The sequence below is a fragment of the Lolium rigidum genome, chromosome 6 (assembly GCF_022539505.1).
Source record: "Lolium rigidum isolate FL_2022 chromosome 6, APGP_CSIRO_Lrig_0.1, whole genome shotgun sequence".
In the NCBI taxonomy this organism is placed as follows: domain Eukaryota; kingdom Viridiplantae; phylum Streptophyta; class Magnoliopsida; order Poales; family Poaceae; genus Lolium; species Lolium rigidum.
Genome location: NC_061513.1, coordinates 223,772,528 through 223,843,807, shown reverse-complemented (window position 1 = coordinate 223,843,807; position 71,280 = coordinate 223,772,528). Strand labels below are relative to the sequence as shown.

The following is a 71,280-nucleotide window of genomic DNA, read 5'->3' as shown; positions in this document are numbered from 1 at the left end:
ATCAAAATCAAACTGCTCCATATATGTTCGTGATAATAAACAGTAACAAGCAGGATCACTAAACAAATCCGTCAGCTCTAAAGCAAGATGATATGTTGTGGTTTTATCAATAGTCATGGCAATAGGACAACACACGAAGAACAAACACAACAAAACAGTGTGAGCAACTTGGAGGTTGCCAAAATAATTCAACCATCAAAGATACATAAAGTAGTAGACAGAAATGCATCATTACCGAATTCTTATCAGCGCAGAAGCATCCTCCTTGCATGACAACACCATCATGTATCCATCGATACCCAAACACAAAATACTGTCCAGATGACAGAACACTACAATCAAACAAGTGCTGACAGTAAAAACAGCTAACACTACATATCATAAGAAAAGCCAGGACCATAAAAAGAGCATACAGATTCAGAATAATCGTAGGTTTCCCTAGTAATGGTTGATGAAATTATTGGAAAGGTACAAGGGTAGGTTTGTCTAAAACTCCAAATAGGAAAACTATCAACTCCAAATAGACCAAACTGCTGATATAAGTTGCAATACTTGAATTTCAGAAGAGAACGATTAGTTGAGTGACTATATGTGCAGTTTAGAACTCAACTTTTACTATTTCTACAATTCACCGACTCGTGTCAAGATTGTTATTCCCTCCGTCCCTAAATACCTATCACACATGTCTAGATTCGTATGTATTCAGACGTGTTTTAGTGTTAGATACATACAAATCTAGACTAACTAGCGGCAAGTATATAGAGCTGGAGGGAGCAGTTCTTATTTGGGTTATAGTGTTTCACTATGGACTCGCTATTTGGTTGACAAATGGCACTGGACAATTCTTCTGTAGCACTAGTAGCTATCTCATATATACCTCTTCTAATGTGTGTATAAACACAACTCAGGTAATCAATAAAATTAAGGAGAGTTCTGACATCTTTCTATGATCACATAATGTTCAGAACTTTTGACTGTCATAAATATCCTTCAGATTGCTCATCTATGTTGTTCAGAAGGAAGTGTGCTATGACAATGCAAGGACAAGAGGCTATAGGCCTAGTGCCGAAAGGAGAACTTACATCCACCAACCACTCCAGCATCATGGTTCTAGGCAGACTCGATGTGATGATTGACAAATTGTTTAATACATGTTGTTGTGTCTTTAGATCCACTTTTAGAGTCGTAACCTTGTATATATACATATATGTTAACATTATTATGATCATTGTATTAAGGGCCTAGTTTCTAGTTTCGCCCTGGGCCCTGAAAACTCAGGACCGGAGCTGCCTCTAAGCAGAATCATTTGTTCAGTAATATCCGCATTCACAGCACTATGACCAAGCGTTCATTTTACCGCCGCATGAGTTTACCATGTGATTTCCTTGATCAGAACCTGATTGTTAGACGCTGGACTTCTAGCTGTAAAACTAAATTGTGTGTTGGGTAGGTGCATCATCTTGGTGTAAGGATCGGATATGAGTAATGATCCTTTTTTTTAAGAAAAGGCCAACAAAATCTATCATTTGCTTACCGAATCAGTAAAGCTCTTGTAGCCTTGTCCTACCCAAGGACCAAGCGCACCAAATGGTTTGATCTACCAAAGGATCAAGGACTACATGTCATAGCATACCACCTAAGTTTCCTTATAAAAGCAAGGCTTGCCTATACAAACGATGAACTGCTCACTCCTCATTTTACTTCTTTGTATTCGAATTATGTACTCACATTTTGCGTATTGCTCATCATGTTGCCATACACCAGGATTTGGATTTGATAGGTATATGTAGGCATAGAAGGCAGCAGGAATTACAAGGAAAACGCTGAAATTATAACACGCACTACCGGGGATGCACCGATGCTATGCTCTCCCTCTAGCTCTGCTTTGGTTGGACTGCTGCTGTGCCCTGCTTCTTGTCTCCCTCCTTTGACTTTGTCTCCCTCCTTTGACCGTCGTGCCCACAAGCCCAAGGAACAAAGAATGTGCTCTTTCCTTTCTTGGCTTATAGAGGGAATGGCGACTATCTTTCGTTTCTTGGCTGGGATGGAATGTCAACCACTGAAAATTTGTCTGCATTAGCAAAAACGCGGCAGCATAGTGTGGAGGCGTTGTAGCAGTGCATCTCCAAGAGACCCAGAGGTAGGCCTACGAGGCAAATTGACAACGGATATGGTAGGTCTGAATCATCGGTCGGCTCGTGATCAACGAGTCGACGGAAAAGGAGCAAATCTCTCCGATCCTCCCTGCTACCCCCTCCCCATGCATGTGTGAATGTAAATGGCGGGAAAACAACAATCAGTTAATCAGCAACCGACATGTGTGAATGTAAAAGGCGGAGAAAACAGGTATTCGTCCCCAAACTGACTTTGTAAACAAATTCAGTGAACGTCTTCAACCCCAGACAAGCGGTTTGCTCATATAAATATATAATCCTATAATAATCTGAAGTAGCATCACCGCAGATTGGTGATTGCCACATAGCAACCTTACCACTCGTGCTGGCATCTATTGCGAGCTCAAAACTGAAGTACACGAGCTCAACAATCACATCTGATGCTTTCAACACAATGTAGTTTGTCCCGCCAGAGCCCTTGAACTCACCGCCTGCATACTTGGAGTACAGCACTATTCTACCCGTTGACACCAACAATGGCTGCATCGTGCCTTCATCGTTTCGAGACTACCCGGACCAACAGCTACGACCTGCAATTACAGGCGAATTTTCTTAAACACCTGCTAGTTCAGCCCACGCTTTCTGCCTAATGGCAATAAACTTACTGTTCCAATGGATGGCTTCTCCAACAGTCTGAAAATGACATGCTCGAGACACAATACGAAGTACTAAATCGGACCCGTAAACAATATGAGCAAATGCAGTAAGAATAGAAACTGAGAAAATGAAAGGCAATGGATATAAGTGACTTCTATATGTATATCTGCAGAAGTACAACCACTTGCTATAATAAGCTTCATAACTACACTGATTAGATGGTTCGTGAACGTAAGCAATCAAAGTTCAAGGTGGTGGAGCAGGACCATAATAAGAACATATAGAATAATTGTATCCATAAGCTGGCAAGCCTTTTAATGATAAAATTCAGTAGCCCTCAAAAATTTCAGATTTTTTTACACATGTCAGCACAGAATATCACGATGCACAAGTAAACATGAACACATCAAGGAGCAAGATTTAACACAATCATAAACTTTTGATACCAATTTCTTTCAGTAAGCTAAGCTCTGAGATAGGATACAGAATACACAGACAGTAACATAACGAAAACTACAGGTGCCAGTACCCGAAGAGAGCTATACAAGGAACTTCCCCACTTGATCCAGGACAACGACATGAGACTAGAGCTACCATGTGCCAACTGATGGCCAGGACCAGGAGAGCACACACCAAAACACACACATAAACACACTTGTACCAGTGAAGGATCGCACGACCATCCTAGCAGAGGGGAAACTAGAGCTACCATGTTCAATGCACAGTGTAAGTAATACTAGCTCACCGCTGATGGCATAATGTTAGGTAGAGTGGAGATCGGAGAGCTTACCGCTCCGATCCAGACGAGTCCAGCCTGCAGCAACTTCTTGGAAGTAGGCAGGCGTCGCCGGCAACAACTTCTTTGTCCCCGCCGCAGCGGAAACGAACCAGCACTGATGCCTAACCCTTCCGGGGTGACACAGTGCTCCTTCTCCCGTCAGCAAGAAGAGGGACAAGGGGGCGAGTTCTTGCGGTGGCGCAGAGACCAGGAGACAGCAGCGGCAGCAGAGGCCTCCGGTCAGGCAAGTACAGCAGCACTGCGGCTCTAAGAGGGTCTGCTCTGAGAATGGGGTTTGTTTTGATCGAGACAGACATGTTGGCTGTCTGTGGGCTAGGTGGGCTTGTCCACTTAGCCTGCACGGGATTAGTGGGATTTGTTAGAGGGTTATAAAGTGGGATTAGTGAGATGGGATGGGACACAGGGATTGGTGGAAAATCCTGTCCCACTTAAAAATTTATTAAGAGCGCCTGTACTCTGAATCTAAAGATTCAGTTAGACAGGGCTAAGGCAAGAGCTGATGCCCAGGCCTCAGGTGTCGCTGAGCACAAGTTGCACAAGTTATTATAACAACAAAGGTTTGAAACGCTGAGACAATCTAATTTGTTTGTTGGTCTGTAGCAAACTAGCAACTCAGGGTTATCTGGCTAGTATATGAAAGTAAAGGAAAAAAAGACAACAAAGGATGCACCCATGATAACAACCATCTTCTGCCTGCTGCAGCTCCTTTGCCTCCTTGCAACTTGGTAGAGTCCGTTAGACCCGAGAGATGTCTAGAACCAGACGGCTCAAATGTTAGCTCATCAGCAGATATAATGAACTCATCAAGCAAACACAAATTTGCAAGTTGCAACAGCCAACTTACGCAGCATACAAAATAAATGCATAAGCTGCATCCTGAATAAAAGAACTAGATTTAGATGTGCGCCTTGGCGCACGATCCCGTAGGTCTCGTGTCAATATTTATTTTGTATAACAACAATAAATTAACCGCTAATATAACAATAAATTAACCACTAATATAATACTCCCCCGTCATAGTTTACAGGGCCTATATGTATCTCAAGATCGTTAATTTAACCAATATAATATAAAATTAGACTGTAAAAATTATATCATTAGAAAGCATAACATCTAAATTTTATAATGATATTTATTTTATTGTATATATCTTGTGTTACATTGGTTAAATTGGCGACCTAGAGATACACTCCGGACCTATAAACTGGGACGGAGGTAGTAATACATTTCTTAGGTTTTATAAAAACATTGTAGGTAGAATTAAATTACAAACAAAGCAACAAATTTAGAGTCACGCCTTAGCGTGCAGCCGGATGAATATTTTGTAAAACGCTTTATAATACCCTTACAGAACAATAGAGGCAGCGGCGGTAACCTGATTACGGAACCAACACAAAATTACATGTCTACATGTTACAATTAACTGGGAGCCAACTATTAGAAACACCTGGTGTTGCAAAAGCGATAAAACAACAAAATAGAATAGGATATAAACAACCATAGGGGTACTACAAAATGCACAACAATTTTAAAGATACAACCTTGGTTCTAAGTTTAGGAATTGTTTGACTTGACGCATCAGGTATTCATTTTGATCTTCTAGCTCCTTAAATTGAGTGCATCAAAAATCTCTCCGGTGACCATATTGGTTGCTTCTTCAATGTATGTGCTATTTCATTAACTGTAGATTGGATTCCATACACCTTCCTGTATACAAAAGCACCTTCCAGGTGCCATGTAGTCTTTGAACTACAGGTAAAAAATGGACAAGAACACTTTTATTAGTATGATTAGAAACATCATGATGTTTTACTAAGGTCTTTATAACCAGCACTTTCATTTCAAGGTAAACATGTGGTATAGAGAAAATAGTTCAACCTATGTAAATCATCACTGAGTATATATATGAGAAACATGTGAAATTGCTTTTAGTATACAAACCACTGAAAAGAAACTTTGAAATATTTTATTTTCAATTCATATTTATTTGCAGAGGAGCCTACATGAGAACAAAACTGAATGACAACATAGACTACACAAAAAGAGTGAAAAACCACACCAACTGCTCCAGCTGCATCTCACGGAAGCGCTGGCGCGACGTTCTGCCCTTTCATTCCTTTTCTACTTCTAGGAATCACTCTGTCAGTACTGATGTCAAAGCTACTTGATGTTCCATACAAGGATAATGCATATCGGACTCCAGAGCTCAACTTTGTAAGAACTATTCCAAGAAACTGACAGTAGCCAATCATAGAAAGTACATAACAATTTGTGAAAGCACACATCAAACTCTTGAAGAAACTGAAGCTAAGTCGTTTGCCCATGAATGTGGAGATAAATAGATTGAAAAATATTTTGCAATCATGTCAACATGTTATAATTAACTGGGAGCCAACTATTATTCTAAATAAAAATTCAATCAGTGAGTCTGAGGTATCTGAAACATGCACAAAAATAGATTTTTGGTAATGAAAACTAATCAGCATTGGTTTGATTGGCTCGCATGCTATTTCTTAAGGAGGTTTACAAAGAGTATTTCTGAATATACTATATTGCCTTTTGTTGGCATTCACAAAGAGCATTTTCAAACTTTGCAAATTTCTTTTATTGGCATCACTTTAACTACTCCCTCTGCTTTTATTTATATTGCGTTCTAGAATATGCCAAAGTCAATAGTTGCAAATTTTGACCAAAAATATAATAAAAAGTATCAAAATCTGTAACATTAAATATATGTAATATAAATATATCGATTCTAGTATAATAGATATTATATTCACAAGCCAGGATTAAATCATCACCACCAGGAACATAGCAGAAAGAACATAGACAAGCCAAGCCTTTTTTTTCATAGACATAGATACATTCATAACAAGGAGACCGTGGTGTTAGACCAGGAACTTACAAAGTCTTGCTCACGTAGCCCAATGTGAAGCACATACTTACTACTAATAATAAGAGCACAAGAGCGTTGAACCAGGAATTTACACAGGTCTGTTTCCTAGCCAAGCACACCACACAATGAAGCAAAGTGCACTAGTAAGTAACTGGAAATAGAGTAAATCAAAAGCAGGTGCATAGAGCTAATGTCACCGAAGGGTAGAACCACCATCCACAGGAAATGCACAACAGGACTGGTAAGTGGTTCATATGCACATGGCCACTACAAAAGGGAGGGACATGACCCTCAAATCCTACAGTAGATAGACAACGGCGAGCAAACAACTACGAAAGGCTTACATCGCCTAGAGGTATCACTTCTGAAAATAGAACCATGAAGCAATAAGCGGTAAATCCTAGGTAGCAACAGACAGATGGGAAGCATCACAAATTAACATATACCAAACTATTGATTTATCTCTCATTGTTCTGGTGGCTAGTGTGACACACTGAAATGTGTTGTATACAATGAAGCGAGATAATTTTCAGGAAATAGAAATGTGCTCTAATTAACTACAAGTGTAGATAATTAGCCAGAAACTAAGATCATAGTTGCTGAATCACCCAAATAATCTAGAGAAAGGAAGGGACCGGAACAATCGGCGAAAGGAGCACATGTAGATCAATTCAAAGGATTATACCTGTCTCTAGGTCAGGCCTTCTTCTTCTTTCCCACTCCATCCGCCTAAGTCCGTGCTGCTGGTTGCGCCTACGGGCAATCAATAATAAACCTTAATCAACACATGTCAGGAAAAAGTATTGCACGGACCTACCACAACAAAGATTGAGCAAGCACTACAAATAGCTCAAGACGCATAGCTTTGTAGAACCAAGGACTTGTGCAACCAACAAGTCAAAACCCGTGTAGATTCATCTCATACCTAAGCGGTCACAGAAACAAACGAGGAAGGCTAATGTAGAAAATATAACAGCGGACAGAAACATTGAATGTGCCATAGGCAATCTAGACAAAATCAAGACCAAGAGCCACATAAAACAACCACATGATTGTAGGTCACACCATTTCTATAATTAGAAGATGAACATCAAACACTACGGTGAATGGAAGACGAACCTGGTTGATGGTTTGTCCATCGAAGGAGCAGCGGACGGGGCAGGCGAAGAATCTGGAGCATCAGACACAGGCAAACGAAGCTAGCATAGGGGAAAACTGTAAGAAAAAGACAGCTAATGGAAAAACAGCACCATACATTGCTAAAACATACATAACCCCACCTCTTCAGAGTGGACTTGAGGAGCCAGGTCTTCCACGGCTCCCACAGGCTGTTCGGCCGACGATTCCGTGAACAAGTCCCTCTTGACCTGTGAGCCGATCTCACCCTTACCATCGCTGCACAGCGTACAGGAGAATATTAATCAATCAATGAAAGCAACCATGCACATAACTGAAGTAACACACAAAATTCTTGCACACACCTAGGTCCAGGACATTTCGCGACCAATTGCGGTGTCTGCAGAGCAGCATTTTAGAGCCAACCTATTTACAAAACCCAACATAAGAAGTTGGATACTGATGTAAATAAAGAAACCTAAGCACAAAAAGGAAGCAGGGATCGCGGCAAAGCAATATAAGCATTCATATAACGCAACAGGAAATAGCAGCCCGTTGTACCAAACAACCGAGCACTGCTGGAGCCAGCGCAGATTGTTACTATGGTAATCTATGCTACCATACTTCACGTCCCTATTCTTTTCTTGCTAACACTATATAATACAAGCCGGTGCTGGACTCCAAGGCTGGACTCGACCAAACTGCATTTCCTGCTCAAAAGCGGAGCAGCTTAGTACTATTATTCACTATCGCAAGGATGGGCGGGTTAACATTGTAATGGCACATACCCTATGTTTCACCCAAGTATTAATACAACACGGTCTACCCGAAACTCGAAGTAGGTACAAAAACAGAAACAAGGACCTGCAAATAATAATAATGAGGAGGACAACCATGTGCCAAATTACAACAGCAAAACGGAATAGCACATATAACAAAATAATATTCCTTGCTTGTTATAGGCATTCTCTGTAACCTACATAGATAATTCAATAACACGTGAAGTTATCCTGCGGGGACATGCGGATACTAAATACAAAATACCACCTCATGTCTACCAAGAGACCAGGAGTACCACACCTTTCATGTTACGTCAGCACAACATATGTTCTAGGACGGCTAGCTAATGAATGAGATCCTCTCGTAATCCCCAATGTACATATTTGCGACAGTACAGATTTTGTGCTAAAGCGTAGGAAAATGGAAAGCTCAAAGAAGCTGACTGGCGCGAGCGCATCCAAAAAAGAATATCTAAACCGACACCAACCCTCGCATAGAAATCGACTGTTTTAAGCTTCACCACGCGACACAAAGAAGGTTGCTGCAACTCTATAAACAAGACAACTAATATCCACAATTTCGAGATTAAGACTACGGTTTATCGCAATAAATAACCACTACAAGGGCCAGCGGGAATCAAATACTCACCATAGAAGTAGGCATGTCAGAAGAAGCCAGAGCATCCAAAATATCAGTGGCAGCGGCTGCAGAGGTGCCCTGAGCCAAAGCCGGACCATCGGTACCTACAGGAACACCTTTGCCTCTAATCCTCTGCAAATATAGCTTCGAGCAATCTGGACCTTCTGTAACATACTTGAACAAGTACTTCATCACTTGAGCTTTGTTTCACCACTCAACATCCATCATGTGCTCCTGGTATTTTTTAAACATGGCAAAATTATAAGGTACGATCCACTGGTTATTGAGCCATTTGCAAACCAGAGAGCGCACTTTTATCAGGAACGTAGCAATATCATTCAGTAACAAAAATAAAATGCATGTAAACACAAGAGATAATCAAGTGTTGATACCAAACGGGCAGGGATTGGTGCCTGAGAATCAAGGAGTACCAGCAACACACCGCAGACAGTTCCAGCAACAGCTCACAGCGGCAAATAATCCGGAGCACACAACAATTGCGAAGAAAATATCACAGCTGTAGATGGCTCAACAGGGAAAATGCACAAGGTAAAAAAGCTACTACACGTAGGCAAGAGCAAAGCAAGACCAGAGGAAACTAAACTCACCTAAAACAAGACCAGAGGAAAGTAAACTCACCTATGTAGATAACAACAAAATTCCACCTATAAATGCAGTCATATATAATCAATGAGAAACTAAGGTCATCTTTGAAAGCATAATGAGTCCAAAATAATAGTTGTGGCTTTTTAGATTGTAAAGCGGGTCCATAAGCTCCTTCAGTGTTTTCTCTAGTCTTACAATCGAAAAGTACAGAAGCATCACCGCAAGACAAAATAAAATCTGTAGGTAGGTTCCAGAGTGAGTGCACAAGTTCCTTCAGTGTCTTCCCTTGTGCTTACCATCGACAAGTCCCTTGTTTTATTTTTAGCAGGGCATTCATTTATGCTTATATCTGAAAGATTTAGTTCATAAATTATAAGAAGGTAGTTCTAATAGCAAGAAAAAGAATGTATTAGAGAGGCAAATGAGTTCCTATTCTTAGCAGAAGTGCAACACTATTAGTCCGTTTTGTCTAGTAAAGAAGCACAAACAAAAATTGCATGTTGGAAACAAAAAATTTCTTCTCTGATTAGGGAATGAAACATGTACAGCTACTATGGTGTGGCTACAAATATTACAGAGCTCTTCCGTGTGCAATCATACAGGCAAGAGCAAACTAAGCTCATCTATATATATAGCCAGGAGCAAATGCAGCCGGAAATGACCACCTTGTATAGCTAAAACAATCTCTTGGCAACACTATTTTCTTATGTACATGTTACCTCGACCTCGAATGGCAGCCAGGAGCAAATGTCGTCTTGGCCGGCGACAACCTGCAAAGACAGAACACACAACGAAAAGAAATCAGGTAAGGGGAATGAAACCCGGCGAATAAAAGAAACAATCTAAAAGATCCAGACCATCTAAAAATATACACGTTTTAGGATTTCTTAATAAACAAGTGCTGATACATTGTATGATGTGGATATGGAAGACTGAATACTGCTAAGCTCCTTTTAGTTTTTATACAGGGCAAACAAATGCAGCAAATGCAGAGAAAAACTAATCATGAAGCCTCCAGCATCACTATGAGATACACACACACATCATCAAGTATACACGACGACTACCAAGTCTCCACAATCACTATCAAGTACACACAGTTTGGTAACCGACAGAACACTGCACCGATACAGAGAATGCTAGAGCAGAGCGCACTCAGCATGAACACAACCTAACAACAGACCAACAAAAGCAGCCACGCCCACCCGACGCGGTAGTCCCAACAAGGGACGATCTGCAAAGCTGGAGCAGCAGACCAAGAGAAAACACATAGGGGTAAGATGTGGGGATCTATTCACAGTTCCAACCTCTTCATCAATCATTGATTTTATTGTGTGACTGAACGACATGTGCTTGTAGGTTAGAAAATAAAGCAAATATGTGTAATTTGCAAGCCAAAAAAATTCTTTGGTAAATTGTGTACAATCTAAAACTATTGCTGGTACATTGTGTGATGTGGATATCAAAGACGAACTGATTCTAATCATAAATAAGAGTGATTTGTGCTCTTCTTACATGACAAACGAATGCACCAGCTGCAGAGGAAAACAAATTTGCCTAGCTCCACGATCACTATCAGGTACACGCACACATTATGAAGCCTCCACGATCACTATCAAGTACACACGTTCGGTAGCCAGCATAGTACTCTACCGTTACAGAGATGGATGGAGCATAGGGCACTCACCACTAACACAGCCTAACAGCAGACCAACGGAAGCAGCGGCAGCGACCCGCCAATGCACTCCCAGCAAGGCGACGACCTGCAAAGACGAAAGAGAAGACCTAATTAGAACACGTTAGGGGCAAGACGCGGGGATCAATTAAAACATGGGAAAGGCGTCTCTTCGGAAAGAAAGCGACAGCCAAGAACAGAAAGAAGAAACAAAAATTAGCAGGAAAAGGCATCACCTGGCGAATAAGCAGAAGAATCCGAGGCGGTACCCTGACTCCACAAACACGACCAAGAAGAGAATCCCCACCGGAAGAAGAATCCCCAGCGAAGAAGAATCCAAAAGAGCTGACGGCCAAGAACAGAAACAAGAAGAGACCAAATTTAACGGGAAAAGGCATCACCCAACTAAGAAGGAGAAGAATCCAAAAGGAGATTCGCTTTGACTTCAGAAACAAGGCCATGAAGAGAAACAAAAAAAAAAAGCCAAACAAGCAGAAACGAAATCTTACCGGCAAAACAACGACTGGCCTTAGCCAAGCCCACGGCGGAGCGCCGGCATGTGGCAGCGCTGGCCATCGGCGACCACACGAAGCAGAATCCAAAAGTGGCGGCACCCTAATCCAGAAGCACGGTCAAGAAGAGGGGAAAAAAATCAAAGAAGCAAAAGAAACGAATACAGGCGGTAGCCCTGACCTCCAGAAATACGTACAGAAAAAGCAACAAAATTATGCAAAAACAACCCAGATGCCATGAGCGGATCTCCGAGCGGAAAAAAATCTAAATAACAGGCGCGCTGACCTCAACCAATCCCGAGCGCCAGCCACCGCTGACGACACGGAGAAGAACCAAAAAGAGGCGGAAACCCTCACCCCAAAAACAGGAAAAGGAAGAGGAAAAAAATAGGGCAAATGATGCCGGCAACAAATCCCCATCGGTGAAGCAGGACCGCACCTTAACCCAATCCACGACAGAGCTCGCCATGGGCTAAGAGTGGCCACCGCCGACGGCCGCGGGCGGAGCGCGCGGGAAGACGAGGGCGACGGCGGATCTGCAGGGCAAGGCGAGGAAAAGAGGACGACGAAGGCGAAGCGGAAGAGGCGACAGGGGGAGTGAGGTGGGTCGTCCCTGCGAGGCGACGTCGCACGGCTCTATGCCTCCTCCCACAGCCAGAGTTCCTCCCGTGGGCTAATGGCGTGCCGCCAGCAAGTCGACCGCACCCACCGCTAAAGGAAAGCCCCAATCTACCCTGCGCGGGGAGAAGATCTTTTCCACGGCCGGCTCGAGGCGAGACCAACATAAAACCACCCACAGCGTCTGACGCGTGGACCCGTCCAATCATGGGACCCACGTGCATTCACACATGGCCATTTCATGGCTTTCTCTAGCACCAGGGACCGACGGGAAAAAATTGCACATGCTCTGTAACCAACCAGCAAGCCAGGTTGCTGTCCACAATGGACGGACGAGATCCAACCTCTCACAACCACTGTAAATATCCGACGGTCCAGAAACGTTAATCGATGTAAGGTCTCCATGGAGTTGCATCAATTATACCTTTAGATGTTGTTGACTCGAGTTTGTTTAGGTAATGTCCAGCTTTCACTTGGTATGACGCTGGCTAATCAAGAACAGGATAGTAGTCTTTCAAAAGGGTTAATACACCCATAAGAAGATGGAGGAACAACACCACCAAACCATAAAATCAAGCAACTTAAAACCGGAAACTGGTTTGAGGTTTATGAAACGCAGATACTACTCTGATCATGCGAAACTGCTTCTCGCTTGGACTACTAATAATGGGTAAGAGTATGTAGACTACTGATGCGAAGTACTACCTCAGTTCCTATATATAAGATGTTTTGGCAGTTCAAATTGAACTGTCAAAATGTCTTATATTTAGGAACGGAGGGAGTACAATGTGTAATAACAGGAATTTGATACACATTATGTTTTGCATGGGAGTTCAATCTTGAGTTGGAATCCATGCCAATGTCAAGAACATATAAATAAAACAGTAATGTAGGAAGAACCTGTCTAATCCTACACCAAGAAAGAAAATATTGTTGGTTGAAGGCAGCTGTTTGGGTTTACATATATTGTCATGGAATAACTAAGCTAATCAAAGTGCAGTAAACACGTAAGTTAAACATTTATGCAGATATCACTAGTATGACCACACAGAAAAATAGAAGCTCGGCGCCAGGAAAACGGTTAATACCCCTGACTAGAACATCAATGCTTAGGTGCACAAACAGGAGCTAAGCTGCAAGACCAACGCAAGATACAGGAATACTGGTGACTTGCGAACAGGCAAAGTAGCCAATAAAAGTGGTTAACATACTAGCATACAGCAAATTGGTTCTGCATGAGCTTATGCAAAGCTTAATGAACCAGGCAAAATGAAAATAAAAATATAGCCATCAGTGCATACAGAATTAAGTCCTTGACAAAAAGGTATGTTGTTATAAGATACCAGCAGCAGTGAGATCTCTGATGAAAGCCATGCTATTCTGTCAACAAAATTTAGAACATCAGAGACATCACCCACAATTCTAATTTAATTAGACCTACAATCGTAAGCTTTACACAGACCTTTCTTTATAAGCATTTCGAAGACAGTAACTTTACGATGCAGTGCAGCAGCATCTACAATAACACACAAGTATTCATTTAAGAGAACATCTCATAACATGGCAAGAAGCATCGTGCACTTTGATGCTACAAAGATCTTAGAAGACTGAACAGGAGATGGTGGGCACCTGAACCCTGGTGTAATATCAAGTATAGCTCCATCAAGTAACATCATGCACACACACCTCCAACAATATGTAATCATATCCATAAAACATAGGCAGGTCTGGAAAATAAATAGTGCAAATTACAGTGCTGAATTTATAAAAAGCGCAATACAGGAATCCACAAGGCAGGAACCAACAAAAAGGATCTCCATGATGGCCACTGAAGCTTTGGTTGTAAGTGTTGCCCTGTGAGTAAATTGGGGAAAGAAAAGCTCATTTTTTCCTCCCACCACGCTCCCTCAGAGCTAGATTGATCACCACCCCAGGGCCAACATTGTAATAAGCAAGAGAAAGATTGTCTTTGAGGAAACTAGTCCTCACACTCAGCTTCTGCTTATTAGCAGGAAGCTGCAGCTCTCCAGCAATCTGCTCCTTGAGACTGCCGACGGTGTCTGAGAGAGATTGGACAGGGATCTCCAAAACTTGGCCTTGCAAGTTTCCTTCATCAAGGTTGGGTACAGAAACCGAGATGCGAGCAGGGCCCTGCAGGAAACAGATATGTTAGCATTACCATGCCAGATAATAAGAAAGAGAAGTAAGTAATTAGTGCAGAAATAGATGAGAAGAGACATTACCGGATGCTGAGCAAGGAACTGCTCTGCTGGAATCAGAGAAGCATCATCTGTTCTTGGCCTCTTAGGTTCTGGTTCATCAGGTAGAGGTGGCTGCTCCTCAGCAGGTGGTTGAGGAGGCAAAGGTGGTGGAGGCTGGGGGATTCCGATGGGGTTGACCATTGTTGGCATGGTCTGCATGTGTGGCGGCGGGGGCATAGGGAACCGTGGTGGACCAGGCATGAACTGGGTAGTATGGCCTGGAGGTGGAGGGATACTGTTTGGCATATGACCCATGGGACCAGTCATTCTAATCATCTGCTGTTGACCTGGTGGTGGAGGTTGGTGCATGTTGGGCATCATATGTGGAACTCCTTGCATATGATGAGGCGGGGGGTGGATATGATAAGGCATCGGATTTGGTGTAAATCGGGGAACATTAATCAGAGGAAGTGGTTGAGGAGGCCGGGGCAACTGCATGCCAGGCTGAGGAAGTGGAGCTGGACCTCGCACATTCGAAGCATCAAATTGTTGTTCCTCACCACCCATAGACATTGCCTGAGTGGCAGTCCAACCAATGCTACCAGAATGACCATCCCAAATAACCTGCTTTGGCTGCTCGTCCTTCTTCTTCTCGATTTCTGCCTTGACAGCATTAGAAACCTCTTCCTCGGTCGTTCCAAATATATCAGGCCTTGTGCGTGCAAGACCAATGATGTTACGGGAGATCTCATCATCAGGAGCAAGCGTGGTCTCCTTAATCTTTGCCATCATTCTTTCTTTCTGTTCCTTGTACTTGGGGTCAATGAGCGAGATGCGCATGTGTTCTTCCATCTCGCTGATCGGAATGAGCTCCCCGGTTATCGGTGAGACAACAACCTTGGTGGGATCCCTCTCCGCAGGCATCCTCTCCTCAGGCCTCTTATAGTTCTTGACAATCCTCATAGGTGGCTCATCATCCCCAGTGACCATAACTTGTGCTCCTCCTTCGTTCTCCTGGAGCCTTGCAGCCTTCATTCCCTCCTCAACAAGTTGCATCTCATCATCATCCATCTCCATCGCATCATCCTTAGCTGGTTCAGCTAATTCCGTGGGCTCATCGTCCTCTCTCAAGGTCTCCATCCTCTTGCGGCGCTTCAATTCCTCTAGGGTAAGCGGGACAGGAAGCCCCTCATACTCATCGTCTGCAAACTCAATCGTCTCGACGACGACAAAATCGTGCCAATCAATCATCGACATCTGCATCCTCTCCAGCTCAACCTCATCATCTGCCTGTTGCCTAGCCTGCTCCTGCGACCGATCCCACTCCAGCCGGTTCAGGCAGCGCTCGAGCACGGTGGTGAGGTCCTTGGATCCCTCCCGCAGGTCCCTGATGAGCGCAGGCACGCCCTCATCTGGCCTCATCACCCTCGAGTAAGCATCCGAGAGCATGGTGAAGAAAGTGAACAGGCTGTGGGTGGGGCGGATGAAGTTGAACTGCGGGTTGGTGGCCTCGCGCTGTGCCAGCGCAGTCATGAAGTTCTTACCGTTCCGAGCCACAAACTGCGCGGTGAGCTTGATGATGTCCAGCTCCTCCCCGGTGATACCCTCGGGCAGGTGCACGGTGTAGAGCTCTGCCTTGGGCGGCACGAGCACCTTGGTGGGCGGCGCCACGCGGAAGGGCGCGGAGTGGTCGGGCTTGTCATCCGAGCCATCGGCGGGGTCGGACGGGAGCTGCTGGCCGTCCTCGGACACGGCCGCCGCGCCCTGGTCGGTGGCGGGAGGCTGGGCGGCGATCTCGGCGATGCGGTGCTGGTAGTAGGCGTGGTAGGGGTCGGAGGGCTGCAGGAAGTTGAACTTGGCGTTGCCCTGGTTGAGCTGGACGATGCGGCGCTCGAAGTCGGGGCCGTTCTTGGCGACGAAGGTGGCCGTCTTCTCGATGATGACGCGGATGTCGGGCGGAGGGTGGATGATGCCGATGGTGCGCGTGTGCGTGGCCACCGTCGGCGCGGGCTCGGGCTTGGAGGGCGCGGGCGCGACGGCGGCGGACGAGAGAACAATCTGAAGCTGCTCCTGGCGGTCGACGTCGACGTCGCCGTCGCCGTCCGGCGCGGGAAGGAGGGGCACCGTGGGGGCTCCCATGTGGGCGGCGGCGGCGGCCTCTAGGGTTTCGGCGACCCGACGGGATTTCAGATCGGAAACGAGAACGATGGGGCAAGCCCGCGACGCGAGGGGACTAGTCTGTAGTGGTGGGATCCGGTTGGAGCCTTTGAGGTTTGGAAGGGTTCAGCCGTTCAGCAGGGTCGGTTTGATCGGGATAGGGTTAAGTCGGTCGGCCGACAAACTCAAGTCTGATATAACCCCTCTCATTTAATTCTCGTTTTTTCGTGTTTCTTGTTTGAAATTTTTTTGATTTATGTGTATAAAAAATTGATATAAAACTAATAACATTAGAATTTTTTTTTAATAAAATTCTAACAATATCAATTATGTATAGTATAATTGATATATTGTTGTCCAAATTGTTAGATCAAAGTTCATCTTAAAATGCATGTGTGCCTTATTCATAAGAACGAAGGTACTACATGCTTAATACTCAGTCCGTCCTAAATGGCCAAATTTTTTCAGGGCGAAGAAAGTACAACTTTCAATAGTTCAGTTGGATTGAGCATTTAGCATATATGTGAATTTTTTTCTTCGAGATGATTATACCTCACCTTTTGGACAAGCTAATGTATCTATGGTTAAATTTGTATGTAGAAGCAACTTAATAAATCACTCGCAAAAAATACTTAATAAGCAACTTGTTATTAGAAAAAAAAAACTAGCCATCAAAATACTGAGTGTTCGTCCTTTGGTCTTCGGAACCAAACTTTCCACTACAGTCTCGCTTGCACATAGGAGAAATAAAAGTGGAATAAAGAGTACAAGGGAGAATGAATGTAAGGAAGATAGAAAATGTGATCGAAACAAACGATAAGTGATTTTCATTATAGTTAAACAATGATACAACCACTAATGGAGGTTTAACGGGTAACACTACGTTCCCGAGTGCTTAAAGGGGAGCTTGAACCAGGCGCCAGAGTGCCCTGCCTTGAAGCACTGCTTGGCGACAGAAATTGATTACATTGAAGATCATTGCGGAAAATGGTGTTGATGTGGTTGTTCACGAAGAGAGTATGAGCAACATGAGAGGCAATGCCGATTCATTGCTACCCATGAAATGAAACTGGAGTATTTCAATGGTCAGTACTTGCTGACTTTGTTGCCACATGTATTCCTTGGCGATTTCATCTTTTTCATCATCGAGAGACATTAACGCCGTGTATCTATTTTGGATCTTTTCTTTACCTCTATCAGAAAAGAGGTACAATTAACATTACAGAGGTGCTCGCTCTATCTAAATGTTGAAATAGCATAACCTGGCTAGGGCATTTTACTGGTCACGTAAACAAGCTCGTAGTATTCAAATACCAACAAGCCCCGACCAGTGATTTTTTTGGTTATCATTGCAAATAATTTATTTTATTATTGTCCTAATGACCAAGATAATGATAATAATCCATTCATTGCATAAAGTTGCTTGGTTACTTAGTCTTTAGTTTTATGCTCTAATGGAATGGTTAAATATTTGTTCATCCAATTTGCACCGTGAGTATTGTATATTCACATTCTTAATTTTTTATGGAAAGACTTAATTATGGTAACAACATAGATTGCTTGTGTGGGATGGCTATGGGCCGAGGAAGAACTTTTAATACACATGATCAAGTACCATGCAAATGATGTTGAAGATTCCTGATGTTGTACAAGGATATTTTAAACGTGATAAGGGAGAATGGCTTAGTAGATAAGAGATGATGTGTCAATCCTTGCATTTCATACACAACACATTGAATAGTGTGAAGTAAATCTTTAAATGTTTTTAAATACTATGTAGTTATTTTTCTATGTATTTAAATATATATATGTGCACTATTTATACATGTGTAACATGTGTGATACTAGGTATATGGTAAAAAGTCGTGGCAACACATGAGCATTTTTCTAGTATAATTTACATGCGACGGTAAAATTGTGGACTATAGAGTCCCCTTCTATCTACGCTTCCGCTATGTATTTGTGATGTGTGTTGAAACAATAGTTCAACATTATTGTAATATTGGATCATGTGATCTATTTGTAAGACGACTATGATATGTAATGAATGATGACTTATGATATTCAACTGTTATGTCTCGCAACAACAATATTCCTGGGATTGCGATGTAGGGCATAACAGGCATCTGGACTTAAAAATCCGGGTGTTTGACAAAAATCCAAATCACAATGGTGTCCAGTGCACTCCACTAGTTGAAGGTTGGTTTTCCTACCCCGTGAACAAGTGTTTTGGTTGTGCTTTCCTAGTTGGAATTGGCCTGTGGTTATTTCTTGTTTAAAAATTAACTATACATTCTATCTTTTTAATTGTGTTTCTCTATATAAAAATATTGATCAACGAGAAGATGATCCCTTTGTTAGCTATACATATTGTTTAGGTTGAAATGAGACATCGTTAACTTTTTTCAAACGGATAGCATCCTGTTTTACCCAAACCTAGGTGAGCGAGCTCAACACCGTGAGCTCGAGCCACCAAGACTAGCACTTGGTTATGGGTTCTCCACTCAACACAATGCCAATGGGACAACATCTAAATATGATGATATGTTTTTTTTGATTGATATGGACTTACTGGCGATGCATCATACATTTTTTTTGCGAAACATAGTACAGATGCAGACGCTCACTCATACATACATACACTCGCCTCTGTGAAAATACGCACGCATATCTACTGCCACGAGCCCCTCCGACAGACTCATGAGGCAAAAAAAAACTCAAAGCGAAAGGGCGCGTCTCCCAGGCAGCGGCAACGGAAAAGCTTTTCCTGCTCCAATATCCGACGTATGTGGTGGGACCCTCTCCTTCCGCTTGCCGCTCCGGCGGTAGGAGGGAGGGGGCCCCTTTTTTGCATGGTACTTAGGGCTAGGAGTTCTATGGCATGGCGCGCCGTTGGGGTGGTGGGAGCGGCGCTCGGACAAATAAATCTGCCTCAACTCTTCCGGCGTTGTCCCTCATGGCGGCGTCTCGGAGTTGGTGGCACTGTGTGCTTGCCGATCTTTCAGATCGGTGGCTTTAGGGTTCATGGATGGTGTCGGCGAGGCGACGGCGATGACTCCATCAGATGGTTTTTCCCTCCTGCTATGTTCCCGTTCCTGCGGCGTTGTCTCCGGCGCCAAGGTGGAGCAAAGAGGATTCGTCCATGAGTACGTGCAGATGGTGGTCTGCACTGGTGACAACTGGAAGATGGTGCACCTTGTGGTGGGTTTGTGGTTGAAGGCTGATGGTTCTGGTTCCCTACTCCGAGAATGGAGCTCAGAAAAGCTACATTGGAGCTCCGAAAAGCTGATGATCAGCGATGGAGCCGCGTCGAGCTCAGGTGGAAGAGGTGATCTGTCTATTTTTTTTTCTTGGTGGCTGCTACAGTGGTGCCGAAGAAGATGGACAGGCGTTGGTTTGTCACATAGGTTTATCCTATCTTTCCAGATATCTCATCTTTTATTTATCAATGAGAATCTATCTCGTCTTTTATTTATCAATGACTCAATGAGAATCGTACTATTACCGGAAAAAAAAGATGGTGCCGCTACGAAAAGAGGCAAGATCGTCGAGAAAGCAGTTCGATTTGCACAAGTTCGGGCACGAAAAGATTTGCACAATTTCGCCCACGCGACGTCAAGTGCCGCATCGAAACGGTGGGTCGGGCCAGCCAGATGGTGCCGCTACGCCTCCTCCGCCTGCGCGGCGTCCCCTTCTCGCTTCACCGTCCCCTTCCCACCACCATCACCATGGCGGCGCCCCAACCACAACCCGGCTGCAAAACCATTTCTTCGCGTAAACTCCCCTCCCGCCCTCCTCCTCCTCCCCTGTCTCCTCTCCCCGCACTCCCTCTCCGCGTTCTCACCGTCTGCTGCTCTGTCCCCAGCGTCCACCGCCGGCCCGGCGCCCAAGAGGTTCAGGACAATGGTCTCGGACGCGGCGGCTCCTCCGGCCTCGGCGGGGTGCTCCGCGATGAAGGCCGAGTTCGCCAGGCACACCGACTACCTCAACGCGCTCGTAAGTACGCCACCCGCTTCTTGCTTTCCCTCCCTCCCTACCTGGATCAAGCCGCTGCTTCACGTGCTTTCGCTTCCCGGGATTCTTTTTTTTGTGCTGTGCGATTGCGCTCGGAGAGGGGAAGTTTAGTGCACAGCGTTGTCTGTAGTTCGGTATGTGCGATTCTTGTTGCCAAGATCTTACGCGCGCTAGGTGTTCGGAGAAATTCCCACTAAACCTGTGGGTGGCCAGGGCCACTGCCGCCCGCGACGGTGACTTGCTGCTCCTGAGCTGTTAGGAAACAACACCGGATCCTACACAACCTGGATGTATTCCGCAGGCGGTGCTCAGTTTTTACCCAGTTCCTATAAATTTGCATGTGAATGTCTATAATATTATGGGAAAGTTGCAACGTTTGTCACATTCCATTGGATTCTGTGTGAATTAACTCCACTAGTCTGCTTTAGTTGACGGATAACTGTAAGATCATCTACTACTTAACGTTATGCCTCTTCAACGCTCCCTGAACTATATGCTGCAAGTCTTTCCAAAACCTTCCTTTCCACTAGTTTTTCCACTACAAATTTTTCCTTCCTTTTATAAGCTCAAAGCAAGGCCTTGTGTTGTGATACGATGTGTTTCTCCATACTCTATCAGTCATTAAGTGATTCATATTATCTCACCGCTCTTCTGTATAATTGTAGAACGATAAACGGGAAAGGCTAGTGAAAGCAAGTCGGGATGTGACAATGAACAGCAAAAAGGTCATCTTTCAAGTCCACAGGTAATCATACAGCGCCTTGGTGGCCTACTTCATTTGAGCCTCAACAGTTACCATGGTTTATTTATTTATTTGTTGGGAAAACTGAGAAAATTTACTGTGATTCTCAGAAGCCAGAACCATTTAGATTGCTCTTACTTTCTAATTTTGATCTAATATATGAGTTGGTATATGCCCTGTGACATTAAAAGGTGGAGTACAGAATCTCTCTTTTTTTTCCAACTAGTTTTTGCTTGTCTTGGTATAAACACATCATGCCGGATTTTACAAAACACATCCCAAGTCAGTAATTAACTGCCCGGAGAATCAGGAAATTTTCACGAGTTCAGTCATTCAAAGTATGTGCTTCCTTCAAATCTAATGTGACAATAAGGTACACCATTTTATTGTAAAATTCATGTCCATCGTGTAGCTCGATGCTAAGAACAAATTATAGATAGCTCCAGGAATTCATCATACATGTGGTTCCTTCAATTGCCAGCGTATGAGTAAGCAGATTACTCATTTGCTAATTATTATTTATTTCACCACTATCCATCTTACTTAACAACACTGGAGAATAATAAGTACTCACCTCAAAGTGTTCTTTCATCATGATTACATTTTATAATTATACAAATACGGAATACGCCTGCTTAATTATGTGTACCTAAATCTTCTCTGCCAGTGTATTTGCTGGTAAACTTCACATGTATTTTTATACTATTGTTCTTTTCCAGGATCAGCAGAAATAATAAGGAGGAAGTTCTTTCAAAGGCAGAAAATGATCTTGCTGCTGTGGTTAACCAACACATTGGAAAGTTAGTAAAAGAATTACAAGGAACCGACTTCTGGAAGCTCAGAAGAGCCTATACCTTTGGTGTTAGTATCAATATCATCTTTTTACATTTATTTTGCCAGAGATCTGATATGTCCTAAATGCTGCAGGTACAAGAATATATCGAAGCTGCAACGTTTTGTAGATTTTGCAAGACTGGCACTTTATTGAGTCTAGATGAGATCAATGATTCTTTGCTAGCGCTAAGTGATAAATCTGTTGAGCCCTTGCAGATAAACGTGCTTGACTATATTTTAGGGGTAAATCCTAATACTACTATGATTCATTCATTATCATTCCCTTTTCTGCGCTTGCTTGAAGCTAATGCTATATCTGTGCTGCCAATGACTAGGTTGCTGATTTGTCAGGGGAGCTAATGAGGCTTGCAATTGGCCGTATATCTGATGGGGAAGTTGAATATGCTAAAGATATATGTTCATTTGTACGTGACATTTATAGGGAGCTGACCCTTCTGGTGCCACTGATGGATGATAATAATGAGATGAAGAAGAAAATGGAGGTTATGCTTCAAAGTGTTGTGAAAATTGAAAATGGTATCACTTCTGTCATTACCAGTAGTATTAAACTTACCTACGATTCTTCATTTGTGTAGTGTATGCTAAGTAAATGCGGGTGTAAACCTCTGAGGGAAGATCACAACAAGAACTGCCTATTGTTTGGTTTGAAGATTCACTTCATACTAGTATGGTTGATCATTGGACAAGCCCGTTAGTATTGGTGGAACGATTCCATCTGTCATTTTAGACTAGTCTTGGGCTTATAAGGGATGAAGTGGTGGCAGACAAACCAACTCTGTTTCACGGACCAAACAAGTGGTTATGCCCAGAGCTAGGATTGAACGATACAGTCACCGCCATTTAAACAAAAGCAAACACCTCTTCTTCGTTATTTTCCTTTGCTTTCCTGTAATTAATCTGGTGCGTGCTTTACATAGTGCCAGTGATAACAACTTGACAAGCCAAATAACTGCAGACGACAAGAAAAAATATAAGATATTGACACAAAGATTGGACGTGCTGACTTACAGTAGCTAATTTATCTTTCTGCACAACTTCCATCTGCTCAGATTTAATGAAATATGCACTTTAACGATGAATTTAATCGGCAAAAGCAGTGAGTAACACTTGCAGAACATATGAACAAGGCATGATATCACACCAACATGATGAATATCGTATATGTCATATGTATGTCCTACCATAGTGGCAAAATGTAGATATCAACTTCCATAGGTGTTCCCATGGAAGTGCAATAATTTGTCGACTAAGTGGTGTATGCAAATGTTAATCACTTTTTTATTGATTAAATTAGTTAGTGAATTGCATAAATTACTAAGGCATAATCGGCTAAGCATGATACTTAATAATCTTGATTTCTAGATAACTAAATATGAGTCACGATGGAATATGCTATCTTCACCTTTACATACATGATATATTGTCTAGGGTCTTTGACACATCAATCGCATCTTAGTTCCTAGACCATCAGACTGATCTTAAAAGATGATTCGTACCTACCACTGATAGATGCTAAGAAAAGAGGAATTTGTGTATAGTTGCTAGAATAGCCAGTCTGAGAAGAAGGTTCTTCTCGCCTGAAAATGTGATGTCCTGTAACTGCTAAGTTATATGTTGTTGTGAAACTGACCGTCCTCTGTTGGTCTTATCTGCGAAGATTAATGATGCTGACATTGCTTTAGACATTGTATTATAGTTCTGTAAGCATGATTTTCATTCTTAAATCACAAGTTTTTTGTTTGGTGATGCATTCCGTTATGGAAGATTCGTACATGTATCTGTGTTTGACACTGGATATTCATCTTTAAATCGATTTGTTCTATTCGACAAGAACCATCATGATCATGTTAAAGTTTGTCAATGATCAAACTGGCATGATTGTTCTATCTATAGTATAATTCTTAGATGTGACCTTAATTGTGTTAGTGCTAATCAACTAGAATCATTTGGTGTGACCGTAATTGTGTATGACGTGAGCTCATGATTTATTGCAGTACATCTAGATAAGTCTTTATGTAAAATGTTGTTTGAACTTATGTTTCACATTTTTAAACAAAATAAAGGAGAGTAGATATTGTATATAGAAGGGTGGGTGCTTGAGCTTAGGCTTTAACCACCTGTGCATCTTTAAAGAAATTCAAAAAAGGCAAATATGTGCACCATGTTATAACTTGAGCACCTACTTCATGCGGAGATATGAGTTAATGGAATTAACCATCTTTTTTGCATGATTTTTTCATCATATTTCTGCATTATTTTCTTTGCCTCTGCGCAGTTTTAAGATGATGCAAAGTCTCTGGATTATTCTTGAATTTTCGAATATGCAGGAGTTGCTAAGCCCTGAACTCAAGCATCACCCTTGCATGTCCATTTGCTTTTTCCCAAACAAGTGTCTTGCAGTCACACTGTTAAAATGAACAAAAATACAAGCACACGATTTTTCCTCTTTAAATAATAATTGGGACTCACCTAGTTTAATTACCTGATTCTCTGACAAGAGGAACTTAGTTGGTACAAAAGCTTCTATAGTTTTTTTTCTCTTCTGAACTTTCTCGCAGCAAAGAAGACATAAGTTGAAATCAATCTACTGATAGTTTTAAAGCTATGTTTGTGCTTTTGTGGGATTATGTTTCGAACGCATCAGGTTTAGACTTAGGTGTGATTTGCAATCACCTAAGTCTTTCTGCATTTGTTTCTATAGTTATCTTTATGCATTTGTTTTGATATTATTAATGCTATTGTTATTGGGCCTATCTTTCTGCCACTTGTATTTGTCTCTGTTAATCACTGTGTATATCTATTTTTAAAGCATGTTGCACTCCCTATTTGTTAATATTCTTCTTGTCAATTTCTTTATGTAATCTGGCATGTGTGAATTAGTTCAAAACCATCTCAGATGCTTAGATCTGCATTTGGTATCATATTTATGTTCCAGTTCGTTACTATTTGATTCATATGTGGACAGATGCAATTATCTTTTAGCTGGCTTGCATTGTTTGAGATAAATCCATTTCTACTTGTTTTCCAATCTCTAACATTGTGTGTGTATATGTTTCAGCTTGCTTCGGTGTTCATGTGCGAGGATCAGAGTACATTCCTATGCTGGGGTCATCTGCCGAACCAGATTACGCGTTTTTTGGTGGCGCCGACTACGACTAGTGAAATCAGACAAATCACAAGCTTCTGATAAAAAAAAAAGACCTGATGGACATGCTGCAGGAACTTGTTTCAGAAACGACATTTTGAATGAGACATAACATGTATTCTTGTCTAAGCTTTGTGTGGTGTAGCAAGACTGGCCTTCTAGCACTAAAATGATCCATACTTACATGCAATTGTTTCTATCTTCTGGTTCTCTTTTCCGCACTTAGTAGTCTCCTGAGTGCTTTATTTTAAGTTCGCAAAAAAGAGTGCGAGGCCTGAACGTGCGTCAGGTGACTACGGCTAATTGTTCGCCTGTAACTCACGAACTTCCCAAGCATGGTTTCAGCCCCCGTGCGTTATCTACTATCTTGTACATACATGGTTGGATTACAAAGCACTGCATCCATCTCACAGTTTGATTTGTGATGATATAGTGAATAATCCTTATTGAGAAACATTTTAGTACTAACCATCACAGCAACAACTTAGCTATCATGTAGGGCTATATGTGCAATGAAATTTTTGAAACAAAAGCTAGAAGACCAGTTTGAAAGTGAAGCTTCGTCAGATTGTAAGCGATTAGGGGTTACAATATAGCAGGCACATATTCGTAACAAAATGAAGACCTGGCGCTAGTACAAGTCAGAAATGTTATTGCCTTAGGCATGAAACATTTTTCTTAATAAGGATCCATTTGTAAGGCACGAAAAATAGAAGGGCTCAAGTAGAAACCCGTAGGGCACGCTTGTGAGCATAGAAGGACTGGAGCGCTAATACAGAAAAAACCAAGGTCGCGAAAGAAAGAATCTAGGGGCATATCTGAGAGTGGAAAGGACCGGCGTTTGAAATCTCGAAAAAATTTGGACCATTTCTCGATTTGTGCGTGTCATCCTTGCGCAGGGGCCATGCTAATCTTCTCTGTATCGTTCCAATTTTATCGGATGTCCCCGAAGGGACAATCACAGCTGCAACAAGCGAGGTTATAAACCGGTCCGAACTCCTGTCAATTGTCGATGTGGGACTAAAACATCGAGTCTGTTTCCCTCCGCGGTGCCCAGCGCCAGCCTCGCGACCCTGCGTGGGCTACATCTTCTTGCATGGCCCAACTCGGTAGACAGCCCACCAAGCTTTCTTCCGGCCCCTCTCCTCCAATTTCACGCCACTCCCTCTGTCCTCTGATCGTCTTCATCTAAAAAAATCCCTCTGATCGCCTTGCCCATTGATCCAGGCGAGATAGAGCTCGGTGTTTTGCTATAGAAAAAACACGATTACCTTCTCATGATTCTTTGATGAGGCGTGCGCGCCATGTCCGATACGAGACTGAGTTTGGAAATATGATATTGTACATCACTCATAAGAAAACCAACCACGATGAGCTCTATCATTCTGGTTATTTCTCAGTCATAGGCTTCAATCAAAGTAGTGATTCATGGACATGCGCACCGCAACATCTCAGATTCTCAGCCCAATTGACTGTGTGCTAAGAAAAAGACGTATTCGAAACTGAAGACACGTAAGACGTGGGGGCTCAACGGCTCATAGTTGTTCAAGACCTTGTTAGTTCCTCACATGGCGCAAGTTATAGTTTTGTTTTCTTCATAAAAGTTGGCGAGGCAACATTTTGTTGGGGGAAGTTGACGGATCAGCGAAGTCTTTTCGAAAAAATAAGAATTAACTATGTATTTTACCCTTAAATGTTGGTGATTGGAGCAAAATCCCCCTAAACTCAAATGTTTGTTACTTGAGCAAAATCCCGCTAAATTCTTGGTGTGTGATTTTAACACTTACTTATTCAATACTAGGTAAATCTCCCCCTCAGTCGGTTTTTGGGCGAAGTTGGGTGGTTTTGGGTAGATTTTGGATGGTTTGGGGTATTTGGCCGTTGCTGACTCGTAGCACTGACGTGGCGTGGTTCTGTTAGATCATAACAGGCGCCATTTTGACAAGGCTCTGCTAGGTCACTCTTTCCGACGGAATTCACTGAGATGCAAACTACCGATGTGGGCGTGTGGCTAGCATAGTTGAACCGTGGATCGATATGTTTACCGTGAACTAGTGCCTCATGGTGCTTTTTAGCCAGGATAAGTTTCATCTACAAATCTTCGTCGGGTTGGGAAAAACAGAAGTGTTCAACCAAAAAGAACTAATTCAAGTTGGAAACCACCGGATCAAAGTACTATCAAGATAAATGTTAATGATGGATTTAATATTGAGAGTAATGAGGGCACATCTGGGTGTGTTATAGGTGACCATGCATGTAAACTTCTAAAGGCACAAGTGAAAGTATAGAGATGGTAAACCTAGAGGGGGGGGTGAATAGGTTTCTACAAATTTTAATTCTTTCTTTGCAATATTAGGCTTTGCGGAATATAAAGATGAGCCTAATGCAAACTAGGTGAAGCAACCTATATGAGGATACAACTAACTCAAGCACGAAGGCTCTCACGGGCGAGTTAAATCACAAGTAAGGAGTTCGGTTAGAGATAACAGATAGCACGCGGAGACGAGGATGTATTCCCGTGTTCCCTTGCTTTGCAACAAGGTACGTCACGTTTGGAGGAGTGGAGGTCCCACGAAGGATTCCCCGCGCCACGAAGGCTCACCCTATTCTCCGGAGCCTATCCCACGAAGGAATAGCTCACTCACTTGTGGTAGACTTTGAGGTAGCCTCCAAACCTTCACAATCTTGCCGGAGCAAATCCACGGCCCGGATGCTTCCGGACTCCTCTTGCCCACCTAGGGTTTCCAAGGAACCCTAGGAAGCAAGCTTCTCAATGAATACAAGGGGGAATGAGATTTGGCTTGGTAGAACGGTAGATCGGGTCCTCCTCTAGTGATTCCCGGAGGGATTTGAGTTTGGGTGGAGGAGGAGGGAGATGCGAGGCTTTTGGTGTTTCTAGCAATGGAGTAGGAGAGAGAGAGCTCAAGAACAGTTTATAGTATGTTGCCTAACCCTTCCAAGGTAGAAGAAGGGGTATATATAGTGTTCTTCAAAATCGGCCGTTGTCACTTGCCACATCGGCGGTTTCTTCGAGAAACCCGGTCAGCCGGATTTGGCGCCGGACAGGCCGGTCCACGGCCCGGTCGAGACCGGGCCACGGAGCCGGGCCGGCCGGTTTGCAACCGGAGCTGGGACCGGGACTTGACCGGGCGAGGCTTCGGGCTTCTTGGATGTCGCCGGATGTCACGAGCGCGAGAACCCGGTCGGCGGCCGGGCCGCTCGGTCGCAGCGCCGGTCGAGCCGGGCCGTGGGCCGGAGCGGCCGGTTCGAAGCCGGGCTGGTGGCCGGAACTTGACCGCGCGAGCTTACGGGCTTACTTGGAACCTGCCCGGATGGCACGAGCGCGAGAACCCGGTCGGCGGCCGGGCTGCCCGGTGCCAGGGCCGGTCAGACCGGATCTGTGACCGGCCTGGCTCAGAAAAACTAGCTGATTTTTCGTCGAATTGGGGGGGTCTCCCGTTGCCTTTTGTTCCATTGCTACACCATCATACCTCTTTGGCTAATACCTGAAAGTCATCTTGTAGGCATGTATTAGTCCAAATACTCTAGCACGGTGTCATAGATACCAAAATAATGGATAAGGGTAAAATACCCTTACAATCTCCCCCTTTTGGTATACGATGACAAACCGAGCTAGAGTAACACATAGATATTATGATAAGCTCTAAACCTTGATTCCATATAAGATATTACGACAGCTCCCCCATAATGTGTGCACTTGGAGAATTTGCGTTTGAATGCAAAGTGCACCATTTGTGGAATATGAGAAGCTCCCCAATATCTTTAGGAAACAAGCATGGTATGGACAAGTATATCAACATATATAAGCATAAAGCATGATTATCCATAAAGCATGATTATCCTAACATAGAAGCACACATAATAGTCGTCCATACATATCCATACATGAATGATTCAAAGTAGCAAATGGTTCTTGAGAAATCAAAGCAAATACGCACAAGCCATATAAGATCCAAATAAAGCAACTCCCATGGCTTGTGACAATCAAGGAACCCCGTAATTTCTAGGCTCTACTCTCTTCTCCCCCTTTGGCATCGGAACACCAAAAAGGCGAAGAAAAGGATAAGAGATGCTAGCGTCCCATCAATAGAACTCGTGCCCCGCGGATGGAGAGCTGCCACCACCATCCTCATCGTCATCCTCTTCATCATCATCCTCGCCATTGTCATCCTCATCACCTTCATCCTCTTCATCATCAGCGGGAGGTGCGGGAGCATATCTAGGAGGAGGACCGGCAAAGTACGAGAGAAGGATCAAAGTTACGGAACATCTCATCGGTGAGAAGAGGCATCTCCCGAGTCTTGTGCATGGACGGGCTCCAACTCGGGGCCGGGGAGGAGGGACGAGGCATATTCCTAGCAGCCATGAACTCATTTTGGCGCCTCCTTGTCTCTTGGTTCAAAGAGAGACTTTGATGTGCAACATCATGGGTAGTTTTGCACATCTGCCATAAGCGGGAGAAGAAACGTGCGACACCACGCTGTGGGCGACGAGAGGAGCTGGAGCTAGCATGGTCATGGCTTGCCTTGGACCGGCGCTCAGAAGGCATCATCTCAGGAACATCTTGTCTATCACCTTGGGCAGGTACCTTGAAAGCATCCATCCGGACCCGCTCACCATGAGTATTGTGAGGTGCGGGCACAACATGGTTGATGAGCAGGCTGAACGTCTTGGGAAAGATTAGGAGTCAACCGCTCGCGAACACAGCGCCTGAGCTCACAGTAGATGAGATCACAGCCATCAATAAGTTTCCGGTGCTCAGGGTGACAGTAGTGCATCAAGTTCAGATGATATGCCCGGCATTCACTTGTATCGCCGGACTTGCTGATGAGGGTCTCACGGAAGAGCTTGGCAAGTATAAGGTAGGAGTAGTACATGCCAGATATGGAGGGAGGTCCAGGTGTGGGTTCCGGAGGATAGCAAAAGGCAATGTCCCCTTTGGTGAACCTGGCGAGAGTATATCTTGAAACCGAAGCACTCCCTCCACCATACCCCAAGGCTTCACGAAATCAAGATAGGTGCAAGTGAATTTCGTTTGCCCGTCATCCAAGTCATAGTCCGGGCTGCATCATCATGGAAGAAGAGCGTGCGGTGAGCGCCTCACCAAGGATGGACAATAGCACCCATCAGTAGGTGTCAGGCACATAAGATCATACAACCCCATCCTCCTCAAGGTCGCAACCACAAAGCGAAACTTGGTGGCTGCATACATTTCAATGACATCTTTGATGGCCTTGGGCATAACTATGGTGCCTTTCTTCATGTGCTCGTGGGAGTCATAGTATTCATCCCACATGACTTTACGTATGCGAGTCCGAGAAAAGCTGATCTCCCCCTTTGTAAGTGGGTTCCTCAAAGCGATAGGGGTTGGACTCCACTGAGTCTTCTCCATGCACCAATATGCACATCACCAACATGGAACTACGGCAACACCTCATCACCATCTTGTGCTTGCATGCTTATCTTTCCTCTTATTGGCGGTTGTCTTGGTGCGGCCCCTAGGCTGAGCTGCCACCGGGGAGGCGAGAGGCACGACCACTAGAACGTCGTGGTGGGTGTCACTGCATGCCTCCCTCTCTTGGCGATGGTGTCACGGTCCTCACCGCTCCAATCTCCTGTGAATAAGCAATATAGGGCGAGGAGAGCAATGAGGTAAGTGTACATGTCATCGGCATATATGAGGAAGCCAAAAGCATAGCCTATATTCAAGTGTTTCGACGAGATCATGCGAAAAAGGCTGGGCGAGCCGGCGCGAGGGCCGGTCGGACCGGACGACGGAGCCGGGCGAGCCGGTTGGCCATCCGGTTGACCGGGCGGTGCGCCGGACCAGCCGGTCGAGAGGCCGGTTGACCGGGCTGTAGACCGGGTCATGCTTGAGTTGTGATGTTTGCCCAGAAATTCGACACAAAATCATGCAAAAACTCACAAACTTGAACATAGATTATACCAGGAGAGTGAACAATGTGCATAGGAGGGGTGTGACACTCTAGGTGGCATGAGGACTTACTAACCCTAACCCTAACCCTAACTTTTCTCAACTTTCCTCAACAATGGGCAATGGGAGAGGGAAAGCAAGAGGGAGAGGGATAGGGAGAAAGATTTACCGAAGACATTGTCCTCTTGGCCCAAGTGAGCAAGAGGAACTCGTGAAGAAGGCTTGAGGACCAAATCCCCACGATCTCCCAAACGAGCTTGAGAGGGACCAAATCCTTTGGTGAAGGTGCTTGAGAGATCCCGATCTATGATTGTGTGAAGTTTGGGGAGAATCTAGTGGTGGGAAGTGCCTAGGGTGTGGTGGAGATGGTGGAGGCGGCGGCCATGGAGGTTGGAGAGGTGGGGGATAATGAGGAAGAAGATCCCCAAGGGGTATCTTCCTCAAAACATAACAGCCCGCAAGGCCGGTCGAGCGCCGGTCGGCCGGGCCGATGGCCGGACGAGCGGCGCACGGGCCGGTCCGGCCAGGACCGGTGACCGGCCGAGTCGGTTTTCCAAAAATGTGTCATTTTGCCTCGTTTTGCCCCTATTCTTTGTGTAAATGTGTGTGAGTGCTCGAGATGATGACATGTACATATAGATAGATAGATGATGATGAGATGAGCATAGACATGGGGTTGGAAACACAAAGTTCTCTAGGCATACCCATTGGAGAGAAAATCCAAACAAGATGTGAATAGCAACAATGGGCATGATTCGAAGTGTATATCAAGAATCATAAGTCATTTTGGAATGATTTTTGCAATAAGATCATTTGGCCTTATATAGTCAAATCAATTTATAATGAAGGCTCAATGAGGGGCGGGGATTACTCCCCCTATGTGAAAGCGCAAATGTCATGAGACCTCGAAGAGACATGCTTGGGTCCATATAATGACATTGGGTCTATTTATGTTGCACACATAGGTATGCATCATACCAAGACATGGTAAAATGACTATCCCCATATGTGCTATGCCTCTAAGCTAGATAGCAAGATAAATGCAAGAATATAGTGCAAGAAGTTAATCAATCCAAGTTTTTAGGATCAAGAATACCAAGTTCTCCTCTCAAGTTAACAAAGCGGGCTTCATCCAAAGGCTTAGTGAAAATATCCGCCAATTGGTAGGTTGTTCCCACATGAGTGAGATCAATATCCTTATTGGCAACATGATCACGTAGGAAGTGATGGCGAATGTCAATATGTTTGGTGCGACAATGTTGAACCGGGTTGTTGGCGATCTTTATTGCACTTTCATTGTCACAAAGAAGAGGCACCGTACCAAGAGACACACCATAGTCTTTCAAGGTTTGCTTCATCCATAACAATTGAGTGCAACAAGATGCCGCGGATATGTATTCGGCTTCGGCGGTGGATAGGGCGGTGGAGTTTTGTTTCTTGGATGACCAACTCACCAATGACCGGCCAATAAATTGGCAAGCCCGGAGGTAGACTTCCGATCAACCTTATCACCGGCCCAATCGGAATCCGAATAGCCAATGAGTTCAAAGGTTGACCCCTTTGGATACCATAGCCGAGAGTAGGAGTGAGAACAAGGTATCTTAGTATCCGTTTGACCGCCACTAAATGGCTCTCCTTGGGAGCGGATTGAAAACGAGCACACATCCCTACACTTAGCATGATATCCGGCCTAGAGGCACAAAGGTAGAGCAAGGATCCTATCATGGAGCGGTATACCTTTATGTCCACATCCTTCTCACCGTCACATGAACCAAGTTGCCCCTTTACGGGCATGGGTGTCTTCATTGGACTCGCATTGGTCATGTTGAATTTCTTGAGCATGTCCTTCACATATTTTTCTTGAGAGATGAAGGTGCCTTTTGCAAGTTGCCTCACTTGGAAGCCTAGAAAGAACTTCAACTCTCCCATCATGGACATCTCAAATTTCCTAGTCATCAATAGCTCAAAAGCTTTGTTATGATTAGGGTTAGTTCCACCAAAGATAATATCATCAACATATATTTGACATATAAAGAGGCCACCCCCTTTAACCCGCTTGGTGAAAAGGGTGGAATCGGCCAGTACCCATGCAAAACCCATCATGTAGTAAGAAATCCCTAAGGAACTCATACCAAGCACGTGGAGCTTGCTTGAGACCGTAGAGTGCCTTATGGAGTAAATACACGTGGTTGGGTCGGCATGGGTCTTAGCTCCGGGGGTTGTGCCACATATGCGGTTTCTTTTAGGGGACCATTCAAAAATGCACTTTTCACATCCATTTGATATAATTTGAAATTGTGGAAAGATGCAAATGCAAGCAAAAGACGAATAGCTTCAAGACGGGCTACCGGCGCAAAGGTATCCTCAAAATCCATACCTTCTATTTGGGCAAACCCTTGCGCCACTAACCTTGCTTTGTTTCGTATGACAATGCCATTCTCATCTTGCTTGTTCTTGAATACCCATTTGGTCCCAATGACATTGATGCGATGATCCTTGGGTCTCTCAACTAGAGACCATACTTCATTACGAGTGAAACACTCCAATTCTTCTTGCATGGCGATTACCCAATCCGGATCGACCAAGGCTTCATGTACCTTGAGTGGCTCAAAACTAGACACAAAAGCATGATGTTGACAATAAGTGATAAGTAATGCATGGTGTCTACGAGTTACCACTCCTCTTGAAATGCTACCAAGAACTTGATCCACTTTCATGTCGCTTGCCCTTGTAGCGGCCTTGATCTTCCGAATGGTTCCTTCATGATCAATGAATTCATCTCTTGCTAGTACTTGATCATGAGGGACCATTTGAGCTTGATCATGAGTTGAGGATGTTTCTTGATCGTCATCATGATCTTGCTCCATGGAATGAGGATCTTCTTCTTGTTCTTCGGATTGTGACTCATCTTGAGTAGAGGATGGTTCTTGAGTTGCACATGATGGTTCGGCTTGAGTTGAGCTAGGCTCCACTTGTGGCGTGCTTGAAACATCTCCTCCATCATCTTGATCATCATTATGAACCTCCATGGGCCGGATGTGTCCAATGCCCATATGCTTGATGGCACTAGATGGATCATCATCATTACACGCAACACATGGAACAACTTGCTCCACTCGGGAGCCATTATCCTCCAAGAACACCACATCACAAGATACTTCAATGGTCCCGGAGGATCGGTTGTAGTATCTATAGGCGTGAGAGTTCTCCGCATATCCAACAAATATACCCTCTATGGTTCTAGTTTCAAATTTACCGAGCTTCCCTTTGTTGTTCTTAACAAGGCATGTGCATCCAAAGACACGAATATATGTGACATTAGGCTTGTTACCGGTAAGGAGCTCGTATGGGGTTTTGTTGTGGAGGGGACGGAGGAAGAGCCGGTTGGAGTAGTGGACGGCCGTAGAGATGGCTTCTCCCCAAAAGTTGTGGGGTGAGTTGAATTCACTCAACATGGTTCTTGCCATCTCAATGATAGTCCGGTTCTTCCTTTCAACAACACCGTTTTGTTGAGGGGTGTATGGCGCCGAAAACTCATGCTTGATGCCCTCATCATCAACAAACTCTTGCATAGTGTAGTTCTTGAACTCGGTGCCATTGTCGGTCCTAATTGCCTTGATCTCGGATTCATACATACGTTGAGCTTTCTTGGCGAAGGTGATGAACTCTCTATGGGTCTCGTCCTTAGTCTTGAGGAGAAAGACCCAAGAGTATCTTGAGTAATCATCAACAATGACAAGTCCATACTTGCTCCCACCAAGAGTATCATAATGTGATGGCCCAAAGAGATCCAAATGAAGGAGCTCCAAAGGCCTAGATGTGGAAACAATACTCTTGATGGGATGCTTCTTCTTGAGTTGCTTTCCGGCTACACATGCACTACAAACACGATCTTTCTCAAAAGAAACGCCGGTTAGTCCCACAATATGCTCACCCTTTAGGAGTTGTTTAAGATTTCTCATGTTAACATGACCAAGGCGGCGATGCCACAACCAACCTTCGTCATGCTTGGCCGCCATTAGACATGTGGAGAAGGAGGGGCTCTCTTTCGAGAGGTCAACCACGTAAAGGTTGTTCTCCACATATCCAACAAGGACCAATTTGAGATTGTCACTCCTAAAGACTTGCACATAATATTTAGTGAAATATGAATTGTAACCGGCATCGGCAAGATGATATATAGAAAGTAAGTTATAGCCAAGGTGTTCAACAAGCATAACCGTCTCAAGGCACAAGTCCTTAGAGATTGCTACCTTGCCATACCCAAGTACCTTTCCCTTTGAGTTGTCACCAAAGGTAATGCTTGACTTCTTGTTGATATCTTCAATGAATTGATCAAGCACACCTTTTCCTCCGGTCATATGATTGGTGCATCCACTATCAAACACCCATTTTGGACCACTGGAGGAATACCCCTACAAAATCAAGTAGAGGATTTAGGAACCCATCGATTAATGGGTTCCTTTGCAATGGCAACAATATCTTTTGGTACCCAAATTGAGTACCCTCTATAAGCATAGCCATTAGGAGGGCCAACATAGTTAGCATAAACATCACCATAATAATCAACAAATAATGCATAGTGATCGTTTGGCCCCGTGCGGTCACCACTAGTGGCTTTGCCCCTTGAGGCTTTGCCATTATTAGTGACCTTCTTGTTCTTATCTTGAGCGGGTTTCTCCTTCTTGTAGTTGTTCTTCTTGTGAGACTTGGGAACGTATCCAAGTCCATACTTTTGATTGTTTGACCTTTGCTTACTCAAGAGGTCATCCAATCCCATCTTGTTCTTGGCGGTGGTGAACTTTGCAAGTTCCTTTGTTAACCTAACATTTTCCTCAAGAATAGATGCATGCTCACAAGAGGATTCATTAGGATGGTAGTCGAGACCATATTTAGTCACCAAGGATTCAAGATATGCATTGGTCTCAACATGCAAAGAGAGTTCCTCTTGTAAACGAACATGTTCCTCAACAAGCTTAGCATGCTCACTAGTAAAAGATGTAGGGGAACTAGCATGCTTTTCAACAACAATGGGATCCTTCATTGATTCAAGTGCTTTCATGTAGGTTTCTTGAAGTAGGTCATGGTTCTCTCCAAGTTTCTTGAGCTCATCCTTTACAAGCTTGTTAGCTCTTTCAAGGTGGTCAAGATCCCTAGTGAGAGAAGCATGAGCAACTTCAAGTTCCTCCTTTGAGGAATGGAGCACTTGAGTCAAAGATTGAGCCCTATCAATAGTTTCTAGGTCCTTAACTTTATCAAGTTCATAGGTTTCAATTTGTTGCTTAAGGCCTTGAGATATGCACCTTTCGGTTTTTAGCTCTTGTCTTAGGAGATTGAATCTCCGTTCCTTTTCATCCAATTGATATTCTAATTCCTCAATGGACTCATCTTTTTCTTTGAGAGAGTCCATCAAGAAATCAAACTTGACAAGAGCTTTACCACGAAGGGTGCATCTAACATTGTAAAGTTCCTTAAGCACATTTAGTTCATCTTGATTTTCATTTTCATCATCAAGAACACTAGATAGGGAAGGTGGAGGTTCCATTACCTTGGTTTCCCTTGCCATAAGACAAGAGCCAACGATTGTAGAGGAGGAAGGGTCATCGGAGTCATCCTCTTGAGTGATTCTTGCCATGAAGGAGGAACCAACATCATTCTCCGTGGAGTAGTCCTTGGAGTAGTCATATGTGAAGAGTGACCCGGGCTTGGAGTAAGCCAAACCGGCCACCCGGCCTCCTTCTCCTCATCTTCTTCCTCATCATCGGACAAGTACTCGGCTCCAACAAAAGCTCTTCCCTTGTTCTTCTTGAATCGATCGTTGATTGGGTTTGGCTTCAATCTTGGCTTGACCCCTTTGATGAATCTTGGCTTGTCTACCCTTTTCTCATAAGGGCACTCATTTGCAAAGTGGCTATCTTCATCACAATTGTAGCAAGTTCTCTTCTTCTTCTTGTCATTGAGAAGCGTAGGAAACTTTCCCTTGTACTTCTTGGCAAAGAAAGCAAAGTCGGTGACGATGTCACTAGTTGAAGTCATCTCCTCATCTTCTTCAATTTCATATTCTTCTTCTCCTCCATGGTCAGCTCTAGCCTTGAGGGCAAGGTTGTGTGACGCTTCATGATTGTGTGAGGCTTCATCAACACGGTTCATTGCCTTGAGCCTCTTTCCGGCTTTGGCCATGTTTTCATTGGCGGCCACATAGGAGACTAGATCATCGGAGTTGAGATCGGCACTCTTGGTCATGATTTGCAAGTTGAGTCCAAGGTTGGTATCTTCTTGTTTGACGGCAATCATAGCAATGACCTTGGATTTTATGAAGGCTTCGTTCATCTCGAATCCGTCATTGTACTTCTCGGCACCAAGACCCTTGACCCTTACTTTCGAGCACCAAGCCTAGCATAGGCATCGAATACGGATTCTCCATCTCGAATCATGAGCTGGTAGGCCTCTTGCTTTGCGGTCTCATAGAGAGATGATTGGATCAAATCGGTTCCCTCTTGGAGTACTACGATCCGATCCCACAACTCTTTAGCGGAGACAATGTCATCAACTTGATCTAGAAGCTTGCGGTTGATGCCACTTCTAATCTTGTCACGTGCGGATGCATTGAGTTGACGGTTGTAGAACTCGGTGGAGGTCAACAGAGTAGGATCTTGTGGCTCCCGATGTCCATGAACAATGAGTTCCCATAGCTCCACACTTGCAGCTGCGAATATGAGATTCCATAGCAGATTTCCAATGAGGAAAGTGAGTTCCATCGTAATGGGGAACGGTCCCACTATGGTTTATATGAGGCATGGGTGAAGTGTTTTGGGATAGCTATGGTCAACCTCATGGAAGGATTCTTTGGAAGCCGAAGCCCCACTAAGAGTTCCACCCGCGGTTAGGTTCTTAAGCATGGCGAGTCATTTACGTCATTTGGTTTTGTAGCTCATCCTCCTTTTTCTTCTTCTCGGCATCATATGCCAAGAATCTAGATTTCATCTCTTTAACCGAAAGGTTAGAGTCTTCATCTAGACCCTCGAAGAGTTTATCCATCTCACTCTTAAGGCGGTGAAGCCCTTAATAAGAGTCCGGGCTACGATACCAATTGAAAGTATAGAGATGGTAAACCTAGAGGGGGGGTGAATAGGTTTCTACAAATTTTAATTCTTTCTTTGCAATATTAGGCTTTGCGGAATATAAAGATGAGCCTAATGCAAACTAGGTGAAGCAACCTATATGAGGATACAACTAACTCAAGCACGAAGGCTCTCACGAGCGAGTTAAATCACAAGTAAGGAGTTCGGTTAGAGATAACCGATAGCACGCGGAGACGAGGATGTATTCCCGTGTTCCCTTGCTTTGCAACAAGGTACGTCACGTTTGGAGGAGTGGAGGTCCCACGAAGGATTCCCCGCGCCACGAAGGCTCACCCTATTCTCCGGAGCCTATCCCACGAAGGAATAGCTCACTCACTTGTGGTAGACTTTGAGGTAGCCTCCAAACCTTCACAATCTTGCCGGAGCAAATCCACGGCCCGGATGCTTCCGGACTCCTCTTGCCCACCTAGGGTTTCCAAGGAACCCTAGGAAGCAAGCTTCTCAATGAATACAAGGGGGAATGAGATTTGGCTTGGTAGAACGGTAGATCGGGTCCTCCTCTAGTGATTCCCGGAGGGATTTGAGTTTGGGTGGAGGAGGAGGGAGATGCGAGGCTTTTGGTGTTTCTAGCAATGGAGTAGGAGAGAGAGAGCTCAAGAACAGTTTTTAGTATGTTGCCTAACCCTTCCAAGGTAGAAGAAGGGGTATATATAGTGTTCTTCAAAATCCGGCCGTTGTCACTTGCCACATCGGCGGTTTCTTCGAGAAACCCGGTCAACCGGATTTGGCGCCGGACGAGGCCGGTCCACGGCCGGTCGAGGCCGGGACCACGAGCCGGGCCGGCCGGTTTGCAACCGAGGCTGGGACCGGGACTTGACCGGGCAGGCTTCGGGCTTGCTTGGATGTCGCCGGATGTCACGGGCGCGAGAACCGGTCGGCTGGCCGGGCCGCTCGGTCCGGCGCCGGTCGAGCCGGGCCGTGGGCCGGAGCGGCCGGTTCGAAGCCGGGCTGGTGGCCGGAACTTGACCGCGCGAGGCTTCGGGCTTGCTGGAACCTGCCCGGATGGCACGAGCGCGGAACCCGGTCGCCGGCCGGGCTGCCCGGTGCCGGGGCGGTCGAGCCGGATGCTGTGACCGGCCTGGCTCGGAAAAACTAGCTGATTTTTCGTCGAATTGGGGGGTCTCCCGTTGCCTTTTGTTCCATTGCTACACCATCATACCTCTTTGGCTAATACCTGAAAGTCATCTTGTAGGCATGTATTAGTCCAAATACTCTAGCACGGTGTCATAGATACCAAAATAATGGATAAGGGTAAAATACCCTTACAACAAGCCCTTTGGTATAACCAGGGATCGTATACCCTAGTGATGGAAGTTGAAGCTTCAAGAGATGGAGTTCGGCTGATGAGGGCATCCCTGCACCTCCTATTATTCCTATGAAGGAGGAGGTGAAGCCCAACTTCATGACTCCACCAAGCTAGAGACGATCCATGGAGGTGACCGAACCATGTAGGTACTTGGGCCTGCACGTTTTATTTTTGTCCATGCTATTTTTAGCCAGGTCATATTGTGGGTCATCTAGGATTTATTTTATGTTTCGGTTTGGGCATGTCCAACCAACTAGTTTTCTGGTCTCCTATATAAAGGAACCGGCGGCTATGGTTTAAGGGGTTCATAATTTGGAGTTTAGATATTGAGTTGTGTCGACGTGTGTATCATCCCTACGGGGACGGCGCCGCCGTGTATCCAGTTAAATAAAGTTGCGTGAAGGTTCTTGTGTGCATCAATAATTATCAGGCTGAGGTTTGAGACGTGTTGATCATCATCACGTTGCTTGCTGAAATTCGTGCCTCTTCTTTAGGTTACGTTTATCGCGTGATTGGGAGATTTATTATCTTACTATTTTGTTGACTCGCTGTGAAAGATTGAACATAACTCTACAGATCATACGTTGATCCTTATCATCGGATGGATGTTGACATGAGTTTACAAAATGTGATTGTGGAAAGAGATGCTTTAGAGGTCATCAACCTCTTGAAATATCTTGGCGCTAGTAGATCTATAATTACTAGTATATGCCAAGAAATTAAGGAGCTTAGTGGTTTTTTCTAGCTTTAAGATTATTCATGTAAATAGGCTGGCTAATATGGCGGCTCATTCATGTGCTCGTAGAGCTAGTGCTGCTAGGAGTAGATGTGATTGATCAATAAAGCTGTTGAATCGGAAAAAAAAACATCTACAAAACCAACCCACGATGGAATCAATCAACTGGTAGTAGCTAGTTGCAACACACACATAACTAAACTCGCTTGGCAAACCACGCCGACACCGTCGCCCCTTGCCATCCGCTGCAAGCGCAAGCACGATGAAAGAAGGATCATAGTGTCGCATGAGAGATGAGATGAGCCTATTGCCGTTGTTGTTCATGGTCTTGCCGGAGACGTCATACCATGGCGATGGTTGCGCGCGTGGGCGTGGGCCTTAGCACGGCGACGCCATGTGTGCCCTGCACCTTGTGGGTGAGGTAGCTGGCTTGCTAATCGCTCCATCATTGCATAATCCCTCGTGTCGGTTCGGCCATCGTGTCGTCCTCTCGAGGGAGACTCGAGAGCGACTAGGGTTTCCCCTCTCCCCGCCACCCTCCTCCTGCTCCCCTCCCCTCGCTGCCGGTTAAGAAAGGCTCCAGGCAAGCTCACGCGACCTGGTGATGAAGGTGACAACGAGGATCTACTGCTACGCTCAACTTCTCCGCGTCTTCGTGTTCTACATCTTCTCCCAACTTTTCCTTCTCCTGGGTGTCCCCGTTGAAGTTATCTGTGGCACCTGTATCTCTGTTGAGGCGTGGTGGTCTGTCTTGGTGGTGTCTTGGAATGCATCTTTCCTTGTTCTAGGGTGAACACCTCCACCTGCCACTGGTACGACGCCTTGTGATCCACAGGGGTGGATCCAGCCTTTAGCCAATGGGGGCGGCTGCCCCCACTCAAATTTCTACCACCTTGTAATATGCCATACTAAATATTGATTTGCCCCCACTTAATAAAAATATTTGCACCAAAGCACATCTTTGCCCCCACTAAAAACCAATCCTGGCTCCGCCCATGGTGATCCAGGGCGAGAGGGTCGGGACTCTCTTCGGCGATGGAGGGTGCTTCACTGACATAGAAGGGTGAACACATAGTGATGCCCTCCATACCATAGCTTATTTGTTGTTGTTGTTGCTTCTATGTTGGCGTTCACGCCGAGGAGAACATCGGCGGATCAAACTGTGTTTCTTATTTATCATTGTTCGATTGAGTTGGGTGTTTTGTTTTACGCTCTTACAACATTCTTGCATCTTTTAACCATACGACTTTATTAATTCAAAGGAGGGCATCAAGCCTCCAGTAAAAAAAAAAGGTAGCTGGGCTGCTCCAATCATGAAATATTTGGGGGTGAAATATACATCTTTCTTTAGAGGGGGTGAAATATACACCTTTTCTTTAGAACAGGTGAAATATACACATATTTGAAAAATAATAATCGTATAGGCCATGGGTTGTTTTTCACAAATTTTCTGCCAGAAGGCAACAACTTGCTTTAACGGTTTAACCCATCAGGCGCCGTCTAGGCAGCCACCCGAGCGCGTGGCGATATACGATACGAACCCTCGCCTTTTATCGCCCAGCCATATCATATCCCCCCTTTCCTTTTCCCTTCCCAAATCGTCGAAACCCTAGCTCGCTCTCGCCGCCGATCTCCCCCACCTCGCCGTCGCCATGGGCAAGAAGCGGAAGCTCGAGTCCAAATCCACTGCCGCTGCCAAGGCCGCCGCCGCTAAGGCCACGGCTGCTGCTGCTAAGATCGCCGAGCCGGCGGCTCCCACCCCTCAGCCCGAAACCCTAGCCGAATTCTACGCCCCGTCCTCCCAAACCGTGGCCCAGAAAACCGGATCCGCCGCTGCGGCCACGGAGGAGAAGCCGCCCCAGGAGCTGGGCGGCGAGGAGGACGAGTGGGAGGAGGTGGAGGTGGAAGAGGAGGTGGACGAGGAGGAGCAGCAGCAGCAGGCGGAGGAGTTGGAGGACGAGGGCGAGAGCGACCCCGCCTCGATCCAGGCGCTGCTGGAGGCGTTCCCCAAGGAGCAGCTCGTCGAGCTTCTCCGCGACGCCGCCGTCGGCCACGGCGACGTGCTCGCGGCCGTGCGCGCCGCGGCCGACGCGGATCCGGCCCAGCGGAAGATCTTCGTCCACGGCCTCGGCTGGGACACCACCGTCGACACCCTCAAGGAGGCGTTCGGCCCCTACGGAGAGATCGAGGACCTCAAGCTCGTCTCCGACCGTAACACGGGCAAGTGCAAGGGCTACGGCTTCATCCTCTTCCGCCGCCGTGCCGGCGCCCGCGCAGCCCTGCTCGAGCCGCAGAAGAAGATCGGCAACCGCACCACCTCCTGCCAGCTCGCCTCTGTGGGCCCCGTCCCGTCTGGCGGTGCGGCCAACAACCCTATGCTCGCCACATCTCCAGCTCCAGCTCCGCCAGCGTTGGTACTGCCACCAGTGTCTGAGTACACGCAGCGCAAGATCTTTGTCAGCAATGTTGGTGCTGAAATCGACCCACAGAAACTGATGCAGTTCTTTGCAAAGTATGGTGAGATTGAGGAGGGTCCACTTGGGCTTGACAAGGCAACCGGGAAGCCCAAGGGGTTCGCTCTGTTTGTCTACAAGACCCTTGATGGTGCCAAGAAGGCGCTGCAGGAGCCACATAAGTCGTTTGAGGGTGTTATGCTGCACTGCCAGAAGGCAATCGATGGACCAAAACCTAACAAAGGTGGAGGATATGGTGCTGCCAGTACGAGTGGGAGGAAGGGTGCTGCTGGTTATGGTGCCAGTAGCCATTCTATGGCTGGTAGCCTCGGTGCCGGTTATGGGATGTCATCTCCAGCGAGCTTGGCTTCACTGCCTGGGGGTGTACCAGGAGGTCAAGGAATGAATCCCGTATTGGGGCAGGCCTTGACAGCTTTCCTGGCCAACCAAGGGGGAGGGTTGGGTCTGAACAATATCCTTGGAGTTGGTCCAAATGCTTCAGGAGTGCCAAATTCAGGGTCTTCTGGAACTCTTGGTGGCGGCGGTGTGCCTGGTATGCCAGGTGGCTATATGGGCGGCTATGGAGGTGGTGGTGGGTATGGTGGTCCACCGGGAGGCCCAGGAAGAAATTACATGGGTCATTAGGTAAGATTTGATTGGTGGATGTGCCCTAACTGTAGAAGCTACAACTAGTTCTAATATCTGTTTCCCTGTTTCTTTATCTGAGAAGAAGTTAGCTTTACATTTACCCAGATATTAGTCTTGCAATGTTCTTCTTCTGTCTGTTTTTTACTTCATTTATACCATAATATGGTAGTTTTGAATTCTAGTGTTGTGCATTCTTTATGAGATCTAGGATGTGTCTGAATCCATTCATCTAATTTGTTATTTTACTATGGTACAATAAGGTAACCCTGAAATGCAAAATATAGTTCGTGTCTTCTATGAGCTGTTTGAAACAATAAGCCAGCTGTTAAGTATTAAGGAAGCAGTACTTCTTGATAAATTGCTTTTTAGTTTAGTGACTGTCCTCCTGTAATTTTATTATGTTTGCTGCATTTAGAGCTAGCAAATGCAGATATACTTGCCATAGTAGAAGATGTTATTATAACCTATTAACTCGTATATTGGTTGTAATAACATCTTATATTATGGGAGAGAGTAGTAGGTAAATGCAGATATACTTGCGGCTATAGGTAAAAGTTTTGATTATATGAACTCTCTTTTAGTCCAGGGATGCTTTATATCTGTTTTCTTTCTCTTTCAATCTTAGTGAATTTGTTAAAAGACTCTAGGCTGTGTTCTTTTAGTTTGCTTGGTAGGTTTGAAACATTTTCAGATTGCAACCAAATAACTTTTGGTGAGCCTTATCATTTTTATGGTATCACTTGTGCTTTAAATGTTTCACATGGAGTATAACATATGAATGCTTCCGTTTAAAAAAAAATATTGTATTTGTTTTAAATACTTCAAACCCCAAAGTGCAAGTTATGCATATATTTAACAGCTAGTTTTCTTCTGCTTTTCTATATACAACTAATGTATTTTCGGAGAACAATTTCACTTATCTTTACCCATATTGCTATTTGACAGGATGCTTATAACTATTTTACTGTGGCCAGATGATTCTACGTGTTCCTGCGTCGCACTTATAAACATGCTGTTTTAGGCTGCTTCTGGCAACTCAATTACTCTAGCGTCAAAGTTTTTAAAGGAACTTTGATTTCTTCAATCATATGTTTTCAAAATTGAACAAAGCTTTGTACAACTATCTAAATTTTCAAAGTTTGTGACCTTATTGTAAAAGACTTCCTGTGGATTTAGAGCACCGTGGAATTTTTTACTACATTTCTATGTTTTATGTGATACTCCCATTTCATTATTTTTCCTTCTGGAAACCAAATTTGTGTTCTGCTTAAAAAGGCCATTTTATTCACTAGCCTGATTTTCCTGTCACACAGCTCCTTTTCTGTGTCATGTGAATTTGTTCTGAACAGAAGGAAAATCTCTAGCAGTTGTTGGAAAATGTTGGTGTTCAAAGTTTAGAAAAGAGGCTATTGCATTCCCAAATTTGTGCTCTGGCTAAAATATTTTTTGTTGTGTTGGCGTGAGGTCATATAGTTAATAGGAGTACTAAACAGAAGTCTTAGTGACTTTGTCTGTGATGTTGACTAATCTTTTACTTGGACAAGCTAGTTGGTAAAGGATGAGTAGGAGGAAAGTTGTCATGGAGGTGCTATCCCTCTTGGAAGGGATAAATAGCAGCATTCATGAAGGTCGTAGTGCTGTTGGAAGGGATGAAGCAGCAGCATACTTCTGTCAACAGAATGTAGCAGGGCTGGCCTGGGTTTCGCTGTTGCGTCTTACTCAGTATCTCTTACCACCTCTCCTGGCCTCCCATATATGTAATAGCTACATTGCGACAAGGAGAAGCTGCTGAGCGTGGCGAGGAGGATGAGGGAGGAAAGCATGAGGCAGCACAAGGAATAGGAGGAAGAAGAGGTACAACTGACTGAGTGTTGCCTGTCCTTCCTCACTGGTCCTTATTCCTTGCCTTCCTTTCTCAGTATAATAGAAGTAGCTGCAGCGGAGGAACCTATGAGAGTATTATATCTGTAATCTGTTCAATTTCTTTTGCTTTGGTTCTCATAAGTCATGTGCAAATGTTGCACGCTGCTGAATAGTGCTGGGCTCTCTATGAATACAGCGCCGTGTGGAGTCCTGGTAGCATGCATCAGTTTTTCTTCGAAATGTCAAATGGTGCAGGAAGCGGCTGTTTATAACTACGCCCAACCTTGACTTGAGATCAACTCGAAAAACATTCTCTGTTGATATCATGTGACACGGTCAGCTACTCGAGTGGGAGTGGAGCAGCAGTCTGCCAACTTGGGTCTCGCATAATCAGAGCGTAGTGTACTATGCTGTGTTTTTGCATCAGTTTGATCCATTGTATCTGGCACATAGTAATGCCATCAAGTTTCTGTAAGAGCTCGTTTGGTATCCAGGAATTCATTTCATTTGTAGCATTTTGAAATGAATTCATGCATTCATTTCATTTACATTGTAATTTCAGAAATACACACTTGTTTGGTTGTCACAGGAATTGCAAATGACAATAGAATTCAATATTGAATTTGTTTGGTTGCCACAGGAATTGTGAATGACAGGTTTCAGCTTGGAATTGTGATTACACATGGTATCATTTTGTTGGATTTCCTAAATGAAATGATGGCCCAATTCTGTGGCAACCAAACAGCCCACCTATGGAATTTTAAAATGAATTACAGGATTCCAGGCTCAAATGATGGATACCAAACGACCTCTAAGCTCTTCTGTGGGCATGCAATGCCAGTAAACATGCTATGTTTGCGTCTGAACATATCATTTTGCAGCGTGCATGCAACTTTTGTTCTAATGTTCACCGTTCCTCTTCATTGTAAATAACAAAAAAAAGCCAGTGTGCCCGCTAGGCGTATCAATTTGCCTTCGGCTAAACATACGAAGCATCTGGTTATTGGTAAATAAACTTTTTTACGAGTTCTTTTACCATTTTTTTTTGTAGATTCTTTCAAACATGTCTGCAGATGTACCGCACGGTCCGCACTGTAAGCTGCAACGTAGTAGCTGCCGAGTGAAAATTCTTGTGAGAACACCTAGCCTAGCTCATTTGGCTGAGAAAAGTGAAGCGTGGAGTTTCGCTCAACCTAAATTCGAAATAATTAGAAAATAAGATCCAAAAAATTGGAATTTTTGTGTACTTTGGCACTCTGGTCTGCCTTCGTGCAAAAATCAACATGTAGGTTTCTCAATTAAAAAGACAAAGTTTAGTGCTCTAAATAAGCAATCAATTTATCACTGAACTGTCTTTTTAACAGATGTCATAAAGTTTGCGTTTTCTCCATAAGTTCGTAGACAACCAGTGGACTAGTTCAATGCCTAGAGGTGGAGGAGAATGGTCTTACTCGCGGGCTTTCTTGGTCTACTTCGTCAGGTTTTGGGTAGTTGGGTCTACGTGTCATTCTTCCGAGCGGTGACAACAACACATTAGAAAACGTACCCCAACTCTATCTCTTCAACAATTGTGCTTATTCTGGGTTTTCAGATCCCAACCATTAGATTGAAGGGATGGGGGTGGGGATTGGGCGCTGAAGGGCATCCTCAACCACGACACTTTCCTATTAGTTCGATGGTGGCACTAGTGGTTTCATCAGTAAGTTCCCGCGGTGGCACTTTCGGTCATCGACTGGGTTGGGTCTCCTAGTTCGACTTCGCCTTTTTTTCTAGGTCGACCATCCATGCTTCCGATTGTCACCGCTGACATTTATTGGCAACGCCGATGGCTTACATGTCTCAGTTAGAATTACTTCATTGAGCTAGTCTTAAGGCGCACCTTCGGTTTTGCAGGTCGGAGAAGGCAATGAACTCACCTTGGGCATGTTTGAAAACATTGTTTCTTTGAGGGTTATTCTTGTAAGGATCCAACTTGGTTAATATATGGCTTTTGTCCTCGGAGTGGATTTTTGTAGCCCAAGCTACATGTAACTTTGTTCTAATAAAAGAGGCCGTATGCATCACTTGATGCAGAGGCTGGGATGCCCCATTTCAAAAAAAAAAGCTACATGTAACTCAATTTTTTTTTACAAAATCTGAGAAAAATCTAGATGGAGACAATGACGTGGTCTACGGATCTGTAAAATTTAAACACGAGATATGTTATTTTTGGGCTCCACAAAAATAACAAAATGTGACAGGTTTTAAGTTTTTGAAGTCTTACACTATTCGCTACTATAGATGTAAGAATTTTTCATTTTTGCACGGTATTTCGTGTTGAAATTTTCCACTTTTGTAGATCACATTATTGTCTACATGTAGGTTTAATTTCAGATTTTTTTATATTTTAAATGTTGTTTTAATTTTTTTCAAAATACAAGCAATGTGTAGCTCGAGCTACACTTGTGGTTTCCGTGTTGGGCTTTCACGAAAAAAAATGATAAACATAATGCAAATGAAGGAATTTATAAACATTATGCTTACAAGGGAATTTATTAGAAATGTTGTAACCTCGAAAAGAAAAACGGAGGTAGTAGCACAACAGAGATCAAAGGTGGATATAGTTCACTTGTTTGTGTCAGTAGACTCACTCGGGACGGAACCACAGCGGATCGGAGGCCAAAAGAAACGGCGCCCACATGGCGGAAGTCCATCTGAAATCGACCGCCGGGGACGCCATGGAGGTGGAGACCAGCAGCGCAGGGGAGAACGCCGCCGGGGTGGCCGGTCTGCTCCGCGGATTCCTCGCCGTGCAGCAGCGCCGCGCCGTGGCCTACTCCAAGCTCCGAAGGTATCGCCGGTGCCCCACCCTCCCTCCCCCTAAACCCTAGGAGTAAAGTCAGCAGAAATTCCCCGCGGCCCGATTTTACGCGAGGCTTGACCTGGATGAATACCCAGATACGATCTTTGCGATTTCCCTTGAGCAGATCGTATTCTCCCCCTTAGTTTCTTAGCAGTACGGTAAATTAACGGCCACCAAGAACATGGGTTTCAGTAAGGATGTCCAAAAACACCGTCCAGATCTCCAACATGTGGAAAAAGCTACGGTTTATTTCCGAGTTGTTCTTCAGTCAGCCCTCAAAATTAGTTGCCACTAATCCACTATAGTTGAGTTTGCATGGTGTGATGTTTACTTCAGGGGAATCTCATGATCGGAACATAGTTCCCATTATGATTGCCGTTTTTCCCTTTTCATGTTGTAATTAGAATGGTTGTTTGATATCTAGTTAGAGTGGCTTGTTGATATCTCTTATTTGTGTTCCCAATTCAGCTTAGTTCCGATCCATAGCCCAAATATAGTGCTGAATTATACTATTTGGAAATAAAAGATTGTTTGTTTGTAATAGTTACAATTGTATTGACAACGATGACTTTTTCTTTTTTGCAAGATTACATTGTTTCAGTTGCCATATTTCCAAGCATTTGCATGCTTATTTATTTTGAGGGTTGAGGGAAACACTTACTACTTCAAAATTCTCATGGATCAAGTTATATGCTTGATTTAAGCAAAGAATTGCAGTATGAAGAAAGACAATAGGTGCATCTTGGTTAAGTGTTGGAGAATTTGAGATAGTTCTTCATTTTCTTTTCAAGGTCACATCGGTTGCTCTCTTTTACAGTATGAATGAAAATATATCTCTATTTGTAATAAAAACAAGATAACAGTAAATAGAATCTCCATATGTGCCAATAGCGATATCTTAATATCGGTACCTGAGTTCTTTCTGCAAATGCAGACTCATGAATACCGATGACTAGTCTGTAAATTGTTACTGGCATATGCTGGACAATTAGTAATTCTAATTATTTTGCATTATACTGCTGTATAGCTGTGTATGCTTAGGAGCTGCAGTTGTGCCATTTGTGCATGGTTAGCTTTTGATACTTCAATGGTGATATTCTGTGTGAAGTGTTAAGCATGCAAATACCTCGCTATTTGATATCATGAGCTTTGGTTACTCATTATGAAAGTTGTGCAGGGGTTTTTCTGAATACATGGCTACTGGAGGTGAAATTGCTTACCAACAACTATGTGGCAATGTTACAGCAGAATTCAATGATTGCTCAACAGAGGTTAACTGTGCCTGACTCATAAAATTATTTGTCTTAAAAAATGAGACGCCTAATATTGTTTCCTACAGATTCTTGAAATGGTGTCCCTGCTCTCAAAGCCACATTTGTGCCGTGGCGATCTTGCCAACTTACTGAAGGATGTACAGGCACATGAGAGAGATAAATTGCAGCTGGTAAGCTATCTTTGACTCTTGTACTGCTGTATGGACCCCAAATGGTTCGATGTTATGATTATTATTTTTTCGATTGGAAAACTTTATAAAAACACCAGTATACCAAATATGTGTTCTATATTTCATTACGATTATTATTTTGTTATGACATGCTGAAGTTTATATGGTGGTGCATTTAGTTGTTAAAGTTACACTTGGATTTGTTCGTTTGTGCATGCTAGTATCAGCTGCAATAGCATTATATATTCCTGTATGGTAACCACTCCAATCTCATACTTTTCGACCCCCAAAATGTTGTAACACTGAGTACTTAGCCTCTTTACTGATGTGGGCGCTTCCACACTTTAACAGATTCTTTTCTATTGTTTGTGCATGCTAGTATCAGCTGCAATAGTATGGTATATTCCTGTATGATAACCACTGCAACCTCATGGTATTGTACCTCTAAAATGTTTTAACACTGAGTACTTATAACCCGCTTTACTAATGTGGGCGCTTGAGCAGATTCTTTTCTATCGGCATTACCTGGATTTAAATTATACTACTTTCTGGTATCAAGTTTTGTGACAAATGCATTTTTTTTTCTGTTATCATCATCTTGTGTACAGTTTTGCTGCACTTTGTAAAGTAACATTTTCCGTAGTGAGTTGTCAGTTTGTTCATTATGTCTCTGGTTGGATCAGACAGCGAGGATTCAGGTACTGAAGAAAGCTGGCCGTCCTTCGGAACGCCTGGTAAATCACGATCATTGCAGGTCAAGCAGCATGGCCCAGCATGTGTGTGCGAACCTGAAGGAGATAACCGAGGCTTCCGGCACAGAGGACGCAGAGGCGGACGCTGAGTACGATGCTGCTCTCAAGGAGGCCATACAGGGCATTCAAGAGGCGGTGACCAGCATAAACGAGCACATGGAGGAGGTGCGGTACGAGATAGACGCCCTCGAGGCTGAGACGGTTGGCAGCAGCTTGGGTGAAGTCGAGGAAGCATTCCCTGATACTCTTTCGATAAAGTAGAGGAGTGATATATGCTGAAGTATTAGGTCATAGAAGGGTTTTAAACAAAGTTTGCTGCGAAGTGTAGTGGTTGGAGAATTTAGCCCAACAGTGCCTGGTAGAAGTTGCATCAAATTCTACTGTAGGTTCACTCACATTCTTAGCTGGGGGGAAATGAAATTGGATGGCATGATTCTAGTGACAACAAACAATGCTAGCTTGCTTATTTTATTTGGAGGAGATGATACGAAGATATTCCGAGTTGGTCTTACTTAATGGTGATGTTGTTATTTGAAATTTGAAATTTGAATTTTGCCTTGAGCGGGTGCAGTTTATGAGTTCCGCGATTCATATCTGGACGAGGGCAAACGGTGCCTCCTGCTCAAGCTCAACCGAAGTGAACATGGGTAATAGAAGGTCTTGCTCTCGTGCCCACTGCACTGCGAACCTGCCGAGTCAAGCTGGCACTATGCAAACGCAGCCTACCTCCATACAAAGCTTCCGTTCCCACCATCTTCGCCTTGTGAGATCATCAACAGTAAATCAGGTGACACAAGCTGACTCACTGGCATGGCCATATCTAGGCTGCATTTTTCCAGAAGCGAATGATTTTGGACATATGGCAGGTCTGCTTGGGATGCAACTTTACTGGTAACATTGTCACCATCCGAGAATACATTGCAACATATTGGAGTATTGGCTACCAGATACATAAATAGATGATATTTTTGCATACATGACATCGGTACAGAAATAGCTGGGGCATCTCACATCACACAATTTAACGAGTACTAGTTTACAAGATACATGACTTACAAGTTAAGACAATCTCATATAACACAGCTTATAACAGATAACCATGATAATTGGACTTGTTAATAGACTGCGGGAAAGACTATACATATAGCTACACATCTTCCAGCCGGCAAGGGTATTACAGTAGATATAGTGCACGTCCTGAGCACCACGGAACATAGTATGGCACCTCTGATTTCATTAGAGCTAAGGATATTTCTCTCATGACGGGAGTAGCCAGTTGGCCACAACAAGGAGAGACCAAGCGATTTTGAACTCGACCTGACAGTTGCCACCAAGGTCACATATGCCCTCAGTTATGCCGCATTGTTGGGGTGTGAACATGACATCCCCGGATACAATGGTTTGTTTCAAGCCACCACATACAGGGTAGGCCTTTACACAAACTACCATGTCTTTATGCACATCTACTGAAACAACACGCCTAGAAAGCTCCAGCGTGCCATCTCGAGCCACTGGTGGATTACTTCCAGCTGGAAAATCAAGCAACACAACTTCATCATGAGAGGAGGCGTTGGAGCAAGCAATTTGCCCTGCGTAGCCTCTCGGCCATGACCCACGGATAATTTGGGCACCAATGATAGTGGCCTGAACCGTTTCATCAAGCACCTTAAAGTGCAAGTGTATTGTGCAATTTTCGTTGGAGCAGCGTGGACCATCAGCACCAGTAGTGCCATTGAAAGTGTAGACTTGATGGATCAATCTTTCTTTATCTTCGACCCCACCCTTCACTTTAAGATCAATTTCAAAATCAACCGGGTCAAGGAACACAATTGCACGAGACGGGCCAGTCAGCAACAAGTACGGATCCTGCAACCAAGCATCTTGGTGTAAGTAACAATTTATAAAAAACCCAACCCATGCAGGGAAAACGAAATCAAGGGGGAAATGCATACATCTTCAGTAAGGATTTGGCAGTTATCCCTCTTTCGATTGAAGAGAATATTGCGATTGCGATCCACAGGGTCTCGGGCAGCAACCATGCCGTAGACGTGCAGTGGCCACACGAGTTTTGTCTCCTCGACTTTGATGGAGTAGAGTTGCAAGGCGGTTGCGGTAGAAGCATTTTGGATGGCTTTGTGTGTAGTGAGCATGGAACTCACTGTTGCTGCATAAGCAAGCAAAGTGCGCGTTAGATAGATTGGTCTTGTGTGCAACCAAAATTGAGCCCAGAAACAGAAGAATTTTTTCTTTACAAGGAAAATGAACCAGAAACCATTCTTCGTTATTAAAAGTACAAGGATGACAGATGTGTTGTTAGAATCTCCATGATTGCTTGCGAATATATAGGTAAAAAACTAATCCGGCCGGTTGAAAGTAATTAAGCGATTTAAGTCAGATTACTCACTCTCTTGTTCGAAGCAACCGAACTCGCCACCCAATATATATTCCACGCCTCGACGGTACTTGTCCATCTCCTCATCCTCGGTCAGCACCTTCCCCATGGACACCTCCCGATCTATATCGGTCCAATTGCCTTGTTCGTCTTCCGAGATATTCTCCTCCTCCACCTCCAAGATCTGCTCCGTCGTGGCTGATTCCTCGTCGATCCTACCAGAGGAACCGCCCTCCTTACGGCGGCGCTTCGCGGATTCATCACCCCTTCCCACTTTGGTCTCCCGTACCATCTCCATCTGCAGAGGATCTCCCCGCCGCAAGGTCCCTAGGGTTTGGTTTGCTCCCACTTCTATTCAAGGATTGTGTCTTCGGATATACGAAGTCAAGGCCGTTCGGCAAGCTGCTTATATGGGGGTCACGACTAACCTGTACATAAATAGTTGATAACATTGGTACAGGAGCATCACACAATTTAACGACTACTCAGAAAGACGACTTAGGCTACTTTTTTTTTTTTTGAAATGAGGAGTTTAATCCCGGTTTCTGCATCATAATGATGCACACGGCCTTTTATTAAAAAAGCAGTAATACACATCTCAATCATCGCCTACAGTTGATACAAAAATCAACCAGCGGAACAAAAAGAACATAGTAAAACTACACATCACTGTAGTCTCCTAGTATGACGCCAGCCAGCCATGCACAAGATATCCTGAGCGACCGTCTGGAGCCGTGTGCATCCAGAAACCATGGCATCCCGCTGTCCCTCTGGCGAAATGAGAGCCCATAGTTGAAACCAGTGTGTCATCATATGGATAACCTGCAAGTAATGAAAAGATTGTTTTTTTGTTAAAGATAATATCATTTCTTGCCCTCCAAATAGACCAACATAAAGCATAAACCCCAATACGGATGAAAGCTTTAGATTGTCTATCTACTCCATTTAACCAATTACCAAACATATTTGTAATATTGATTGGATGTGGAAGATCAAAAGTGAAATTAACCGTACGCCAAAGAAGTTTAGCTAATGGACAATCAATGAACAGATGTTCGACGGTTTCATGTTCACCACAAAAAACACACTTCATATATCCGTTCCAATTCTGTTTAGCTAAATTATCTTTAGTTGATAGGACCTTGTTACTAAGGAGCCACATGAATATTCTTATTTTTAAAGGGACTTTAACTTTCCACAAATATTTTCTCAGGTATGGGGTGTGATCACTCATAAGATCCTCATACATAGATTTTACCGTAAACCTACCATTGGTTGTCAAACCCCAAACAAAGCGATCATGTTCATCATTTAGATTTACCCTCATTAGATTTTGGCATAAGTGTAACCATAAAGTCCATCTGTTTCCCAACAACGCCCGTCTGAAACTAATATTCAGCGGGGTTTGAGCTAACACATGAGCTACCGTTACATTTTTGTGACGCACAATATTATATAACAACGGATATTGATTCGCTCGAGGGGTTTTCCCTAACCAAGTATCTTCCCAAAAGCGAGTATTCATTCCATTTCCAATTTTAAAGAAACCTCTATTAAAAAACTCCCCCTTCACTCGCATTAAACCCTTCCAGAAGGAAGAATCTGTGGGTTTAGGTTGTATTGCCGATAAGGTCTTGTGTCTTAAGTATTTATTGTGTAACAACTCCTGCCACACCCCGTCCTCATTGAGCAACTTAACATCCATTTACTCAGTAAGCATTTGTTTTTGAGTTCGAGAACCTCAATACCTAAGCCACCTTGATCTTTAGGCCGACAAACAATATTCCATTTTGTAAGCCTATATTTTATCTTATTTTCATCAGATTGTCAGAAAAACCTAGATCTATAGAAATCCAATCGTTTCCTTACCCCAACAGGTATCTCTAGAAAGGATAACAAGAACATAGGTAAACTAGTTAAAACTGAATTAATAAGGACCAATCTATCTCCATAAGACAATAATTTTCCTTTCCAGCATCTCAGTTTGCTTTCAAACCGTGTCTCAACTGGATACTAGTCAAAGTTTCTTAGTTTTCTGTAATGGATAGGAATACCTAAATATCTAAAGGGAAGAGATCCAGCATCACATCCAAAGATCTGCTTATATTGATCCTCTTCATCCTTTGCCTTTCCAAAACAGAAGATCGGAGCTCGCTTTTATGGAAGTTAATTTTAAGTCCCGAAAGTTCTTCAAAGATGCATAGAATTAACTTCATGTTTACAACTTTGATGAGGTCATGTTCCAAAAAGAGGATCGTATCATCGGCATATTGTAGTATGGAGATGCCACCCTCAACAAGATGAGGAATAAGCCCTCCAACCTGACCATCATTTTTTGCTCATTCAATTAAGATGGCAAGCATATCTACTACAATATTGAACAACATTGGGGACAAAGGGTCCCCTTGCCGCAATCCTTTCTTTGTTTGAAAATAGTGACCAATGTCATCATTTACCTTCACTCCCACACTCCCCCTTGCACAAATTGCTGAATTAAGCTACACCATTCCGTAGCAAAACCTTTCATTCTCAAGGTTTATCGTAAGAAAGACCATTTAACTTTACCATATGCTTTCTCAAAATCAATCTTAAATAATACCCCATCTAATTTCTTACTGTGAAGCTCGTGAATCGTTTCATGAAGAATGACAGCCCCTTCTAAAATATTTCTACCCGGCATAAAGGCTGTTTGTGTCGGTCTAATAACCTTTGGGACAATCCCCGTTATTCTATTTGTTCCTACCTTAGTAAAAAATTTGAAACACACATTTTAGTAAGCAAATAGGTCTATATTGGTGTATCTGTACCGCATCCTCTTTCTTGGGTAATAAAGTGATGACACCAAAATTGAGTTTGTCAAGAGAAAAATCTCCTGTACTCAACTCATTAAGAAGTACCTTAAGTCCAACTTTATTACTTGCCAACACTTTTGATAAAACTCCACCGGAAAGCCATCAGGACCTGGTGCTTTATTATGTTCCATCTATGAGATCGCCTCAAAAACCTCCTCTTCAGTAAAAGGATTTGTTAAAATATCATTTTCATTAGCTGAAATCTGTGGAATATCATGCACCATTCCTTCTACTAAAGAGATGTTGGTCGGCTCCGGTGGCCCAAATAGTTTTTTATAAAACTCGGTGATATACACCTTAAGGTTGTCCTCTCCAACAATTGTCCCTTCTGGTTGCTCTAACAGAAAAAATTTCTTCTTTCGCTGTTTACCATTTGCAATCAAATGGAAATACCTCATATTATTCCCCCCTTCTTGGATATGCTTAACTTTTGCGCGTTGAGCCCACTTAGATTCTTCCTCCCATCTTAACTTATTCAATCCCTCATTTGCTTTTTTAAGTTCTTCTCTTTCATGCAGATTCAAAGGATTTGTTTCCGCTTTTATATCAAAATGATCTATAATGGCTAATAGTCTCTCTTTCTCCTTTTTATATTTCCCACTTTGATTTTTTGCCCAACCTTTGAGGAACTTTCTAACATGCCTTAATTTATTTAACCAAACATCTATGGGATTAATCCAGCCATCACCGAATTCCACTCCTTCTCTATCATGTCAAAAAAAACCTCCTGTTTCAACCAATGTAGCTCAAAAGAGAATTTTGAGATATTACCCAGATGTGCTTTAACCCCTGAGTCCATGAGAATCGGTGTATGATCAGAATCCACCCTTGTTAATGCACGAACAACCACTAAAGGAAATTTCTGTTCCCAAGAGATGGATGCTAGAACGCTATCTAACTTCTCATAAGTAGGCGTATATTGTCTCCCTGAAAGAGCAATTTCTCTTAAGTTCAAATGTTCAATAATTGCATTAAACACAAAGGTCCATCGAGCTTTAAAATTATTATTATTCTTTTCTTCCGTCTTCCGAATAATATTGAAATCACCACCTACCAACATAGGTAATATTTCAGACTCACGCGTTCTCACTAACTCTGCTACAAATTCTCCTTTGTGCATGTCTTGGGCAGCCCCATAAACCGGCACCAAAATCCATTCAAAACCGTCTCTTTTGCATTTTATATGAAGTTTTACACAAAAATCCCCAGTAGTAACCTTTATCACTTGTAGGGTATCTGAGTTTATTCCCACTAGAATACCTCCAGACCTACCATGAGAAGGTAAACAAAACCAAGAATAATTGTATCCCGCAGCAAGTTGGTTCAGAAAAGGAATAGAGAAGTTCGATCTCCCAGTCTCCAACAAGGCTAGAAAATCTAACTTGTGTTCCCTAATGGCCTCTCTGACAAACAAATGTTTCGCAGTATCTCCAAAAACCCATGGATTCCAATTCATGCCTTTTAGGTTCTACATTATGAAAACTGCTTTTTGATTCTCCGCCTAGTGCTTTTGCGAATATTATTAGTGTCATACGTTTTCCTCTGCCTAGTTTTCCCCCCTTGATAGCCGGTTTTAGATGCTCCAATTGATCATCTAATTCCAGTGGAATACCCTCATCCTCAATTAAGTCCTCACAAAGGGTAGACACTTTGGACATAACAAGAGTCGAGGGACCCTCATCCTTATTCAAATTCTTATCTACATTTTTCTGCAAAATTGTTAAGATACATTTCTCCTCTAACCTTTTGATACCCTTAATAGAATTTACCACCTCCATTTCCGTTTTTCCCAAGGACACTCCTAAAGACTCCGCTCTATGTATAATATCAGACTCAGGAATATTAACAATAGAAAACTTCGGAATTGACAATTTACCTGCATTAGGAGGATCATCCCGCATCTGTGCCCTCTTCATAGCTTTCTCCATCTATGGAAAATCCCCATCCATCTGACCTCCCAGCCGGGTACTAGACCTCACTCCAGATGAAGCCTTTGGAATACCCCAAAAGCAATTACCTCCTCCATACTATGATTAACTGGCACATTATCAGGTGAAAAATCAATAAGATTAAGAGAAAAGGAAGAATTTAGTTCATTTGTGACTGGAGTAGAGAAATTACCAATGACCCTCTGAGGCGAGGCAATCCCCACCATATTCTGATCATCAATATTGAGTTTCCCCTCTCCTTTATGCAACATGAAATATTCTACCTCATTCTCTTTTGCCAATCCAAAGCACAAAGTGTATTAGGATGACAAATATTCCCTGTATTAAAGATATTCCCTCCACCCATCAAAAAATCATTTTCATAAACCGCAGAATTAATGCAATTAATCGAAAAATTTGAAGCTTGTTCCATACCGTGAGCTACACGGACAGTATGCATAGAAGATCCGCCATGCCCTGCAGCCTCAGTCCCCAATGATTGGCCATCAATGAGCCAATGATTGCCTCTGTCCGCCTGGGCCAACGCTGGACCCTGTCCACTAGCTGGCAGAATCTTCTGCGGCCATGACGCCGCATGTGCGTTGAGCGTAGGCTGCACCGGCGTAAACAATCCCAGGCTAGCTGCCCCCCTGCAGTGGCCGACAGTGGAGACAGTCCACTTGCCTCCGTCCCCTGCACACGGATCTTCTGCGTCAAGAGCCCCCGCACGCCAACGTCCGTAGCAGCGCCAGCAGCCGCACACGATCCCGCCTTGGTCGCAGTGTGGATAGTGCGCTCACACGTGTCCGCCACTGGTTCGCCCACCCGCTGACCGTTAGCGATAGCGCTTGGGTGTCCAAGGCCGCCGACGCGATCGTCTGGCCGGTACCGGCACCTGTGTTCAAGGCCGGCCGCAGCTCGTCGCTCCCCTAACCGGCGGCCGCGCAGATTGGCTGCAGCTCTGCGTCACCGATCCCGAGGCCACCTGGGGCAATCCCAAGGTAGATACGCCTGACACGCAATCAACATGAAAATCAACACCAGATTTGTCATTTAGCTGAATTTGAACATGAGATAAACTGTTGGAAAAATGCTTTTTTTGACTCAAATTTTGGCAGACAGAGGAGTACCTGTGGGGCTAAGTGGCACTTTAATAGACCCAATGTTAATCTCATCCAAAGGTTGAGCGTTCAATTTCATTCCTTGGACTCCATCGTTGATAAAAGCACCATCTTGTCCACCATTATTAGAAGTATTTGTTTCATCTTGTCCTTTGGGGTCCATATCCATGGCATTGCCCCCTTCTTTGTTATGTTCTCCATTATGAGCATCATCATTTCCATCACCTCCATTGTTGACCTCGACCATATCAACTTCTTGAGACCCATTAGCTTCCTCTACCTCAAAATGCAGCTTAAAAAAGCCCCTTCTAATAAACATATCACTCGTCTTTAGGAATAAGACTACGGTCCAAACACCCAAACTTGGTCCTAAGCACCTTATTTCTCCTAGTGTATGCCATGTCCACATATAGAGTCTTTCCAAAGAGAGTGCCCATACCCCATAAGGATGAGTAATCAGATCTAATATCACTTGGCAAACCGAGACACACGAACCCAAACTTCTGGCAATGTATACATTGGCTCCTCCAATGAAGACCAAAGGTCAAAAGCTAAGCAAGATTCCTTGTCATTGCAAATATAAATACCAAGATTTTTAAGGCGTTGCACTTCCTGCTTACTTGGTAATTTGACCCTGTATATATTCTCCTTGAAATGAAAAACTTGATCAATAAGCTTAGGGATAGTCATAGCATCTCCATCAACAGTAACCTTAGCTAATTTTGGGTTCTCCACCTTGGCTTTAAAAGCACCACAAGCAAGCTCAAAGAACATCAGGGCCTCATTTGCATATCCATGTAGAATTGATGTGGGCTTAGGAGCTTGATGAAGGTGGCAAGCATGGGTAGCATGGTGGACTGACTCACATAAATCACAAAAAGGAGTAGGACAGTCATCAATGTGATGTCCAGGTTGCTTACACCAAAAACACCCTGACTTTTCCTCCTTCTTCTTCTTCTTCTGAGGACCTTGTCCTTCATTGTCCTTTGCTGTGGCTCATGGCCCCTGATTTTCTTGTACCTCATGTGTTGGCTGCAGAGCTGCATTGGGCGTCGCAACCGACATCATTGCATGCTGATCCGTACCCCCTGTCAATGCTGCCGTAGGAGGTGCACCCTGAGTTGGTTCAGTGACCTTGGTTGCTGCCGTAACTGCTGCGACAACTGCCTGCACTGTTTGTTGTAATAAGTCGGCGTCGATACCCGCCCTTGATTGCATGCTAGCACCATTGTCTCGAGGACGGTATTGGTAACCACGATCAGCCTACCAGCGGGGTTGGTGCCCACCATATCCACTATTATTCCCAGAATTATATCCAGGGTTTCTCTGATAATTCCCAGCCCAAAATTGTCGCTGATTCTCATTGTCCATACCACCCATGCCACTACTTTCTCCTTGCACAAAATCTGCACCACTTCCCAGACCAGGTTGATCAGCAGTACCTTGGTAGGCGCGATGGCCACCACGAGCAGTCCCCTGCCTGCCGCGCGGAGCAGCGTTGTCACGCCCTTGGAGGACACCACGTCCCTGGAAGCCTCCTCTTCCCTGGTAGCCATGGCCTTGGTATCCGGCCCGACCCTGAAAACCTCCACGGCCGGCGTTGAAAGCTCCACGCCCTGGGTTGAACCCACCGCGGTCGCCATCTCCGTTCATCTCAGATGGCAGAACGCGTCGCAGCCACACCGGTTCACCTGGCTCTATTTTGCGCCAGGAAAACCCTAGCAGCTTTCTGAAAGCGTGACCCGCGATGGATGCTCCAACCTTGACTTACCATGGCTCATGAGCTCCGTCCGATCGTACCAGCGGCGAGAGTCGATTCCTCGCAACCGAGGGGTTCCAACGAACCAAATTTTTGATTGGGCTAGTGACATGGGCATACCCTTCGGGTACCCATTATTAATATACCTGGCTCGGCCCAATATGGAGGAGACCCAATATGGAGAAGGCCCAACAAGGCAACCCGAAGAAGTAGTCGACTAGGACTCTTGTAAAAACCCTAGGCTGGTTGCATATATAAAGCTAGCCAGGGCACCCGAAATAGAGAGACCAACAAATAGACAGAATATAGACAACATAGCTCCGCCTATGGCGGCACCATGTAAACATATTATGCTCATATACTGGATTGCTAGCAGCACGTAGGGATCCTCCACCGAGGGGATCCGAAGCTGGGTACGTCGTGTGCCTAATCTCGCTCCCGGAATCTCCATCGTCGGTCTCTCCCGAAACCCTAGTCTACAATACGTAGGCATTTGCCAAGGTGTTCCCTCGTCAATTGGCGCCGTCTGTGGGAATTGCGACGACTAGATTTTGTTATCTGGGCGGGATCAGTCAAGTTCGTCATCAACAAGATCCAAATCGCATCCGAGCGAACAGTCTACTTTGACTTCACGGAAATCACCATCAACAATGGCGGCTAGATCGCATCAAGCCAAAGGCACGGCAATCTCGTTACATGCAAGCTTCACTTCGCCGTGAGGTGCGATCAAGTCGTCTCTAAATCAGTTTTGTGGATATCAAAAAAAAAAAAATCGTCTAGATCGGATCAGGGGAGACTGCGTATTTTACGTCGGCTACGTCCGCCCGGATACTCACGGTGCCTAGCAGCGCAGCCGCGATCGCGTTTTGTGCCGGAGAGTTTCAGCCAACTATTGTGATGACCGCTGCCATCGATAGCGTCCAAGATCAGAAGTAAAGATTGATGCTCAAGAAAAAGAAGGGCAATGAAAATTGGTTCACTTCACCGCGTGAGCAAACAAGTTCAGATAGAACATGAGTCAAGGATGGAAGGACAGGCTGTCAGGCTGCTGCGGCGTGTTCACGTGGCTAGTCAAAGAAATAAAAAAGGAGAAAAAACAGCAGGGATCAAGCTTTGCAAGGAGCCAGCGAAAAAAAGAGAAAAACAGCATGGATCAGCAATTCCCGGCAAGTTATCACGCTGCGCGGACAATTTGAGAAATATTTTCGACGTTGCCATCTTCATATTCGTCTCGGCTGTCAACGACTATCGACAACTTTCGTCGCCATCAAGTGCAAAAGATTACAACGTCATCGGCTTTGGAGGAGCCGGCATCGCCGGCACGCATCGTCATGTCGCGAACTCGCCATCTGAGACAAAAACCAGGTGCTATATTTTCAATTACGCAAAATTTATTTCGCCAAATATTTTTCGGCTCGTATTATTTGCGTGCAGATTTTTGCACCTTAATATAATTGCAGATCGGAATAAAACTTCGAGTACTTCGCCGCCGCGCAATCACCACGCTCGGGGGCTCACCGGCCGCAGATCCACTTCATCGACTGCGTTCCGTCGGGTCGACTGCTTCAGGCTAAATGCCGCACGGCTCCGCAATATTGGCTACGCCTGCAATATCGATAACTTTCGGCTAAACACCTTAATACTCTGTTGGATCGACTACTCTACCATGACAACAACTTTCGGCTAAAACGCGGCACATCTCTACTTCATCGGTCGCGTCCTCTTCATCGACTACGTCGGCTACATCTACTACTTCCGGACAGGCGCCGCGTGACTACAGACTGCGTCCGAGGCACGACTTGCGTCCACATCGGCTTCGCCGCACCCGATGAAAAGCTAAGTTTTCTTCTTCCTCCAAGATTCAATTATTTATTTACTTTCACCATAACCGAATACCCGGGGGCTGTACCATTGCATTATTACAACAAATTCATCCAAACACTGGGGGCTTTGCCATTACTTCGTTACCACAAATGTACTTGGTTACTTAGTGAATTTCTTTTCTTTGGCTCTGGATATATCTTCTCCGGCTCAGTGAATTTTTTTTCTTCGGCTCAGTGGAATTATTTTCCTCGACTTAGTGGATTTATCTTCTTCGGCTCAGTGGATTTATTCTCTCTGGATTACTAGATTGGTTTTCTTTGGGTTATTATTGGTTCACTTATACAATATTACCCGACGCGTTTTCGGGTCAATGGATTCATCTTCTATGGTTATTACTGGAACTATTTTCTCCGGCTCAATGGATTCATCCTCTATGATATCAACGGATTCATCTTCTATGGTTATTACTGGATTTATTTTCTTCGGGTCATTGGATTCATCCTCTATGATATCTGATACGTCTCCGACGTATCGATAATTTCTTATGTTCTATGCCATATTATTGATGATACCTACATGTTTTATGCACACTTTATGTCATATTCGTGCATTTTCTGGAACTAACCTATTAACAAGATGCCGAAGTGCCGCTCCTCGTTTTCTCGCTGTTTTTGGTTTCGTAAATCCTAGTAACGAAATATTCTCGAATTGGACGAAACGAAGACCCAGGTTCCTATTTTCACCGGAAGCATCCAGAACACCCGAGAGCCGCCAGAGAGGGGCCCTGTGGGCCCCAGATGATAGGGTGGCGCGGCCTGGGCCCTGGCCGCGCCAGCCTATGGTGTGGTCACCCCTTCGACCCTCCTGCGCCGCCTCTTCGCCTATATAAAGCCTTCGTCGCGAAACCCCTGGGACGAAGAACCACGATACGGAAAACCTTCCAGAGCCGCCGCCATCGCGAAGCCAAGATCTGGGGGACAGGAGTCTCTGTTCCGGCACCCTGCCGGAGCGGGAAGTGCCCCCGGAAGGCTTCTCCATCGACACCGCTGCCATCTCCACCGCCATCTTCATCACCGCTGCTGCTCCCATGAGGAGGAGTAGTTCTCCATCGAGGCTCGGGGCTGTACCGGTAGCTATGTGGTTCATCTCTCTCCTATGTGCTTCAATACAATAATCTCATGAGCTGCCTTACATGATTGAGATTCATATGATGATGCTTGTAATCTAGATGTCATTATGCTAGTCAAGTGAGTTTTACCTATGTGATCTCCGGAGACTCCTTGTCCCACGTGTGTAAAGGTGACAAGTGTGTGCACCGTGTGGGTCTCTTAGGCTATATTTCACGGAATACTTATTCACCGTTGAATGGCATAGTGAGGTGCTTATTTATATCTCTTTATGATTGCAATGTGTTTGTATCACAATTTATCTATGTGCTACTCTAGCAATGTTATTAAAGTAGTTCTATTCCTCCCGCACGATGTAATGGTGACAAGGTGTGTGCATCCGTGTTAGTACTTGGTTTATGCTATGATCATGATCTCTTGTAGATTGCGAAGTTAACTATTGCTATGATAATATTGATGTGATCTATTCCTCCTACATATGCATGAAGGTGACAAAGTGTGCATGCTATGTTAGTACTTGGTTTAGTCTTTTGATCTATCTTACACTAAAGGTTACTAAAATATGAGCATTATTGTGGAGCTTGTTAACTCCGGCATTGAGGGTTCGTGTAATCCTACGCAATGTGTTCATCATCCAACAAGAGAGTGTAGAGTATGCATTTATCTATTCTCGTTATGTGATCAACGTTGAGAGTGTCCACTAGTGAAAGTCTATTCCCTAGGCCTTGTTCCTAAATATCGCTATCGCTGCTTGTTTACTCGTTTCTATCGCATTACTCGCTCGCGCTACTACTCGCTTGTTTACTCGTCTTGGGCAAAACACTTTTCTCGGTGTCGTTGCTACTACTTATTCATACCACCCGTATTTCACTATCTCTTCGCCGAACTAGTGCACCTATTAGGTGTGTTGGGGACACAAGAGACTTCTTGCTTTGTGGTTGCAGTGGTTGCATGAGAGGGATATCTTTGACCTCTTCCTCCCCGAGTTCGATAAACCTTGGGTGATCCACTTAAGGGAAACTTGCCGCTGTTCTACAAACCTCTCGCTCTTGGAGGCCCAACACTGTCTACAAGAATAGAAGCTCCCGTAGACATCAAGCACTTTTCCGGCGCCGTTGCCGGGGAGGGAAGGTAAACGGCACTCACACATTGGCAAGCCCGGCAACTAAGCACTTTTCCTCCTCGTCAACTACGCGCCAAGCTATTTTCTCGGCGCCGTTGCCGGGAGGAAAGGTAAAAAGGCACTCATACTCCGGTTCCGGTAACGTGATTCTTTTCTGGCGCCATTGTGTTTGTGCTCGAAGCTATTTCCTTTAGACTCTGCAATTGCATCTTTTTGTTTCTTGTTTACACTAGTTTGGCATAATGGACAACAATGAGCTTCTTATTCTATTTCCTGATTTAAAACATGGATTGTTTGATGTGAAAATTAAAAAACCTATGAAATCTTATTTGCATGCTGGTAGTAATATTAGTATGAACGCTTTGAACACCATTGTTGCTAATGATATAGAAAGTTCTAAGCTTGGGGAAGCTGGTTTTCATGATCTTTTTAGTCCCCCAAGCATTGAGGAGAAAATTTTCTTTGATGATACTTTGCCTCCTATTTCTGATGATTATAATGATAGTGGTCTTTTGGTACAACCTACTATGGAGAGTAAATTTTATTGTGATTATACTATGCCTCCTACACTTGATGAGAATAATAATGATAGCTACTTTGTTGAATTTGCTCCCACTATTACTAATAAAATTGATTATGCCTATGTGGAGAGTAATAATTTTATGCATGAGACTCATGATAAGAATGCTTTATGTGATAGTTATATTGTTGAGTTTGCTCATGTTGCTACTGAAAGTTATTATGAGAGAGGAAAATATGGTTGTAGAAATTTTCATGTTACTAAAACACCTCTCTATGTGCTGAAATTTTTGAAGCTACACTTGTTTTATCTTCCTATGCTTGTCACTTTGCTCTTCATGAACTTGTTTATTTACAAGATTCCTATGCATAGGAAGCATGTTAGACTTAAATGTATTTTGAATTTGCCTCTAGATGCTCTCTTTTGCTTCAAATACTATTTCTTGCGAGTGCATCATTAAAAGTGCTGAGCCCATCTTAATGGCGAAAAAGAAAGAACTTCTTGGGAGATAACCCATGTGTTATTTTGCTACAGTACTTTGTTTTATATTTGTGTCTTGGAAGTTGTTTACTACTGTAGCAACCTCTCCTTATCTTAGTTTTATGTTTTGTTGTGCCAAGTAAAGTCTTTGATAGTAAAGTAAATACTAGATTTGGATTACTGCGCAGTTCCAGATTTCTTTGCTGTCACGAATCTGGGTCTAATTCTCTGTAGGTAACTCATAAAATTATGCCAATTTACGTGAGTGATCCTCAGATATGTACGCAACTTTCGTTCAATTTGGGCATTTTCATTTGAACAAGTCTGGTGCCCTTTTAAAATTCGTCTTTACGGACTGTTCTGTTTTGACAGATTCTGCCTTTTATTTCGCATTGCTTCTTTCGCTGTGTTGGGTGGATTTCTTTGTTCCATTACCTTCCAAGTAGCTTTGAGCAATGTCCGGAAGTGTTAAGAATGATTGTGTCACCTCTGAACATGTGAGTTTTTGATTATGCACTAACCCTCTAATGAGTTTGTTTCGAGTTTGGTGTGGAGGAAGTTTTCAAGGGTCAAGAGAGGAGGATGATATACTATGATCAAGGAGAGTGAAAACTCTAAGCTTGGGGATGCCCCGGTGGTTCACCCCTGCATATTCTAAGAAGACTCAAGCTGTCTAAGCTTGGGGATGCCCAAGGCATCCCCTTCTTCATCGACAAATTATCGTGTTCCTTCTCTTGAAACTATATTTTTATTCGGCCACATCTTATGTACTTTACTTGGAGCGTCTCGTGTGCTTTTGTTTTTGTTTTTGTTTGAATAAATGCTTGTGTGGGAGAGAGACACGCTCCGCTGGTTCATATGAACACATGTGTTCTTAGCTTTTAATTTTCATGGCGAAGTTTCTTCTTCGTTAATTTGTTATATGGTTGGAATTGGAAAATGATACATGTACTAAATTGCTATAATGTCTTGGATAATGTGATACTTGGCAATTGTTGTGCTCATGTTTAAGCTCTTGCATCATATACTTTGCACCCATTAATGAAGAAACACTTAGAGCTTGCTAATTTGGTTTGCATATTTGGTTTCTCTAGAGTCTAGATAATATCTAGTATTGAGTTTTGAACAACAAGGAAGACGGTGTAGAGTCTTATAATGTTTACAATATGTCTTTTATGTGAGTTTTGCTGTACCGTTCATCCTTGTGTTTGTTTCAAATAACCTTGCTAGCCTAAACCTTGTATCGAGAGGGAATACTTCTCATGCATCCAAAATACTTGAGCCAACCACTATGCCATTTGTGTCCACCATACCTACCTACTACATGGTATTTATTCGCCATTCCAAAGTAAATTGCTTGAGTGCTACCTTTAAAATTCCATCATTCACCTTTGCAATATATAGCTCATGGGACAAATAGCTTAAAAACTATTGTGGTATTGAATATGTACTTATGCACTTTATCTCTTATTAAGTTGCTTGTTGTGCGATAACCATGTTTCGGGGACGCCATCAACTATTCTTTGTTGAATATCATGTGAGTTGCTATGCATGTCCGTCTTGTCTGAAGTAAGAGAGATCTACCACCTTTATGGTTGGAGCATGCATAATGTTAGAGAAGAACATTGGGCCGCTAACTAAAGCCATGAATCATGGTGGAAGTTTCAGTTTTGGACATACATCCTCAATCTCATATGAGAATAATAATTGTTGCCACATGCTTATGCATTAAAGAGGAGTCCATTATCTCGTTGTCCATGTTGTCCCGGTATGGATGTCTAAGTTGAGAATAATCAAAAGCGAGAAATCCAAAATGCGAGCTTTCTCCTTAGACCTTTGTACAGGCGGCATGGAGGTACCCCATTGTGACACTTGGTTAAAACATGTGCATTGCAAAGATCCGGTAGTCCAAGCTAATTAGGACAAGGTGCGGGCACTATTAGTATACTATGCATGAGACTTGCAACTTGTAAGATATAATGTACATAACTCATATGCTTTATTACTACCGTTGACAAAATTGTTTCATGTTTTCAAAATAAAAGCTCTAGCACAAATATAGCAATCGATGCTTTCCTCTTTAAAGGACCATTCTCTTTACTTTTATGTTGAGTCAGTTCACCTATCTCTCTCCACCTCAAGAAGCAAACACTTGTGTGAACTGTGCATTGATTCCTACATACTTGCATATTGCACTTGTTATATTACTCTATGTTGACAATTATCCATGAGATATACATGTTACAAGTTGAAAGCAACCGCTGAAACTTAATCTTCTTTTGTGTTGCTTCAATGCCTTTACTTTGATTTATTGCTTTATGAGTTAACTCTTATGCAAGACTTATTAATACTTGTCTTGAAGTACTATTCATGAAAAGTCTTTGCTTTATGATTCACTTGTTTACTCATGTCATTACCATTGTTTTGATCGCTGCATCCACTACATATGTTTACAAATTGTATGATCAAGGTTATGATGGCATATCACTTCAGAAATTATCTTTGTTATCGTTTTACCTGCTCGGGACGAGCAGAAACTAAGCTTGGGGATGCTTGATACGTCTCCGACGTATCGATAATTTCTTATGTTCTATGCCATATTATTGATGATACCTACATGTTTTATGCACACTTTATGTCATATTCGTGCATTTTCTGGAACTAACCTATTAACAAGATGCCGAAGTGCCTGTTTTCTGCTGTTTTTGGTTTCAGAAATCCTAGTAACGAAATATTCTCGGAATTGGACGAAACGAAGACCCGGGTTCCTATTTTCACCGGAAGCATCCGGAACACCCGAGAGCCGCCGGAGAGGGGCCCCGTGGGCCCCGGATGATAGGGTGGCGCGGCTCGGGCCCTGGCCGCGCCAGCCTATGGTGTGGCCACCCCTTCGACCCTCCTGCGCCGCCTCTTCGCCTATATAAAGCCTCCGTCGCGAAACCCCTGGGACGAAGAACCACGATACGGAAAACCTTCCAGAGCCGCCGCCATCGCGAAGCCAAGATCTGGGGGACAGGAGTCTCTGTTCCGGCACCCTACCGGAGCGGGGAAGTGCCCTCGGAAGGCTTCTCCATCGACACCGCTGCCATCTCCACCGCCATCTTCATCACCGCTGCTGCTCCCATGAGGAGGGAGTAGTTCTCCATCGAGGCTCGGGGCCGTACCGGTAGCTATGTGGTTCATCTCTCTCCTATGTGCTTCAATACAATAATCTCATGAGCTGCCTTACATGATTGAGATTCATATGATGATGCTTGTAATCTAGATGTCATTATGCTAGTCAAGTGAGTTTTACCTATGTGATCTCCGGAGACTCCTTGTCCCACGTGTGTAAAGGTGACAAGTGTGTGCACCGTGTGGGTCTCTTAGGCTATATTTCACGTAATACTTATTCACCGTTGAATGGCATAGTGAGGTGCTTATTTATATCTCTTTATGATTGCAATGTGTTTGTATCACAATTTATCTATGTGCTACTCTAGCAATGTTATTAAAGTAGTTCTATTCCTCCTGCACGATGTAATGGTGACAGTGTGTGCATCCGTGTTAGTACTTGGTTTATGCTATGATCATGATCTCTTGTAGATTGCGAAGTTAACTATTGCTATGATAATATTGATGTGATCTATTCCTCCTACATATGCATGAAGGTGACAAGTGTGCATGCTATGTTAGTACTTGGTTTAGTCTTTTGATCTATCTTACACTAAAGGTTACTAAAATATGAGCATTATTGTGGAGCTTGTTAACTCCGGCATTGAGGGTTCGTGTAATCCTACGCAATGTGTTCATCATCCAACAAGAGAGTGTAGAGTATGCATTTATCTATTCCGTTATGTGATCAACGTTGAGAGTGTCCACTAGTGAAAGTCTATTCCCTAGGCCTTGTTCCTAAATATCGCTATCGCTGCTTGTTTACTCGTTTTATCATGCTACTATCGCTGCGCTACTACCGCTTGTTTACTCGTCTTGGGCAAAACACTTTTCTCGGTGCTGTTGCTACTACTTATTCATACCACCTGTATTTCACTATCTCTTCGCCGAACTAGTGCACCTATTAGGTGTGTTGGGGACACAAGAGACTTCTTGCTTTGTGGTTGCAGAGTTGCATGAGAGGGATATCTTTGACCTCTTTCTCCCTGAGTTCGATAAACCTTGGGTGATCCACTTAAGGGAAACTTGCTGCTGTTCTACAAACCTCTGCTCTTGGAGGCCCAACACTGTCTACAAGAATAGAAGCTCCCGTAGACATCAATATCGGCGGATTCATCTTCAATATATGCTTCATCTTTACTGGCGTAATCTTCAATATGGATTCATCTCAAATACTTCATCTTGGATTCATCTCCAAGTACTTTATCTTTAATGGCGTAATCTTCAATGGTTTCCTCTCCAATGGCGTAAATTATCAGTGGATTCATATTATATTATTGTCAACGGCTTTATCCTAAATGGCTTCACCAAATATGACGCCGTGACTCCATCAACTTATTTCGACGTCACGCCTAACGCTCAGGGGCTCGACAACGATTTCGCCACGGGTCACGACTGTGACACAATAATCATGACATCACCTCAGCAACGCTCGGGGGCTCGGCTATTTCTTCATCAACAATTTCGCGGCATCCACTTTTGCTATTTGGTGGTTTCTACTTTAGCTAGATTTCTTATCTACACTCGAAGACATCATCGCACATCGACTTCGTCGTGTCCAAAAAGCTAAGTGTTCCTTTATTTTGCACAAAGTTGATTATCGTTTACTTTCGCCGCACCCAACACTCGGGGGCTGCGCGGCGTATATTCACTTCACATATCATCGAATCTGAGCATCTAACACCGCATGCGAAAAAGAGAGTCAAGGAAAAGATAGAAAAAGTTTGTTTATTTGTGCAGGAGAAAGCAAAATTCAAAGTATATAAGAGAGAACCCGACGAAATCTTCTTCAGGGAGGAACCCGACGAAATCTTGAGAGAACCCGACGAAATTTTATTCAATGAGAACCCGAAGAATTATCCTCAGGAAGATCCCGAAGAATTGTCCTCAAGGAGGTCCCGACAAATTGTCTTAAGGAGGTCCCAAAGAATTATCCTCAGGGAGGACCCGAAGAATTGTCCTCAAGGAGGACCCGAAGAAATTTTCTTCAAGGAGGAACTCGACGAAATTCGCGAATAATCTCTGAATGCCGCAAAACTCTACGAAGGTAAGACCCCGGATCCGTTCCGAGCGGCGTGGCACCGTCTCTGACGTCGGTTTGCTACTTTTATCCGTATCAACAGATACGAAGAAAAATCCTAATGGACGCGTTAGGTACCCGATAAAACATGACTGGGACTCGACAGAATGGTAAGACCTTAAGCGGCACCTGTCGAGTTAACACCAGTATCCCGGGATCATGTCCAGGGACGTGATCTTGAAGTAGGTTTTTGCGGATTGCCACTAGAGCAGCTTAACTAGTACCCGATCCGTCGGATGAACTAGCCCCAATT

The 71,280-nt window shown here is 43.9% G+C and overlaps 5 protein-coding genes and 1 non-coding gene across 7 annotated transcripts; 3 read left to right on the top strand and 3 right to left on the bottom strand.

Annotated features, from left to right (window-relative positions):
• Positions 1 to 14,099: 14,099 nt before the first annotated feature.
• On the bottom strand, positions 14,100 to 16,752 carry LOC124661372 (probable splicing factor 3A subunit 1). The gene is made up of 2 exons (XM_047199232.1): positions 14,656 to 16,752; positions 14,100 to 14,563 (listed from the first exon to the last, which is right to left on the bottom strand). Exons 1-2 carry the CDS (start codon positions 16,750 to 16,752, stop codon positions 14,294 to 14,296), a joined length of 2,367 nt encoding a protein of 788 aa, XP_047055188.1. The 3' UTR covers positions 14,100 to 14,293.
• A 3,891-nt stretch (positions 16,753 to 20,643) lies between these two features.
• Positions 20,644 to 25,743, top strand: LOC124665908 (translin-associated protein X-like). The gene is made up of 6 exons (XM_047203261.1): positions 20,644 to 20,766; positions 21,450 to 21,529; positions 22,246 to 22,387; positions 22,454 to 22,603; positions 22,696 to 22,897; positions 25,440 to 25,743. The coding sequence occupies exons 1-6, from the start codon at positions 20,674 to 20,676 to the stop codon at positions 25,538 to 25,540; spliced, it is 768 nt and encodes a 255-aa protein (XP_047059217.1). The 5' UTR covers positions 20,644 to 20,673; the 3' UTR covers positions 25,541 to 25,743.
• A 636-nt stretch (positions 25,744 to 26,379) lies between these two features.
• Positions 26,380 to 26,482, bottom strand: LOC124668719. The gene has a single exon (XR_006991813.1). It is a non-coding gene; the product is annotated as a U6 spliceosomal RNA (small nuclear RNA).
• A 15,727-nt stretch (positions 26,483 to 42,209) lies between these two features.
• LOC124660605 (RNA-binding protein P-like) lies at positions 42,210 to 44,973 on the top strand. Of its 2 annotated transcripts, none has more exons than XM_047198431.1 (2): positions 42,210 to 43,764; positions 44,742 to 44,973. In XM_047198431.1, exon 1 carries the CDS (start codon positions 42,319 to 42,321, stop codon positions 43,762 to 43,764), a length of 1,446 nt encoding a protein of 481 aa, XP_047054387.1. In that variant the 5' UTR covers positions 42,210 to 42,318; the 3' UTR covers positions 44,742 to 44,973. The 2 variants fall into 2 exon arrangements, with proteins under 2 accessions (XP_047054387.1, XP_047054385.1); XM_047198429.1 differs by having other exon boundaries at positions 44,713 to 44,973.
• Positions 44,974 to 45,346: 373 nt separating this feature from the next.
• Positions 45,347 to 51,179, top strand: LOC124663797. The gene is made up of 5 exons (XM_047201457.1): positions 45,347 to 45,489; positions 48,278 to 48,460; positions 49,650 to 49,743; positions 49,812 to 49,916; positions 50,600 to 51,179. The coding sequence occupies exons 1-5, from the start codon at positions 45,347 to 45,349 to the stop codon at positions 50,927 to 50,929; spliced, it is 855 nt and encodes a 284-aa protein (XP_047057413.1). The 3' UTR covers positions 50,930 to 51,179.
• A 403-nt stretch (positions 51,180 to 51,582) lies between these two features.
• On the bottom strand, positions 51,583 to 53,444 carry LOC124667515. Its single transcript, XM_047204784.1, has 3 exons — positions 53,073 to 53,444; positions 52,621 to 52,832; positions 51,583 to 52,534 (listed from the first exon to the last, which is right to left on the bottom strand). The coding sequence occupies exons 1-3, from the start codon at positions 53,356 to 53,358 to the stop codon at positions 51,926 to 51,928; spliced, it is 1,107 nt and encodes a 368-aa protein (XP_047060740.1). The 5' UTR covers positions 53,359 to 53,444; the 3' UTR covers positions 51,583 to 51,925.
• Between the last annotated feature and the right edge of the window lie 17,836 nt (positions 53,445 to 71,280).

Coding starts and splice junctions, on each gene's coding strand:
- LOC124661372 (XM_047199232.1), bottom strand. CDS start 16,752: ATGGGAGCCCCCACGGTGCCCCTCCTTCCCGCGCCGGACGGCGACGGC. Junction 14,564..14,655: donor AGTTCCTTGCTCAGCATCCG/GTAATGTCTCTT, acceptor TGTTTCCTGCAG/GGCCCTGCTCGCATCTCGGT.
- LOC124665908 (XM_047203261.1), top strand. CDS start 20,674: ATGGTCTCGGACGCGGCGGCTCCTCCGGCCTCGGCGGGGTGCTCCGCG. Junction 21,530..22,245: donor GTCATCTTTCAAGTCCACAG/GTAATCATACAG, acceptor GTTCTTTTCCAG/GATCAGCAGAAATAATAAGG. Junction 22,604..22,695: donor TGCTTGACTATATTTTAGGG/GTAAATCCTAAT, acceptor GCCAATGACTAG/GTTGCTGATTTGTCAGGGGA.
- LOC124660605 (XM_047198431.1), top strand. CDS start 42,319: ATGGGCAAGAAGCGGAAGCTCGAGTCCAAATCCACTGCCGCTGCCAAG.
- LOC124663797 (XM_047201457.1), top strand. CDS start 45,347: ATGGAGGTGCTATCCCTCTTGGAAGGGATAAATAGCAGCATTCATGAA. Junction 48,461..49,649: donor GCCTACTCCAAGCTCCGAAG/GTATCGCCGGTG, acceptor AAAGTTGTGCAG/GGGTTTTTCTGAATACATGG. Junction 49,744..49,811: donor TCAATGATTGCTCAACAGAG/GTTAACTGTGCC, acceptor TGTTTCCTACAG/ATTCTTGAAATGGTGTCCCT.
- LOC124667515 (XM_047204784.1), bottom strand. CDS start 53,358: ATGGAGATGGTACGGGAGACCAAAGTGGGAAGGGGTGATGAATCCGCG. Junction 52,833..53,072: donor CGGTTGCTTCGAACAAGAGA/GTGAGTAATCTG, acceptor TTGCTTATGCAG/CAACAGTGAGTTCCATGCTC. Junction 52,535..52,620: donor GCCAAATCCTTACTGAAGAT/GTATGCATTTCC, acceptor GCTTGGTTGCAG/GATCCGTACTTGTTGCTGAC.